General features: G+C 40.0%; 3 protein-coding genes, 1 long non-coding RNA gene and 6 other non-coding genes across 19 annotated transcripts in view; 9 read left to right on the forward strand and 1 right to left on the reverse strand.

Moving 5' to 3' along the window:
- LOC143174609 (uncharacterized) overlaps positions 1 to 4,734 on the reverse strand; it is a 20,669-nt gene extending 15,935 nt beyond the window's left edge. The window contains exon 1 of the long non-coding RNA XR_012998786.1: positions 4,607 to 4,734. This is a non-coding gene — a long non-coding RNA (uncharacterized LOC143174609). The remainder of the gene's footprint in view (positions 1 to 4,606) is intronic.
- A 4,664-nt stretch (positions 4,735 to 9,398) lies between these two features.
- On the forward strand, positions 9,399 to 38,301 carry LOC116430103 (uncharacterized). Of its 4 annotated transcripts, XM_076368873.1 has the most exons (8): positions 9,399 to 9,523; positions 12,450 to 12,804; positions 25,900 to 26,057; positions 29,519 to 29,641; positions 29,731 to 30,052; positions 31,121 to 31,302; positions 35,462 to 35,599; positions 36,237 to 38,301. In XM_076368873.1, exons 3-8 carry the CDS (start codon positions 25,944 to 25,946, stop codon positions 36,333 to 36,335), a joined length of 978 nt encoding a protein of 325 aa, XP_076224988.1. In that variant the 5' UTR covers positions 9,399 to 9,523; positions 12,450 to 12,804; positions 25,900 to 25,943; the 3' UTR covers positions 36,336 to 38,301. The 4 variants fall into 4 exon arrangements, with proteins under 4 accessions (XP_076224988.1, XP_076224987.1, XP_076224989.1 ...); XM_076368872.1 differs by lacking the exon at positions 9,399 to 9,523 and having other exon boundaries at positions 12,173 to 12,804; XM_076368874.1 differs by lacking the exons at positions 9,399 to 9,523; positions 12,450 to 12,804 and adding an exon at positions 13,619 to 13,716.
- LOC116430266 (5S ribosomal RNA) lies at positions 14,758 to 14,877 on the forward strand. Its single transcript, XR_004235677.2, has one exon. It is a non-coding gene; the product is annotated as a 5S ribosomal RNA (ribosomal RNA).
- On the forward strand, positions 15,044 to 15,163 carry LOC116430267 (5S ribosomal RNA). Its single transcript, XR_004235678.1, has one exon. It is a non-coding gene; the product is annotated as a 5S ribosomal RNA (ribosomal RNA).
- On the forward strand, positions 15,327 to 15,446 carry LOC143174664 (5S ribosomal RNA). The gene has a single exon (XR_012998884.1). It is a non-coding gene; the product is annotated as a 5S ribosomal RNA (ribosomal RNA).
- LOC143174665 (5S ribosomal RNA) lies at positions 15,610 to 15,729 on the forward strand. Its single transcript, XR_012998885.1, has one exon. It is a non-coding gene; the product is annotated as a 5S ribosomal RNA (ribosomal RNA).
- On the forward strand, positions 15,895 to 16,014 carry LOC116434491 (5S ribosomal RNA). Its single transcript, XR_004236547.1, has one exon. It is a non-coding gene; the product is annotated as a 5S ribosomal RNA (ribosomal RNA).
- On the forward strand, positions 16,180 to 16,299 carry LOC143174666 (5S ribosomal RNA). The gene has a single exon (XR_012998886.1). It is a non-coding gene; the product is annotated as a 5S ribosomal RNA (ribosomal RNA).
- A 1,186-nt stretch (positions 38,302 to 39,487) lies between the features above and the next one.
- On the forward strand, positions 39,488 to 52,101 carry LOC116430086 (uncharacterized). 5 transcript variants are annotated; one of them, XM_076368843.1, is made up of 7 exons: positions 39,488 to 39,520; positions 39,604 to 39,688; positions 40,493 to 41,020; positions 42,309 to 42,466; positions 49,809 to 50,396; positions 51,053 to 51,340; positions 51,409 to 52,098. In XM_076368843.1, the coding sequence occupies exons 5-7, from the start codon at positions 49,809 to 49,811 to the stop codon at positions 51,493 to 51,495; spliced, it is 963 nt and encodes a 320-aa protein (XP_076224958.1). In that variant the 5' UTR covers positions 39,488 to 39,520; positions 39,604 to 39,688; positions 40,493 to 41,020; positions 42,309 to 42,466; the 3' UTR covers positions 51,496 to 52,098. The 5 variants fall into 5 exon arrangements, with proteins under 5 accessions (XP_076224958.1, XP_076224959.1, XP_031839615.2 ...); XM_076368844.1 differs by lacking the exon at positions 40,493 to 41,020 and having other exon boundaries at positions 39,489 to 39,520; XM_031983755.2 differs by lacking the exons at positions 39,604 to 39,688; positions 40,493 to 41,020 and having other exon boundaries at positions 39,489 to 39,520.
- A 150-nt stretch (positions 52,102 to 52,251) lies between these two features.
- LOC116430087 (uncharacterized) lies at positions 52,252 to 59,624 on the forward strand. Of its 3 annotated transcripts, none has more exons than XM_076368326.1 (6): positions 52,252 to 53,860; positions 54,913 to 55,214; positions 56,085 to 56,153; positions 56,812 to 56,898; positions 56,978 to 57,329; positions 58,194 to 59,624. In XM_076368326.1, exons 2-6 carry the CDS (start codon positions 55,158 to 55,160, stop codon positions 58,517 to 58,519), a joined length of 891 nt encoding a protein of 296 aa, XP_076224441.1. In that variant the 5' UTR covers positions 52,252 to 53,860; positions 54,913 to 55,157; the 3' UTR covers positions 58,520 to 59,624. The 3 variants fall into 3 exon arrangements, with proteins under 3 accessions (XP_076224441.1, XP_076224442.1, XP_031839619.2); XM_076368327.1 differs by having other exon boundaries at positions 52,252 to 53,256; XM_031983759.2 differs by having other exon boundaries at positions 52,252 to 53,147.
- Positions 59,625 to 64,511: the final 4,887 nt, after the last annotated feature.

A 64,511-nucleotide genomic window follows, 5' to 3' on the forward strand; every position in this document is an offset into this window, starting at 1 on the left:
CACCCGGACCTCCGATTCGCCACTTGTGTCACCGTTGCATCCGTTCAACCGATTTTCGATCGCGTTATACGTCATCCGGTAGCTTTCTCGCCTGAGATTGTTGATACTAAACGCACCGTCGCTTTGTATATTTATTTCTGCCGTAGCCAGTCACATAAGTAGTTACAAAATTAAGGAAAATTAGTTAGAAGATGAATTCTTCTCAGTGGATACATAAGATTTGAAGAAATGATTAATCGGAGATTAATTAATAGCTAGTCACCAAATAAAAGGAAACAAATTAGAAGATGAATTCTTCTTAAACGAAACGGAAACGAAAGAAAACATAAGAATTGAAGAACCGATCAATCAGACAATACAAGAATCGATATCGAATGAAATCAACGAAAGAGCACGCAGAATTTTCGATGAAATTTCAAAACCGGTCGTTCGACCGGTCGCGGTGCGTTTAGTATTAAACGAGATCGCCTTTGACGTCCATATTCGTTCACGGCAATTCTTCTTGCTGCCTGGAACAATTGGGTCACCGAGGAAAGGCGTTCGGTAATTGGTTAAATGAATTGTGTGGTCGCCGACCGATTGCGTAAAAGTTACGCGGTCGACTGTCTTCGTGATTAAAGAAACAGCCGCGTAGGCGTGTTGAGATGGCGTTACGTAAAGATAAAACAAAAGCGGATGTAACTGTAACGATCGTGACACTGATAATCATTAGTAACTTAACCCCTTGAAGATTTTCATGGTTCAACAAAAATATATATTAGTCAGTTCATTCGAGTTCAAAGTAAATATTATTCCTCTATAATCAACTGTTATACCTAAAAGGAAATGTAGACAACATATGCTTAGAAGTTTTCTCTTTTTCCAATAAATTATTAATCACAAAGTAGCCGTATCGATCAGATTTGAGGAAGAAATCATAGACCAAGGGGTTAATGATATTCCAACTCAACTTGGTGTTCCAAACACGAAAGTTCGATCTCGACAAAATCCCGACGTTCGTCCACAAAGTACTTAATAACTCCTGTGTCGACGTAGGTACTCGTTGATCCATCTCAATCCAGAAAAACCGCCGATCGACATTTCGGTCCTGTATCTCGTCGAATCGATCCGTAGGAAGGACTTTCCAAAATCACCTACTTTCGACCGGCCGGAACGATCGATCCCCGACTTTCTACCGCGGAAGAGATCAGCGATCATTCGCAGAAATATGACTGCACGAAAAAATATTCCACGACAAGTTTTCGAGCGGGGACGCGTGTGCGACCGGTGCGTGACGCGTTATGAGATCGCGGGTTACGTAATCGCACGGGGAAAAATATCGGACTGCCGAGGGAAGGTGCGCGGAGAACGATGTCGTTGTGTTCGCGAGCGAGATGCGATTTCGCGGGTGACGTAACGATCGTTGCACGCCCCGGAACGGAGAAGATCGGGTCGTTGATCGGCTCTCTACGCCCACGACGACCGTTTAACGCTAGATTTAACATTTACATTGCAGTTTGTTCTGTCGTTCGTAGAACAATTGATATTCTCTCTTTCAGAAGAGGGAAATTAGTATCTTAATGAAAATTGATTCAAGGGATCAAGGTGAAAATGAATTTCTCGGATTAACGAAGAAGTTGTGTTGTTTCTTACGGTGATTCCTTGATGAAAAACAATGAATTACCGAGGTGCGAATTACCAATGCGCTGAAGTCGTCCCAAGAAATGTATATATTCGGTGGCCTGCATTAATTAACATAATTGTCGCCGCTGCCGGTGAAAGAAGAAACTCGCGGAAGTCATTAACATACTTAACGGTGTTTAGCGACGCGATAACTGCTTGACATTGTTCGCTTGCTACTAAATAGAGAAGAAAGTAGACATTGCTTGTCTTGTTTCTCGTCTACAGTGGTATCGTTCATTTCAATGAATCGATCAATTAAGGATCTAGCGTGTTACTGAAGCCAATGGATTTCATCGCGCAAAATTATTGTACGCTTCCTTAATCGACGCTGCACTGTTCAGCAATTTCTCAATAATCCGCTCAACCTTCGTCAATTAAAGTGCCTGCAATTACAGAATTCCAGTCTCACAATACTTAACTCTTAACTTTCGAAGCGAAAATCGAAGTGAAACTGTCTAAGAAATGAAAATCGAAATTATTTTAAATTTTCCCAAAAACGAAGCAGAATTGCGTAGAACAGACTTTCAAAATACCAGAGTAGCCAGTTGCCAAGGCAATCATTAATATCATTCACTACTACACACTAATCTGCTTAGTACAGTTTACAACTCAGCAATCAATTCGTCAACTGATTCGCTAGAAACATTAATAATTGATCTACACGATGAATCTTCACGTGCAACGGAGAATGCTGTCGTCCTCGATGCTTTCTCTTCCTTCCCGGAATCTTGGCACCCAATTGCAACAATTGCTATTTTCACGGTACACTCTCTACACCTCGCTTTCATCGTATCGATGATCTCTAATCCGCTTTTCCCGAGATTCGCGAGAAATTCCGTAACGCGTCGCTCTCTCGGAAGGCCGCCGCGCATTCCTCGAATCCTCCGATGACAAGCAACAACGCTTAGTCTCGCTAAATTCGAATATTTCATACAGCCAGGAAGTGTCGACGAAAGAGTTCCTTATAGCCAGAGGAGCCAAACTTCCTCCGTTTTCATTCGATTGACCTCTGAACCATCGCGTTCGAATGGATTTAGAAGCATCTCCGAGGCCGACTCCGTCGAAGAGAATCTTCCTCGTTAAATCGGAGGATATAAACGTTGTTCGCGTCGGGTTTCCCATAATGCATAGAACGGTGGCTACGCGTATCGGAAGGTGAAAGTACATTTCACCGTGTGACCTATGAATAATCGCGGAAGATCGCGTTCCGCCGTTCAAGCGGCACCACCTACGCCGCGGCGGCGTTTCAGATCGGTTCCTTGCCCGTGCACTTGGCAGTAACGTTAACGGGCCGTGAAAGTCACGGTGGTACCTGCGAATTGCCGGTAGCCACCGTTAAATCGCCGTTTTATGCGATATCGAGAAACTCGAGCGACGATAATCGCGACGTTTCCCCGATTTCGTTTCTGCCGTTTGTCAGGCGCGGTGTCGGCCATTACAGGGGACAACTTTGTTGGAATCGGAATAAATCGTCGATCGTTGCTCGAGTTATTTGTCATTAGTGTAGAGAATATTTGTTCGTTGTTTATTAATCGCTACTTATTTACATTTAGAAATTCAATAGCAAGGCAATGTTGTCTGTTTAGCATGTTGACTGAAAGCTGTTCAATATAAATTCAGTTTATCTGTTATTCGTTAATTATTAGATTAGATTGAATTTGTTCGTTATTCTGAATATCTTTCCTTCGATACTGAACTTGTTTACTTTTCTCGTGTTATACGCAGCAATCAGCAAAGGTTATTCGACTCAAAGGTAATAAATAAATTCAATTTGTTGAATCTGAGTGTAATGAAGAGATTATTCATTGCTCTGATTAAACTTTGCCCAACACGGTCGCGAGAAACGTGTCCATCGGAAAAACTGGGAAACCTACGGGCAGCAACGATAATATGCAGTAATTAGATACAGCAGAAGTTTGAAAAAGTTTTTCCCCGTCACGTCGCAAAAACCCGTAGCTGTATGTTAATCGCCACGGTTAACAACGTTATCCAGCGATTTGCAAATAGTGTTAATTAGATGGAAACATTACGATAGCCGGCGAATGTAGCGTGGAAAATATTTTGGAGGGGATATTTTACATCATGCCCAGGGCTAGGAAGTTGACAACCTTGGCATATCGTGTTAACGCTTGCGAATATTCGCATTTCCTGGGTGGAAACCGCCGTGTTCGCGAGCATTCTACGCTCCTTCTTCAAATTATACATCTCGTAGTGAGAAGACTACAATGTTTGACCTTTCAACACGTCGGTAATATTTAAACATTCGTGCTCGACGCGACTAAAATCAATACGCAATTCGAACCACGAAGAAATTCTAGTACTTTAAAATCTAGTAGTTTTCAAAATGGAACGATGGAACGTCTTTAAGTTACAGAAACAAAGCTTCGTATCTTCTATTACAAATGTTTCAATGTAACGTCTCAAAATTGAAAATCACGAATAATTAATCTCGAAAAAAGTGAACTTTATAATATATTAACACTAGGTTTACGGAACGCGTGAAATCGACGCATATTGGATCTTAGAAATATTATTTTGCAAATGTTTCCACAATCTAAATAAACGAGCATCAATTCTTTTAGGAACAATAGAATGTACAATAAATGTAAGCCTAGAGTTAAAATGAATGCCGCGACGAGCACAGTTATCCTTTCTTCGAGGAGCAATTAGCAACTGTGTCATCGGTCGAAAGGTCGAAATCCGCGTCACAATCGCGAAGGCAATCGAGCGGACGGACGCGAGCGCTGCGAATGAAGCACTCTAAATCGGACCAGATAACTGGTTAAACGTAATTTCCCATGTTTTTTTCAGCTAATAACGTGCTCGCCGACGTGGCGCCGGTCCCGAAGGCCATTCACTTTCCATTTGCGAAAGAAAGCCGGTTTTTCGTCGCGTTTAAGATGTTGTCTGACCCCTGTAAACGATTTGCGAAATTTCTAGTCACCTGTTTGTCGTCCGCGTCCTGTGATCCGTGCAGCCGGCCGGCTTCGTCCCGGTTCTGTCTCACCTTTCAAAAATACACGGCGCGATTCGACGAGAGAACCAATGCACGCCGACATTGCGAAAGCCGCGAGCCGACTTTGCAGTGTTTCCGGCTCAACGTCCGCTTCGATGAATATTTATAATCGGGACGCACTTTTTTCTCTCGCTTACAAGATGGTACATCGTTTCGTTTCGCAATCGGCTGGCGAGGAGAGATAATGTATTCGCGCGACTGATATCGAGGTATTAGGACGACCGATAAGAAACGTGTATAATAGAAATTTCAGTAAATTAGATTTCCAATTTTTTATTGCTTCGCAACGAATATTTATATAACGGTCCTCTAACACTGCGACTGTTCCGATATGAATATTGATGAACTCCGATCGAAGCGAGATTCGTTATCCAAGTTTATTTACGAATCAGTTCATTAATTCATCGCGTTACGCCTATCGCGCATAATCAACGATGATCAACTGAGATTTATTGTATCCTGTGCATCGTGTAGAGATCGCGATTAAATTGCATATAATTGGAACGTTGATTTTTATACACTTATGCAAATACGAGCAAACAATTATTCCTTTCCTTCATAAAATCTTCAATCCCGTCTTCCAATTTAGTCGTACCTAATCATCGCACTGATTAACAATCAGCGAAAATCAAATTTGCACACGTTTGATAAAGTCACGCGTAAACGATCATCGAAGCGTTGACCTGAATCTTGCAATTTCTTTCGCACACGATGCGAGCAAACAGAACGTCGCTTCTCTCACCTTTGACCTCTGCGCACCGTGTTATAATTCTGCTTGACTAACGAGCAATAAATGTTCCTTTTCAGCCTAGCACTAGCCAACGATTCAGCTTCGGAGGAAGATTCTGAGGACTATAATTGTTACTTAACCGACGCCAGACGGACTAATTAGCCAATCGACGCGTGAAGCGCGACACTTCGACCCCGATGGAGCGAAGAGTAAATAGACTACGAAGCCTCGCAGCCTCCATCACAGTGTCACGTGATCACGGGGCGGATGATCCATGGAGCAGCGAGAGGACGATATTATCTCGTTATCTGGCATCCGAAGCGGAAAAACTAGATCACTTCGAAACTTCGCGGTGCATAGGATCCGGAAATCACTGATCAGTGGATAAGATTCGATCTGAGATAATTAGCGAAATGCTCGTTGCATAAGTGTTGCGTTACATAAATTCCGGTAACAGTTTGCTGATCATGGAAAATGATTTTCTACATTTGATCAGATTAATTTCCTCGAATCACAGCGTATATGTGGAGCAGTGTTGAGTATTTATACTTCGACAGATTATTGCTCCAGGTATACTAAATGGAAACGATTATATAATTACGCGTAAGAAAGTAACGTGATACTTTGCAACGGTTAATGAAGGTACTCCTAACATTAAGTTTCAGTAATCTGTTAATCGATCGACTGATTCGCATGAAATGAAGTTATAATCTTACAGTAGATAACGAGATCCTATTCGTTATTATCGATCTAATCATTTGCGAACAATGTTTATAAAATTCAATATAAGTCAGACGTGCTCCGTGAACCCAGTGTTAAACCTATTCATTAGCATAATTAAACCCACACCGTTAATGTTTCTGTTGACTATTTGTAATCGTTAAACTTACTCGCAATTCTAGTTTCATCTAACAATCTCACATCCGTCAGTTCTTAATCACCATGAAACATTTTAATCGATGTTACATCATCCTTCCATTAGAATATCTACTAATTTCACAGTGTTTACAGCTATCCGTGAGCAGCCTATTGATTTGTCTAACTTAATATAAATAAATCATTCCACGGTTTCTCGTTGGAGTCGAAAAATTCGTTGGAACGTCCTTTGTCTGCCATCGGTCTCGGTGAAGCCGGTTAAGTGCCACCCGGTAGACGCCGCAACTTTCTACACCGGCGGTGCTCCCACGTCGTCGGGGATTCGTCTTCCTAAAGGCCGGAGGCGGGAGCGGCAGCTGCAAAGTTTAAGGTCTTGGACTGTGTACCCTTTCATCCGGAAATTTCACAAGTTCGCGGCAGTTGCGCAACAGAGCGATCCGAAGGACGCCAACTCCCGCTCCCTCCCGCGACAATGGTCGCTTTCGGGCTGTGCATCGTTCGCCTGTCACGCGAGCCCTAGGTCGACTCTTTTGTAGATCGATCGACGATACGAAATATTCACCTGCGATGGATTGATCTTTGCACAGGGAATAATAGAGCATTGTTTTTCTTGCATTCTATTTATATCTGCTCTTATCAACTAATTTTTATAGTATTCCCAGCGAAAATAAGAAATTCTATAACGTTTCGTTTGATCTTTCATGTTCCTTCTCAGTGGAAAATTTGGGTGTGTGGAAAATCGAATAATTTTAGGGTAGTTTCAAGATTCATTAAAATATTCAATATTATAACTGGTGCAATTTTGGAGCCTACAGAGTTCAAAGGGTTAGTATAGTAATGAATTCACCTTTTGGAGACGAAGATTCTTCGAAACGTACAAAACTTTCAATATATGAAGCTAAATTATATATCAATTGCTTAATTAATAGAAAGAGAGGAAACTGCTGATCTTTTACTGTTCGACTAATTAGATCATTTTTCCACGACTTAGTCTTCCAAATCTGAAAATTTCCTCTCACCGAAATGCCGACATCCGTCCGCAAAGGATTAATAATATTAATATTATTATTATTATCATTATTATTATTGTTAATATTAATATATATGTATATATATTAACTACAACAATAAACATAAATATTGAGAACGAAGATAATTATATAAATAGAATGCAAACAAAACAATGCCCTGTTATTCCCCATGCAATGATAAATCGATCATGATGATTAATTGTTCATTTCTTATTTCATTATAGTACTTATGAATTCGTTCGATTCAATTGATCACACACATGTAATTTTCACAGGCGCAGTGAATGGTACGCAGGAAATTTAACATATTTATAAAACTTGCGTAAAACGAAAATTCTTTTTAAACAAAATGGCCACCCGTTTACCAAAGATTAAGACACCGTGGAAAAATGAATACTTTCTACAGAAATTCAAACAGATTTCAACGTTGCTAGTTCGTCGATCAATTCCACTGTTTAAAGAGATCGAAATGATCTCGAATATCCGTTTCCTCGCTGGAGAAATTCTTGACTCACGCAGAGGAAGCTGGGCTCTTTTCTTTCGTATAAATTACGTAATCCGGCCGGAGAAACGTTTACGTAACGAATTAATCAAATTCTTACGGTGCTCTCACAGACGACGATCGTCGCAGGTGTGGGTGAACGTTTTAGGTCAGGGATTTCCGAACAGAGCAGCTTCTGTAATAGGAAACGTTATCCTTCGATCGAATTTTATGGATCACTTTTTTAGTCTTCTAGGCTGTAGTCGAAGCTGTTCTATATCTCAAACGAAAATTCTTTTGTGCTAGATATTAACGTTCTTTCTGTTGTCTGATTATAATATTTTACGATTAAGACAGTTGAGGAAAGTATTGAATCACTTGTTTCTATATTTCGATAAGTATCCATATTCTAGTAAACTATAGAAAACTGTAATATAAAAGTTTACATATTAACCCTTTGCACTCAACAGTTTTTCACTAGAAATCTGCAATATTTCACAATGAGATGTAAACGTGAATTAAGAATCATAACTATTCTATTTCAATAAAATTTTCAAACAAGTTTCAAACAAAATTTCATTTCGATACATCGTACGAAGCACAGTGTTATACATAAGATTATAATTCTGCTACATCAAATCACCTGGTGACTGAGAGTTATCTCTCGAGTGCAAAGGGTTAAAAGTTAAAAATGTAACTGTTCAAATATTCTTGAGAACCACTGCGTAGACGATGCATTCTACGTATTTACATTTCCTCGTTCCTTAAAAAATACGATTACAATGCAAATACCTGTGCACTCCTATATTGCACAAGAATTCGCAGTTCGGAATGCACTGGAACACATTAAAATGCATAAGTTATATGTTGTAAACGGTAATTGTACTTTTTCATTTTACGTAGGCCCTCGCAGCGGCGCCTTTCTGCGATGCGAGCATTCGAAGCATGCGCGTAGCGCTTTTACCCTGCCGATTTATCTCGGTTTACATAATAGCAAGCGTATTCAGTTTATAGAACAAATTTTCGTCGATCAGGACTATTAATAAATTCGAGAAGCATGAAAATTACCGGCGACTCCGATTCGTTGGCCGATATTGGGTCGATTCAGGAATATTCCGAGGGAATTCAGTATCGGTCGACACCGTTGATTAGCGATAATCGATAAGTGTTGCTCGGAATGAATCGATGATTAACGCGGTAATTAGTATCCGAGCAAGAATGGATTTCAGATAAGGAAATCGTTGCTCGGCGTACCACGACTAATCGCGGCGCGTTGCGAAACGCGAGCGCCGGGTGGATGCATTTTATCGCAGTCCTCGGGCCTGTCCGCGCACTAGGAAACGCACGTAATCCGGACGCGTTAAATTGACTCATTTCGGCGGCCGATTATTCAGGAATCAACGCGCGATATCTTTTTGCACAATGCGCACGCGAGAAAGGAATCCGTCGAGTTTCATGTCGAGCGATGTAATTGCGACGATTTATGCAACTCCGTTTTCTGCCGCGACGCGGACCTCGGATCTTTTTCTTCTGTCTTTACGGTGAATTCAAGTTAATTACAGTGTAGGCGGTCAACTAAATTTAAGATAATCACAATGTGTACGTTCGACTAAATTTAAGTTAACCACAGTGTGTACGTTCGAATAAATTTAAGTTGATTACTGTGTACGTTTGGTTGTTATGCTCGATTGCGTTATCGAGGAAATAAAGTGTAATCGGTTTGATCGGTAGTTACGTTTACTAACATATCTCTGATTCAACATTGGGTTAATTACAATGTTTAATTTTTTAAATCAAATCTAAGGAGAAGCTATTGAAACACCATATTGAAATGCAAAGTAAAAATAGAAAGAGAAATAGAATTACCATGGACAACCGTGCTTTATAGAAAATACGAACAGTGCAGTTGGTTGTTCAATATTTCGTTTATTCTTGTTTCGTTTAATGTTCAATATTTTTGTATTACGTGCATTCTGCGTGCACTTTCGAATTTCCCATAAATCCATAGAGAGCCGCGGTCTATTAATACATCGATCGTATCAGTTATCGGGTGATGTATATGTTTCGAACAAAACAATCGCTCTTGCAAAACACTCGCGTCACGTAATGGTGCAATTAGCATGTTTGTTTCTCGTTTAAACTTTCCTTTGATCCCCGCCGTATGATATAACGTACACAACCCGAATGCCACACTTTCGATCGTGAATGTCCCTCCGCATTATCCGACGGAAAATTACCAGATCTTCTCGTCCCCCGGTTCGATCTTTCCTCGTAAGAGCACCGTAAAAATCCCGGACTTTCTCCCGGCGGAAAAAGCTTGCCGCGTATGTCGTAACCATTGTCCTTTTGCAAAAATAAAGCACCGTGGAAGCGTAACTCGACCACGCGGCGCGGCCGCGAGCTGTTTATAAACACATGGTCGCCGAGATCCGCGCGGATAGCGAGAGTGTCGGAAGTAGCCGCGCTAACTGGAGAAAGTAAAGAAGATATATTTATTCCGCTTACAGGCTCATATACATATGACTAGCGATGGCCTCGAGGCGACGTAGGTTCCGAACAAGAATGGAAAAGGAATTATTTTATTTCACACTTGCTTCCATTGAGAGAATTCTAAATTTTAATGATTAAGACGCAAGAGTAATATTTTTGTTAATAGTATATCATATGATTGATTAATGAATAGAATTCGTTTTGAATGATAGCTTTGAAGCTTAACGAACTTTAAATTTCAAAGACTAGTGATGTTTGTGGATCCTGTAGGAGATCCTTAGGATCTACTAAAAATCTTTGTACAGTTTTGGGTTTCTCGAGAAATTCTTCGCATGATTTTTGCGTTTCTCTAGGGATCTTTAGATCGGAGATCTTTATTGAGAACGCGAAATCTCTGGATACAAGATCTCGTAAGGAATTCTTAGAGTTTCTGAGATTCATTAGATAACTTCTTTAATCCTTTGCAGACGAAGATTCTTTGAAACATACGAAATCTTCAGCAGATGAAGCTAAATTATATATCAGTTACTTAAATGATAGGAAGAACAGAAACTATGTGCTGATTTAATGGTGTTTGAGTAATTAAATCATTTGTTTGTGGCTTAGTCTTCGAAACATGAGCATTTCATCTTGCCGAAATGTTGACATTTCTTCCGCAAGGGATTAATCTTTGGGGGGAAAGATTCTAAAGATCCTGATTTCTGGAGAATAGGTAGATCGAAGATCTATAAAGATCATTCATTCGAAGACATCTTAAAGAACTTTGAAAAGTTTCTGGAATCCATTAAAGAATTTCTTCGTAGAATTTTGTAGGATTCTGGTTTGGAGATTCATGGTTTGATATTATATCGATCGCAGCCATCGCTCGAAAGGGAAAAGACACGCTCAGTTATAAACGCTCTGACCCAAGTAGGTAAAAGGATACGTGTAACACGTAGGCCCGAGCGACACTGTTACGTAAACGCGTTCGGCTGAATCGGCGAGGAAGAAACCCGTTGGCCTTTCTAGGATGAAGCTCACCGCGGTCTTTGTCGTGACCATGCGATCGTGAAAGCGAAAGTGACAATCTCTATGAACCCGATCAACGGTTGAATCACGGGAAGCTATTCCACGCCTCGCCGCGGCAAATCGTCAACAAACGGGTAGTTGAAAAAAGTGGACACGCCGGGCGACGACAATGAATCGAGAAACGTGTTCATCTTAGATGCGTGAAAGCGCGTTACAAAACTGACACGTAATTAATGGAATTGTTACGTGGCTAAAGTGCAGAATGTAATCTCGCGTCAGAGATGATGCAGAGTAATGTAGTCCACGAGGAAAATATAATCTCTCCATTAAAACTGGGTTCATTATCTCCTGTTTCCATAATCAACGTAATTTTCTCCAAGATTAACTAAGATAGCTTCATCTATTTCTTTAGGATTACAACATTCGTCAATATTTAACGACAGTTCCGAAAATCTGAAGTATTAACGACTCATTCAATAAAACATTCCATTTCTAATCAATAAATCCTCAAACTTCAATTCTAATATCCGGATCTCCCTAAAATCCCCAATTTGAATCACGAAGACAAATCTTCGATTACTTCCAACCATAAATCACGAACAATGTTAACAAGAATCATCCTCTATCTTTACTCTGGCAACTGTCAACCGCCCGGCAGCAGCAATCTCGGATCCAGATAGCAACACTACCGTGTCCCCCGTTAATTTCTATAACCGCAGTCCCCAGCTTCCTGATTACAAGTCCCGTCAATCCCGTCGCCCCAGGAAATCGCTGAAAATGCTGGATCGAACCCGAGTCACGCGGCGCTGGAATTACGCCATAAATTTCGCCCACCTTCGTCGCCACCGGCAGAGCAGCGTGCGTTTCGTTCGGCCAATTTCCCCTTGACGGCTTTCCATCGGCTTCGTTCGGCGGCGGCGGCCTCTTCGCTTCTATTCCGGCGACGAGCCGTTGCGATATTAGGCGGCGCGGTTCCCCGATTGCCGAGATATCGCTTCACTTTCATCGATACCCGGGAATTTCGTGGCTCCGGACGGCCCGGGGCGACGTAACCGTGACGAAATTCGCGCGCCGACTTTTCACGCGCGAGGCGGTTGAGAGCCACTGCTAACGTTATAAGAAGAATCACGCCCATGGGAGACGGTTCTTCTGCAGCCGCCTAGCACCAGCGGATCGTTACGTCCTCCACCAGTGTCCCCCAGTGTTCGGCCATCACTTTCTTTATCGTTTTCATCGGATAACACAGTGAACGTAACCGTTTCATCGGCTACCTTCTTTTTTTGCTGGTCCGCCGTACCAGTTCTCGCGAACAGTGTTGCAACCGATGAAAGAGTGAGACTGAACTTTGTTTAGTACGTGCCTATGGGCCGCAACCAAGTTGCATACATTATCGAACGGTGTAAAAGCAAAACGAGTTGGTCACGTGTTCGGATTGCTACCTACTTGTCAGCAAAGTGGATAACCGAGTGCACCCATCGAAAGGAGGAATATCGGGTTCGTCGACACGGGGGTAAGTAAACGATCGAGCATATTCAGGCGTTTATTTTACGCGCAAACTGGAAACTTCGGATTCTATGTTGGTAGAAAGCTACCGATACTTTCTCGCGGATGTTCCTTAGCTATTACGATCGTCGCTCGTCTATTACTGGCGTCGGGACACGAAAAGGCGGGAACATTTGAGTTTGATTTAACTGCGCGGACAGCGTTATCGAGTGATATCGATGGTTTATTCCTTATCAACGCGCTAACTAACGTTTAAATCGTGATCGACGTGGAATTACTCGCAGCTGGCCGGTTCGGTCGGAATGAGAGGAACCGGAGCATCAACTTTCTTTTTAAACCGTTGCGTAACGCTGGCCACGCGACCAGGCGCACGTTTCGTTTTGCGTTCGCTGGATTTCAGTTTTTTTAAGGAAAACGTGTGTTTTATTCATCGAAGAAACGACTTGGGCTGAAAAGGACGTTGTATAAGGTTAAAGGGACGTCCTGTTCCTTTCGGGAAGGCTGCCGACTTTCTTGCATGTCAAACGATACCGCCCGGTGTTTTATATAAGCGCGTGATTTCCGGCTTCTCCGATGAACTCGCTTCTTTTTATTCATTATCCGCGGATTATCAGAAATCTAGTCGCACCTTTCCCCCCTTTCTTTTTCGAGAGTCTATCTTCATTCATTGATCGGCTGGTTTCACTTTCTTCCTCCTTCTCTTTTGAGTTGGAAAGTTAGCTGGCGTCGATCCACGGGTAAAATACCTGCAACGTTTGCGTGCCTCGTCGCTGTGTGGCACCACGCGACGAGCGGATGCGGAGTTTGTACCCACGTGTGATCGAAGATGGTTTTTTAAACTCGGAACGTGTCATTCTCAACATTTTTAAGGGAACTGGATGGTTATATGGAGTCTTAGGGACAGCTGAAAAGTTTTCTGGTTTGTTTTGAATAATTTTAATGAACTTCATTCGAATAGATTTTGTTAGGTGTTTTATTAGATGATTGAATATCTTTGTACTGTCAATACAATAGTAATAGAACAACTTATTCATAGATTAGACTTTACTGTGATACATTAATTAATTCCTAATAATAGTCGGTGGTAATAGGATAAATTTGAATACATTTTCATATAGCATTCATAGTTTATTAATAACTGAGGAACATAAAAACAGAAGTGACAAAAGTATTATATAAGTAATAGAACTTATGTCATTTCAATGTTCTGAAACTATGTTCAATTAAATTTAGAATATGCCAATAAATAAATGAACATCCAGTAATTTGAATGAATATAAAAGATTGAGAAGCATAAAGGAAAAAATTCAAGGAAATATCTGAATTTAAAGTGTAATCGAACGCTACGAGTAAGCTAGCAAGCGATTGATGTAATCGTTATACGGAGATGAACGAGGGTCTGACCGCATAATGGCTGTACTACTTACACGCTCGTTTCCACCTCGCGTCGTTCCAAAGACCGCACTTTTCTCGTTCCCCGGCAGTGATTTCTGTTTGATTATGATTGCCATCGTCCACTGTGCCCCGTGTCCATCTAGTGCATCGTTCTGTTTGTCATTTATGAGCTGCGGTTCGCCAGTGGCGACACACCGACGGTCCTTTCTAAACAGTGTTCGCACTTTCGAGATGCTGATTATCTGATAATATTGCCTCACTTGACACCGAACCGACGAATTGACATTCTGTTCTTAAGCGGAGAAATCGAGACGAGAATATTCAGCAATCAAACTGGTTAATGAGAACGTTGCTCCCGGATGTTTAATTTATATGTGATATTAGGATAAGGAATTTGAAGATGAAAAATTGTATATTGACACGTCAGATGAACATCAAAAGTTCCTTTTCCATGGAGGAAAACTCAGTGAAAAGAATTAAGTACAGTATTATTATTTTTACTTCGATACTTCAAATGAGATGAGGTCCAGTAGATTTTGAATCTGGTCGGACATAAGTAGAATCAGCCAACGACCATACCATGCTGTAAAATACCGGTTCCCATCCGAACACCGAAGTCAAGCAGCATCGGGCACGGTTAGTACTTGGATGGGTGACCGCTTGGGAACACCGTGTGTTGTTGGCTCTCTTTTTTTATTTATAGTTATGATAGACCCAGTGGAAACGAAAATTTAATACTATACAGCGTATATTTTTTACCTCACTGTAACAAATTCCAAAGGAAGTCTTTCATTATGTTAAGAAGTCTCGTTCCAGTAGATTGTGCCTCTGGTCAGACTCAAGTAGAAACAGCCAACGATCATACCACGCTGTAAAATACCGGTTCTCGTCCGATCACCGAAGTCAAGCAGCATCGGGCACGGTCAGTACTTGGATGGGTGACCGCCTGGGAACACCGTGTGTTGTTGGCTCTTTTTTTATTTATACTTAGGATAGACCCAGTGGAAACGAAAATTTAATATTACGTAGCAATTACTTTTGATTTTACTCATAAACCTCCAAAGGAAATCTTTATTTGTGTTAAGAAGTCTCGTTCCAGTAGATTGTGCCTCTGGTCAGACACAAGTAGAAACAGCCAACGATCATACCACGCTGTAAAATACCGGTTCTCGTCCGATCACCGAAGTCAAGCAGCATCGGGCACGGTCAGTACTTGGATGGGTGACCGCCTGGGAACACCGTGTGTTGTTGGCTCTTTTTTTATTTATACTTAGGATAGACCCAGTGGAAACGAAAATTTAATATTACGTAGCAATTAGTTTAGATTTTACTCTTAAACCACCAAAGGAAATCTTAAATTATATTGCGAGGTCTCGTTCCAGTAGATTGTGCCTCTGGTCAGACATAAGTAGAAACAGCCAACGATCATACCACGCTGTAAAATACCGGTTCTCGTCCGATCACCGAAGTCAAGCAGCATCGGGCACGGTCAGTACTTGGATGGGTGACCGCCTGGGAACACCGTGTGTTGTTGGCTTCTTTTTTTTATTTATACTTAGGATAGACCCAGTGGAAACGAAAATTTAATATTACGTAGCAATTACTTTTGGTTTTACTCATAAACCTCCAAAGGAAATCTTTATTTGTGTTAAGAAGTCTCGTTCCAGTAGATTGTGCCTCTGGTCAGACACAAGTAGAAACAGCCAACGATCATACCACGCTGTAAAATACCGGTTCTCGTCCGATCACCGAAGTCAAGCAGCATCGGGCACGGTCAGTACTTGGATGGGTGACCGCCTGGGAACACCGTGTGTTGTTGGCTCTCTTTTTTTATTTTCACTTACGATAGACCCAGTGGGAACGAAAATTTAATAGTGTTCAGCACATACTTTTTACCGTATCCTTAAAATTCGAAAGGAAATCTTAATTTATATTAAAGAGTATAGTCTCAGTAGAGTGTGTCTCTGGTCACACACAAGTAGAATCAGCCAACGATCATACCACGCTGTAAAATACCGGTTCTCGTCCGATCACCGAAGTCAAGCAGCATCGGGCACGGTCAGTACTTGGATGGGTGACCGCCTGGGAACACCGTGTGTTGTTGGCTTTTTTTTTTGTTTAGTTTTCTTGTACAATTCTAATTAAAAAAATATTTTAATGTGAAATACTATTTAATGTTTTAAATCTACCCATTGCGTATAAAATTTACTTTGTCTATCACCTTGACCTTATCATACAATGTAGACAATTTATCATCAAGTTAGTTATTTGTTTCCTTATGTAACCTTTATAATATGCTTAATAGATCTGAATTTTTACAGTAGAAAATCATTTCTTACAACTAATACTATATACATGTTTCACAGTAGAATAGTTCAAAATGTTGGCTGGCATATTGCAAACATCTATCGCATACATTAAACAGTTGTTACCGTAAGTACGCGTAATTTTAAGAATACCTAACAAGGCTTATTTTGCGACTGCACTTATATGCAGGATGTCGCAGTGCAAGTGTTGCAACTAAGCAAGAAGAATGTCCGCAATCAAAATTAACAGAAAAGACACAATAATTCTGTTCCCGTAGGATTTAAAAAAATAAATTCTAAAATGCAAAATTACCTGAATATCTTGTTACATCTCACGCATTTTAATGCAATGTTTATAATATTCAATCTTCCATAAAATATCACTCACTACATACATCCTCAATGTAATCGTTTCATATCCTACAACAAGGAATTAAATAACGTTTTGTAACATTAACAGCCTAGAACATTTTGCAATTATATTCTACAATAAAAGTCATTTACATCTCTCGTTATTTCATAATAATGAAGCCACATTCACTTTGCCTACACTGTAACTGAATGACATTTACATCTAGTTTAGATCTTGTCACATATCTGGATTAGCTCACACCTGAAGCCTTGGGAGATACATATAATTACAAAATACAATATCATCCTCTCGTTGCGTAAACGTGATAGTTACTCTAAATCGAGGCTGTTCACGTAAAAACACTCACCGTTCTCGTCCGGGAAGATACACTTTCGCAACCTGTTCCCATAAAATCAATGTCTTCCTCGATACGTGATGTGTATTAATAATAACAAGCTTTAAATTCATGGGCTGCTGTCATTGAGCAAGTTTCACTGAAAAATGTCCTGTGTACTTTAGAGACTGTTTCTTCTTCATGCTAATGAACCAACCCTATATAATATAAATAACAAGAACAACTAAACTTTCCATATTTCCATAGAAAAAACAGAATTCCTAGAACCTTATTCGAAATAATTTGCAATAATATCGAGTAAGTTGCACAAATTAATAAACATGAGTTTTTTCCATAAATGAATATATAAATAATTAATTGCGAAAGATGAAAAATGAACGATACTCTGAATAATAAATAGAATGTACAAGAATACTGATCGATTGATTGATTGCTTGATCCAATAAGAGTGCACTCACAAATAATTATCCAGGACAAGCATTTATTCGAAACGAAACAGAGATAATCACCGAGAAATACAAGCTCGTCGAGTAAAATGGAGGCACGTAGAATCTCGCGACGTTTCGCGATCGCCACGATCGATCTAGTCTATCCCCATTGCCTATTACAGTGCAATCTAACACCGGACTCCGCGATCACGTCCTTGATCCTTTCAATCACTCGTACGCGAGATGCATACAAATCATTGCTTTCGAATTTCACGATAACCATCCTGCAACGCGTTAATACTAAAACTGGGTAGTTCAAACTGATCCGTTACTGACTGCAGGCGTTTCTCAGAGAAATCACTTAATAACTGGATTTAGTAATATACTGAGTGGAAAGAAATTTGGTGTCGATTGTCACAATGGTAAAATTCCCTTTGACCTCAAAAACGATTAACATTTTTTATTCGATATTTTATTTATTCCGGAGGAAAGTAGTCTGAAAGTAATTGATAGAAAATTAGTACAAACTCAGTACAATCGAGAATCTCGATAAATACTACTCTGAATATTATTCAATAAAATCTTTATATTTCTAAATAAAAGTTTTTTATTATCTTTATATTTCTAAATAACAGATTTTCATTATCTTTATATTTCTAAATAGAAGATTTTTATTATCTTTATATTTCTAAATAAAAGATTTTTATTATCTTTATATTTCTGAATGAAAGATTCTTATTATCTTTATATTTTTAAATAAAAGATTCTTATTATCTTTATATTTCTAAATAAAAGATTCTTATTATCTTTATATTTCTAAATAGAAGATTTTTATTATCTTTATATTTCTAAATAAAAGATTTTCATTATCTTTATATTTCTAAATAAAAGATTTTTATTACCTTATATTTCTAAATAAAAGATTCTTAAATAAAATCCTCACAATTCTTAAACTGAATTTCCATCATTTATATAAAATCTCTGTGATTCTTACAGGATAGGAGAAAATCGATTTCTCTGCTGAATAATTCTAGTGTTAATTCAATGAACTTGCACCTGCGTTTTCTTTGCACAGTCAACATCCGAGTTTCTTGACATTGTCACGAGGCGAATTTCTATTCGTGGCCAACACACTGAACACACAACGGATGCTGTTTGAGATTGCTCTTCATCTGTGCGACGCTATTAACAAATTATACCTCGTCGTGCATGCTTATTAAATTTGTTTTTCGTCGACGCAGGGTAATTTGAAAATCTAAGATTATGGTCAAGGTGAAAGCACGGTTCGTATCGATTACCCACGCTGATCGGCGCTAGTAACTGTGTTAATTACCGGTGAATCCCGTTTCAAGCCGGGCATGCGTGAAAATGATCCACCCGAGACTTCTGAAGGAAATGAAACATTCTGCGAGGCGAAACGTTCATTCGAGCAACGAAGCGACAGTGAAAGGTTGACGAAATGGAAACTACCATTTAAATATGATGTTTATAAACATTCTGGACATTAATTAACTTAAACGCTCTCTTTACTTTTCCCCAGAATACTTATTTAACACAAATATTTTTCCTATGGGAAACTTTCTTATGTAATTAACACTAGAACTACCGAGCATTTAATACGATTAATACGCAATTCCTATAATAATTGTAACAATATATTATTTTCAGTTTCTTCAGACATTCATTATAGTACTGAAATGAAGCTATTTTCAAAATCATTTCGAATATTCAATGCTTCGAAGATATCAGTAATTGCTAAACGAGAACATCGAAACCAGTCATTCTGACTGGTACGGTAGTTCTAGTGTTAAGAACAATGGAAATACATTGTCTCATTTTGAAGTGACACCTTGTATAAATTTTCTTATGACAAATCAATAATTTTCCTGGTTTCCTTCATATTGTTTCTATTAACCCTTTGCAGACGAAGATTCTTTGGAATATACAAAATATTCAGCAGATTACTGGATAAAATTTCGAAGGAAGGCTATAGCGTATTCGCATTTTAACATGCAGTGACCCTATTCACTTAACCCACTCCGTTTAACGAGCACAACGTTCTATTTAATTTCCTCCAATGGCAACATCATCTTTATGATCCCATTATACGTCCCGCCGGATAATGTCCAAAGTTAATGCGAGGAAACGTCGACGGTAATCGCGGTTAATCGTGAGAACACAATTCCATGTGTCGCTAACGAGGCTCGTCGCTGTTTCAATTAGAGTAATTAGATCGCGGCGCGATACACGTGAACGCCGCTACGCTTTTGTCACGTCTCGGTTAACACGCTGCGCCTGTACGGTCCATTGGCCATAGAATGGAATTTTCACGATGACCAAAGCTGTGCCATTGACTCGAGTCTGCAGGTCACTAAGCCTTTTCATCAGGTGCACGAACGAACGTATTGCTGTGGGATCATTCGAGAAATTGTGAATCGAATTAACCCTTTACACTCGAGAGGTCACCGCTTGATTTCATACAGTGAAACTATAAAATTTGATATTTAACATTATATTTCCTATGATGAGAAATAAATAAAATGACAAATAAAATACCTTTGTTCCTCAATGTACGCGTGATTTCTCGACTTAGCTTCACAAAATATCGATTTTATCTTATCGGAAGATGTTAAAATATTTCTAGTGAAGATATTAATCAAAATTAACCCTTTGCGGACGAATGTCGACATTTCGGCGAGATGAAATGATGTTTCGAAGACTAAGTCAACGAACGATTTAATTATTCAAGCAGCACGTATTTTCTGGTTGTTATATTTAAACAATTGGTATATGTTTTAGCTTAGTCTGCTGAATATTTTGTATATTTCAAAGAATCTTCGTCCGCAAAGGGGTTAAATAAGAAAACCCAGGCTGCGCAGAATTCACCACACAATTCGCCGACCTTAATCACAACAGTCTCGACGACTTACTGGTGGAAATCTTCCGAGTGCAAAGGGTTAAACCACGTTTTAATAAGACTTGAATAAAATCGCTGCCGGAGCTATTAAATCAATTATAGAAGCAATCCTAATCCACAATTACTCTTGGGAACACGCTGTGCCAGTCGTCGTTCGAACAGTCAATTACACCAGTAAAAATCCGTGAAAGTGTACAGGTATTATAGTGTCAGAGATATTTATTTTCTTATTGTTCTATAAAATTTACTTCGGTCTCAGGGAAGAAAGTATAAGATACTTCTCTTCTTATTATTCCCTGGAATTTCCTTGTTACCCCATACTTCCTGCATTGGGAAAGAATTAATACGAAAGCAGTATAAAATATCGGGAGCATAATAAGAACGAAGAAATACAGTTTATTATATTGTGTTAGATGATAACTAATTGGTCACGCGTATCCTATTACATTCACATGCAAGAACATTGGAACTCATTCGTGAGTCATCTGGTTTTCTTAGAGCATATTGTCCGTTTCTTATCGGAAGTGATACATTTTTAATTAACTCACCCATTTACATTTCTTACGTTCTCTGTCTATTCTCTAGAATTCTTTGCACTCGAGAGGTGAATCTCACTCACCACTTCATTTCATACAGTAAAACTATAAAATTTGATATTTAATATTATATTTCCTATAATGCATTTTGAGAAATATTCAAATAAAATGGCTTTGTTCCTCAATGTACTTGTGATTTCTCGTCGACTTAGTTTCACAAAATATCGATTTTATCTCATCAGAAAATGCTAATAGATTTCTAGTGAGAAACTTCCGAGTGCAAAGGGTTAACCCCTTGCCGTACAATGACGAATGAGACTCGTACTGAAGATTTCTAGACTAATTTAACAACAATAAAAATTATTCATTACTCTTAGATCAAAACAAACAAATATTTTCCTATTATCAACGTATTGTCTTCAAATGAAATTTCCATTTGAAGTAGAATGAAAAATTTTGTTGCATTTCTTCCAAATTGTCGATAGTAAAATATTACGCCAAGTTAAAATTTCAATTTCTTACGTTTCTAGTCTATTCACTATAGAATTCCAATCTACTCACCCTGAAATTCCAGTTTCTCACATTTCCAATCGATACACCCTATTTTCCCTCTTAAACAAGAAGTAACATTCAAATAATCAAAGACTAACACTAAAACTACTTCAATTGACTTTTGAAAATTTCACTATAGAAACTCCAAGAGTGCATCTGTTCAGACTTCAATCGATTTACAATTGAATTTGCGTAGTGCTAAATGAATTTCTTCAATAATTTCTCAGAGAAACATTTGTTACCTTTCTAATAATCACAAACAGAAGACATCATGGGTAATTTGACCCGTCTGTTAGTTTTAGTACTAAAGAACCTCTGACAAATCAGCAATCAGTCTTCAAAATTATTTCCTCTCGAAGCACTCGAGCTTCCGAGTCGACGTCGGAGCGACGCTCGTTAACGGGCGCGTATTGTAATATGCAAAACAGGAAAAAGGGGAATGGTCCAATTTGGTGAAACTGTACGGTTGCGTAACCGACGTTACGACGGTTCGGCGTCATATGAGATAATGCTACGAGAAAGCGGCCGGCTGCACCTTGAGCGGTCGCCGGACGATTTTGCAACGTCGCCCGCGACGGTGTCGATTTATATTAGTCGAAAATATTCGGGACGGACATACCCGTCGGATAGATCGGTTTTCGTAAGCGACCATTGCACCGGGTGGTCCGGGCGCGACGCGTCGCGTATAAATGCGCGATTATATAATGACCCGGCGATGCTCTTACTTTCCATGTTAGCCGCGGAACGCCGGGACGCGGCGCGTGGGACGGAGCGTGTCGACGGAAAAATCGGCGGAGACGAAAGGTCACGCGAGATCCTCGAATTCTTCGAATACGGATGCAGCCGATTAATAGCCGGCAATTACTTCCTCGTTTTCTCTATAACATACGAAAACGCGGCTTTAATTCCGGAACGGCGCTTTCATCGGTAAATAGACGCCGAGGATCGTAAACGATTACTTTCGTTAAAGATCGTAATTGTTCGCGTTCCCCTGAGTTAGTTTAAGGAAACGTCGCAGTCGAGTTGCGCAACGGGTTGAAGTATGAATTCTTGATCGGTAATGTTCCTTTATTTCGAGGTTACCGCGGCGTCCATGAAACGCAATGGAACGGAAAGATCTGGGGAAAAGCGGCCGGAATGAGATCGTAAACTATGGATATGCGTTTAATAAATCGCGTTAAGTAATTGTAAATAAAGCTTAACCAGTCGACGCGATGTAGGAAGTCGGGGCTCGTTAAACTTCGATGACGGGGCGCGTATAATTCTAAGGTATGCGGCATTATATAAAGTCGTTTCATGGAAATCCTGATTCCTGAGAACGTCCCGCGTGGATTACAATAAATCATGTTACGCTGTTGGTGCGCAGTGCGATGCGGTGTGTGTTCGTTCCGTTTTATGGGAGAAATGTCACAATCGCTGAGGACACCGCGATGTCGTGTTTAAGCTTGAACTTAGCGAGAAAGAATACCTTTCGTAGACGCAGCGGTTTTCTTTTAAGGAATACAGAACGTCCTTGCACTACTTTCAAAATGGCTGCCACTTGATTATACTGAACCTAGTTCAGCGTGTCGTATGTTGGCTTTTTGTAATTTCGTAAAAAGTGGTACCATTCTTTTATCCATTTTTTTATTGGAAGTGTCGTGTTCGGAGTGTGGAGTTTCTTGAGATCTTAGACTGTTGAAGAATATTAATAATCTGTAGATAAAAGATAGTTTTATCGTCGGATGTTTGTATGATTGAATTACGGGGTTTTCGAATTTAACGGAGTATTAAAATAAATAAATAAGTTTCGATGAAGCTACTGTTAATGAATAAACTTACTGCAATCACAACTTGAATATTTTTTAACCTGAAAGATTGCAGAATATTTATCAGTGTATAATACCAAAGAATGTTTTATATAAAATATGTAATACTAGATGACTATCTATATTCATTGTCGACTCTACTTTCACAGCTGACTACTGTCAAAACATCTTCAACATCTTCCAATCATGATAGACGTGAAGATTTAACTCGCTAGGAAAGTGTATTCTAAAACACCTCCCTGAAAGCACCTCGTCAATCTTGAATTTGCATAAAGATCCGCAGTGTACTCGTGACCTACCAGCAATGTGTCAACCTATTCAATTTCACTGTCAACCTCACTTTCGCAGCCAACCAGTTCTAGAACATCAACATCTCCAACCAACCAAAATTGTGATGATTTAGCTCCCTATAGAACCGTATTCTGAAACTCCACCTTTGATGCGTTGACAAGCACAAATGTCATGCAATTTCTTCATGTCTAAATTAAATATTATTTTCCTATAATCAATTACGATGCCTTCTTACGAAGGCACGTATAAAATGTTTCTTCTATTGAATTATAAACAGCAGAACTGTTCTTTCGAGTGCAGTTCTCAAAGAAACCATAGTGCAAATTAACTCAATCTTTTTCCAGTAGCTTTCTACTAAAGTCCTATAAAATCATCTCCCCTTCTATCATGATTATGCAATATCAATACATTGAATCTCACTATCAACCTCACAGCCAATCAATTCCAAAACATCTTCCACCGACCTAAATAGATATAAAAATGTCCACTAATTAAAATCCCTACAATCATCTCCTATCAAGATTACACAATATCAATCTAAAATTCGATAACCAGCGTCACTTTCGCAGCCAACCAGTTTCAAAACGTCATCTCCCACCAACCAAGATGCGACTCTATTCCGAAACAGAACCTAAATCATCCTCCAGTGACCTCCCACCACACCAGTCTCCTCCAGAATCATCTTCCCTTGTCAGGATATTGCGCAATGCACGCGAATCGGTTCGCGCGGCTCCCTGCCACAAGGATCGGCGGCGATCTGGCGATTTCGAGAGCCGAGAGAACGAGGCTGCGTGGGATTCGCGGAGGAAATCGGACCTGCCCCACCTGCGGCTCGCGGCGTGGCGCGGCGCGGCGAGGCGAGGCGAGGCGAGGCGTGCGCGATTCTCGATCCTCGATTCTCGATTCTCGAAGGGGCACACATGCTCGCCTTCGTTCCCCTTCGGCTCGCTAAAGACATCGGGATCTCCTTCACCGTGGTCCTCAAACGAGGCTCGCGCTCCGCCAGGCACACATCTCACGCACTCGCCGCTCACGCTCGCTCGTAAGTTGTCACCGATCAACACGTCCGGCATACGCCTGTATTCTTTTCTGCCGGTACCACGTGGCTTCGTCGACACTGTCTTCGTTGCACTGACCATTCTTCCGAATCTTTCGACGCGCGTCCTCTTCTTCTCTTATCTTCCGCGGTATCGGTGTCTTCGAGTTTCATCTTAATTTGTGCTTTTCGTCGCCTTCTTGTTTTTGATAGTATTCGTAGAATTGATTTCCAGTGTTCTTTTCGTTATGTATACTTTGCTGAATGATATACTTACTATACGGTGTCTTCGAATTAGCTGATTCTGTGCTTTTCGTTGCTTTCTTGCTTTTGATAGTATTTGTAGAATTGATTTCCAGTGTTCTTTTTGTTATGTATACTTTGCTGAACGGTATACTTACTATACGGTGTCTCCGAGTTTGATTTTGTGCTTTTCGTCGCCTTCTTGTTTTTGATAGTATTTGTAGAATTATTTCCAGTGTTCTTTTCGTTATGTATACTTTGCTGTCAGGAATTCTGCTTCAATTGATTCTATTGTATTCTATTCAATTCTGCTGTTTGTAATCTTGATCGTGTCTTATTTGTCTAGTGTCTTTTAAATCATTTCACTTATTTCATCATTATTCACACTATGAAACTTTCTTCGTTTCAATTAGCTCTCGGAGATTGTTGCCTTCAAGTAGCTTCGCTCTTCTTACCTTATCCACGTGCAATTAATCCTTCGATCATCACCGCCACTTCCACTGTCAATTCGTTCGCTACAATCGATTCCACTCGCTCCATCAGTTCACTCACGGTCACCGTCGTTATCCCGGACAATCCGTCAGCTGTTTTTCGCGGCTGGTTACCGGATTCGTTCTGGCTAGTCGAACCCGCGGCCACAGACGTCACAATGGCGGTGTTACTTTTACTTTTCGCCTGTCCAGTGTAACACACGCGTCGATCGGCACGATTAATGACCGTGGTCCTGCGGTTCAGCTGTACACCTGCTTCCAACGAATTTCCATTGAACCTTGCTGCCCTTTCACTTGATATTTCGACTGAAACGCGACGCGACGCGACGCGACGATTTTGTATATTTGAAGAACCGCGCCGCTTGCTCAAACTACACGTTGATTTCCCCCAGAGCAAACAAACTGAATCGCAGGAAGCGGAGGAGGAGAAGGCAAAATGAGGATAAGCTGCGTGATTCTGCTCGGCGCGACGCTGCTCGCGACTATCGTCGCTGCCAGCCCCGTTGTCAAGAGGGAAGCGGAGTCTGAAGATCTGAGTCCGTTGAACGAGGTAGGTGCTGTTGATTTTAGGATTTACGGTCTGTTCACGACCAGCCTCGATCGATTAACCCCTTGCCCTATGACCTCTTCCACAACTGTGCTTGACGAAGGTATTTTATTGCCCTTTGTGGTCCACTGTAAAGTATCACTGGACATTTTCCATTGACATACTCATAACTTGCAGCTGCAATTCACGTGGGAAATTGCTTTAAAGGATACCATATGTTAACTAATTTTAAATTATAATTTGTTTCAATAAGCAAATAAATGAATTCATTACAATTGTACTTTCTTCATTTATTCAAATTTACTTATCGATCTATAAAGTAACTTGAGCCTACTAGCACTAATAAAATCAGTGGAGCAAAGGGTTAATAATTTTCTAGAAAAGAAGAATAATTTTATGCTTATTCTATGTCCACGGTTGCAAGATTAACCATTCAGGATAGAAAAGTAATGTTTAACCCTTTCGATCATGGCGTCCTATAAGGATATACTAAATAAACGCTTGTATCTGAATTCGGTAAATTTTATTATTTAAATTTTACTATTTGACAATGGTGTCGACCTCTCTTATCAGATTATATTATCACAAAATAAAATTGACTCAGGAAAAAATAATTCGTGAAAGGGTTAACCCTTTGCACTCGAGATTCTCATTCGCGATTCTCATTCGCCATTTGATTCGATAGACCTAAATTCAGAACACTGAAATTCAACATTCAATTTTGTATTAGCTATCAACACATGAAGCTTAGAAATAAATTAGTTCCAACCCCTAATTTATGTAAGATTCTCCTTCATCAAACTTGCCAGCAGTACTATCAATATTTCAACAGAAAATAATTAATAAATAAAAACATTGTCGAGTGCAAAGGGTTAATTTATACCGAAAAAGGTGAATAACATTTCGATTTAGCAAATTCAACTAAACCTTCGTCACGAGTCTAACACGGTATCACGAGGCAAGGGGTTAAGGTGGCGGGCAGGTAGCTTTAGAGTTTGGCCTTCGGGTTCCTTAGAAAGCGACCGGCGAAATCGAAAGCGTAACTGCTTTGATGCTTCTCTGACGCAATTCCGATGTAATGGAATTCTGTGGTCGCCGTGACTTTATTGCACAGTGATGTTCTGTCACTGCGAAGCTTTGCTACTCTAGCTTGGATCGCTGCGTCGTTTGCGGATGCAGTATTATGATGAAGCGATTGTTGTAGTCGACGAGTATGCTGGCGATATTGATGAACAATTTATGCTTGCTGATAATTCTAACGCATCTAGAAGCAGTAACAATAACAATCTTTGGTAAACAATCAAGGAATACGCTAGGAATATCTCTGTAAATTCTGAGATGCAACTTGGCTGTTTGAATGCTTGCTGGTTAGAATAAGATAAGCTTCTTATTCACGCAGACTAATTACTATAATGGAACTCAAACAATTCTGCATCGAGATTCCCTGCTTCAACTCACGGATCAGCTCTTCAGTTTCTTCGAGTATAGTTCTCTAAGAATCATCGGAAAATCGGATAAAGCGTCAACGACCGCGGCGAATGAATCAACGAAGTCTCCACGTTGTTGAGATAATTTCATCTTTATATATAGGAAAGCGTCGCAGATTAACACCATCGGTGTCGTTAAGAGCGCGACAGCCGGCGCGTTACCGAACGAAAAAGGAACAGATAAGATCACGGGTTACAGCGAGCGGTAATCGTTACGTATCGCGAAAACGGCGGCCGCCCAGGGAATCAAAATGTAACTCATAAACGGAACGTGTCGGGAATGGCGAAAGTGAAAGCGCCTATTCCAAAGTTTTATTATCTCGCCGGCTCCCGTGCGAAGACGGAGGAGGCGACACCGAGCGAAATCTCGCGCGTTGAAGGCCTACGCTCGCGATTTTTGGAGAGCAGAGATGTTCGATTCGCTTGTCCTTTTATTCTTGTGAGACAGAGGAACCTTGTTTATCTATTATTCCGAAACAATCACTATTGTGATCGTGTGCGCAAGCTCTAAGAGGCTGGACCTAAGAAATGGAAACTCCTCGCGCATTTTTCCAATAGTACTCAGTTTTCGAGAAATGAGTTTTAAATCTGTACCGTAATAAGTCAGGTGACGTGTTCAATTTTAGTGCTTATTATTATACCTATTAGATAACACTAAATATAATCCATTTCTTTGAAACCTATGACACCTTGCCAGTGGCAGAGACATCAAACTCAATAAGTTTGAACTTAGTAACAAAATAAGACGATAAATGATATTACCATAATAAATACAAGTGACCTAGAGATTATAATTCAAAGAAAAGCAAAGAAAACGGAGGAAAAACGGAATTTCAAACGTGAAGATTTAGCACTTTGTAGTCTTATACAAGTTTGAAGCTCATTTGTTTCAAAAACGGAGGACCATTGGCAAGAAAGCCATACGATCTTCTCATTTATAGATACGTACTATCACATATATAGGGTTTCATTCAGAAACAGATTTCCTGGCCCTCTCCCTGTAAGTTCCACTTCGAAATCGATCGATCCTCGAGAGGACATTATTCGCGAGCGTGGTTTGATCGGGTTTCGAAGATGACGAGGATCGACACGCGGGGAAAGACGATCCCGACGTCGAAAAAGAGAACCACGATCTCGAGGAACGAGCGGAGAGAGAAAGTGGTTGACTAACTCCACGGACGCAGACAGGCAGAGCCGGATACGCGCGCAACTAAAATTCTGCTGCGCGCACGTGGCCACTCGCGAGGGCCGTTTCTTAAAACGTCTCTTCCCGTGCGTTTTGCTCGTAAAATACGATATCATTTCTCCTTTGCTTTTCTTAAAATTCATTTCTCTTTCTCGCTTCTCTCTGTCGCTGAACATTCATTCTTTCTCTATCATTTTTAGCAGCAATATCTGTTCTTAGCTATTCTTTTCACTGGAAATTAATCTCTACCCCTAATTTTCTTCCTGGAAATGTTACTTCATCTCTCTAGTAATTAATCTCTTTCTTGCGATCCCATTTTCCCGAAATTCATTCCATCTTTTGCGCAAATTCCACGTCTCTTCTGGAAACCCGACTCCGTTCAATCTCCACGAACCGCTGAAATGCTTTCGCTTTCTAAAAACGCGATTTCTATTTGTTCGCTTAAAAATCTCCCAATATCTCCTCCAAAATCCATTCCGACACTCCCGGCGTCCGTCGCTCGTAATCCCCCACACCTCCGCATTACCGAACTGAAACCACCGTCGACACATAATACCCCGTGCATTAATACTCCGCATTTCCTGTTCCCCGAGATCCCACACACGCGCGTCGAACCTCGGATCGGCGAGGAAGTCCGAGCGTTTTGAAAGACCGCGGAAGTCGTTGCATCCCGCGGCTCAGCCTTTATCATCTCCTTTCTCCCCTTTCTCCGGTTACTCAATCAATGGGACAATCCCGGTAATCCCCGGAGCGAGTGTGTGTTTCACTGGAATTAATCCGACTGCCGTCAGGTGTACATCCTGGAGGCCGACAGCGAGCAGGCGGCCGACGAGGACAGGAGCGACAGGGACAAGCGGAAGATCGGCGTGGTGAAGCTCGGCATCTCGAACGGGATCATCAATTTCGTCTTCGGCGTAAGATCCAAACCCCAAAAATCGCGTTCTCCTCGATTCTAAGACGCAAACGCAAAGGTCGGCTGACTAACCGAGGGATTCCATTTTAGAAGCTAGACTCCTTCCTCGACTCGAAGACGAAAGCTCTGGCGGTGCTGGACGAGTCGAACAAAGCGAAGAACGCCGCGTTCGGCATCGACGCGCACCATTCGGCCACCAGCAAGTTCATCAGCGAGCTGGTCGCCTCGAAGATAAAGGCGACCAGCGCGAGCGTCGGCCCGGTGGTGAACAGCGCGACGACGTTCCTCGCGAGCGCCAAGAGCGGATTGGCCGGCGCGTTCGCCTCGAAGCTGGCGCCGCTCAGCTCCATCGCCACCGGCCTGTCGGCCGGGACCGCGGCCAAGTTCGACGGACACGGCGGCGCGAGCATAGGTAAATGATCGATTTAAGCGAATTCGGCGGACCGACGTTGTAGGATCTGAACGCGGAGGGGTGCCCAGTCTCTTTTCCTACGGTGGTGGATCTCTGCGGGGGTTTTGTTGAATCATGGATTGAACTCTGCTCGACGCACTGTATATATACACCTGTATCGCAAACTGTTCATTAAAGTTCATTTTCACGAGAACAGACGGAGTTCGTACTGTGCACTTGAGAAACTTCCGACGCTTTATCTACTGGATCGTTGACGGTCTTCTGGAAATTCACTGACGTTGGGATGTGTAAGGAGTTTCTTTTGTTTTAAGAGGGATTAATGATTTATGATGGTTTCTTGTAATTATTTGGCTCGTTCTCCTTGGAGCGATAGGAAGTCTGTTAGCTTCTGGTAGATAAAGTGTTACTCATTTAACACACTACTGGCTGGTTGTTTGGAATATGTCGGATAAATTGGTCAACGTATTTGTTTCACGATGCTAATTGTTTAATGATGCCAATTGTCGTAAACGTCTATCTCGGAAACTTGATACTTTAGCGACTTCACGCGTTGATCTATGAAAACGTCGCTGGCTGGTAGAGTGTTAATTATCTTGCTCACCTTTTACTCGTTCGTCTCTTTCCTCATCTCACGTGTCACATGAATTCCCAAGTAACTCTCCATCACATCCGACTAAATGACTATAACATCCAAATCGTGAATTCACTTTCTTCAAAGTACATTACCTCTTACTCCGAAATTCAAAACTGCACACTTAAAATGATCAATCATTCCCTCCAGAAACACGTAGAAGCAATATGAATCTCTATCCAAACATACATCAGGCAATCGAAATAAACATAAACATTCCACCAACTCTTCCAAGCATAGCAATAATTTCCATAAGAATCACAAAACGCGTCGATTCGAATTGCAATTACACTAGAAAGTCCCAGAATCTCCGAAAATCTAGTGAAATTCATTCCCTCGGACAGGTTTCGATACTCGGCGAAGGAATTAAATTCGCTTTGAATATGTCGAGATGTTTCCCTTTCAAGCGATAGTAACGGCACTTTCGTGAAATTCAGGAGTTTCAGATCACGGTAACGGCGGAGGCGCCTCAGCGGCGATCCTAGGGAACCTGCTCAGCTCGAGCCTCAGCAGCCTGTCGGCGTTGAGCCAAAGCGGGGGAGGAACCTCAGATTCCTCGGACAAGAACGAGGCCAGCGCCGGAATTAACCTTGGAGCGTTTGCGAATATAGGCGGAGGGGTAGGATCAAATTAACTCTTTCTCTTCTCACCTCTCGCGTTCCCCTGGATCTGTCCGATGCGTGGCTACTGCTTGAGACCTGATTCCGTGAATGTTGTTCCTCGTGGCGGGGATTAACCTCAGATAGATCGGAGAACGAACGGCTCGGAGCAATAGTGATCTAACCACTTTTTCCGAGTGCTCGCGGAAAAAAGCTTTTGCGAAATGTTCTCGGATTGAATATTAATATCGCGATATTACTAATGGCACTAATCAACAACGATAATCAGTGTTAATCGTGATTAATAGTGGTGATTAACTGTTACTCGGAATAAGAATTGATTATTGATATTAGTAGTGATATTAATACTTAATTCAAGCACATTGCACGGAGCCCTTCCTCGGGGATTCAGAAATATTACACTATTATCCTGAACCAATCTCCCTAACTAACCTTCTGCAGGGAATTTAGTAACCTAGAACTGCTTTCCATAGAAAAATGAATATCGAAATCTTAATTACTAAAACGAAACTCACGGTGATAAAATTATTTGAAACTTGAAATTACTTTTTTGCGCCTGTCGATCATAGATAAGCAATGTTGAAAGTCTGTTCGCATCGAAAAAAATAATTTATCGTCACTCGTACGGCGAATATTAACGTTCATCAGCGGTTTTTGCGTTGGCAAAGAAACGATTCCCGAGGGAAGTACTGGAAATAAATTCTGCGTATGCAGACAAGTCGCTCGGCCGCGAGACTCGGACTTTCTAACACGAAAAATATATTATTTCTGTTGCGCGGACGCCGGCGTACGGAGAGAAGTCTCTTTATCGTCGCTTGTCTTCGGCGCTGATATTAGAAAATCGTTTTTGCTCGGATACCTATTGATACGCCGCGAGGTAAAAACTTTAATTACCTAATGTAAAGGTAGAAAGTAACGGTTACGTATGCAGATAAACCGCTCGGTCTAGATGCTCGGCCTATCTTGGGTTAATCCTCGGTTCTCTTTTTGTATTGTTCAATGGTAACCAGCCGCGAGATCTCAGTTCTACCCTTCCGCTTTCTATCCCCATGGTGTCAGAAAGGTGTTCGACGCGCGAATCAATCCTAAATGGAAGACTCGGTGCGTAGCGAGGCGATATTTAGACGATTGTAGTTTCTCCTAACCGTTCGAGTGCCAGACATCACGATCGCCGCGTCTCCGGTTCACTGCCTAAAAGTGCCAGCCTGTCGGTTTGTAAAGTCAAATCGAGTTTACGTATTTCTCTTTCGATCGTTTATTTTTCATGCTCGTCACTCTCTGCTTGGCAATCGAAAAATAGAGCGGTCGTTTCGCGGCGTTGTGTGTGGAATTAGGAAACCGTGATTGGGTATTTGTAGAAAAGCTTGTAAGCGAAACGCGATTGTTCAAGAGAAAGTTAACGTCGTGCTGAACTTTGTGTTACAATGGTGTCTATCGATATTACCAATACTGCGAATTACTGCTGCTATTAATTATTTAGATAAGAAACTGTCATTTCAATCGTTTGCTATAGAGATAATAAGAAATAAATAAGTAGAATTAGAAGTTTGATACGAAATCAGATAGAAATAATAGGAAAAAGTGTTCAGTTCAGATTGTAGAGTTTCCTACGAAAAGTTCAGTTCAGTTTATAGAGTTTCCTATGAAATGTTCAGTTCAGCTTATAGAGTTTTCTAGAAAAAGTTCAGTTCAGCTTATAGAGTTTCCTACGAAAAGTTCAGTTCAGTTTTCTATCTGAAAGGAGATTGTACACCACAGAATAACAATAGAGGAAAGAATAGTTCAGTTTCGATACTGACAGTATCGCCTACAAGAATCCTTCGATTCACTTTCCAAACGACCGGCACTTTTCGACTGGATTTTCGCGAAGACTTTGCGAAGTGGCACTCAATCGGTTAACGGATTGTATGCGGCTCGGAGCGTCTTAGACTATCTCGTAGTGGCTTGCATGCAGTAACCGCATTCCGTAGGCGCAGAAGATAAGAGCGTGAAACAGGCATGGCCTCCTTTAACCCGACGCGCTCGCGTTGCTCAATGCATTTGTAATTAATGTGTTCTCGTCGCGCCCGCGGGTGCATCTAATTTACGGGACGAAAGTTGCTCGGCTCGGATCCCTCTATAATAATCGACGATACCGGTCGACTCCCTTCGAAATTAGAGGAATGCTTCATTGTACACGCTATTAATCAAGCGATATAACTTCCACGGGAGAATACTTGGACGAGGATCGCTGTTCGGATCCCCGTTCAAGCATCGGTTCACTCGTTCGTTCCAGAGCTGGGTAAAATTTGGAGGGAAGTTACTTTGAATATTGTTTGAAATGTCGCTGTATGGGTCTGAGGAACTAAAGTATTAAAAAACGTGGATTTTTTTAGTAATCTGTGATTGAGTAATTTTAAGCTAGAATGAGGTATGTCAATCACTTAAATGGTATCTTATAATATTGTGATTAATTGTTTATTTTTAATCCGGAGCAGTTTCTATAAGAAAACACTGAGAAGCTATAGTGCTTCATTAGAGTTTACCACGTTTCGAAATATGTCGAGTTACGTATGTTTAATAAGCGTCTGGTACTAAGATATAGTATACAAAATTACACAGTAGATCGAAGTAGTTCAATATTCAAAGCAACATTTTACCCAACACTGGTTCGTTGCAACGTAGAAGGCCGCCGATTAAAATGTGTGTTGTGTACGCAAACAGTACGAATACGATCCACCGCAGCCGGCGTATTATGCGCCTTAATGGGGCGCGACCGTTGGATCTTGGACTTTGGATCGTCCAAAAGGGCCATCGAGCAGCAACGCTTAACAGAAGATCCTAGACGCGAATAAGCAAACGAAAGCCAAGCAAAGCAAAGCAAAGCAAATCAAAGCAAATCAAAGCAAATCAAAGTAGAGCAAAGCACAGCACTGCAAAGCAAAGCACAGCACAGCAAACTTTTAGAAAGCCAAATTGCACAAGCGACCAGCAAACCGACCATGGAGCACAAGCAAACCGCAACGCGAGCTTTCTAGCAATGACAGAATTTCACGACATGGATTTTTCTTTCTAGCACCACCGATAAAATTCCGAGGAAGCTACCGCCGTTCCCTTTCAGTCCCGTGACAAGCCTGCCCCGACAATGATCTAATGTTTAGCGTGATAAACGTCTGTCTCGCCACTTCTGGGACAGACAGCCATCGACACCTCACCGTGAATCGATTCACCGATGCGCAAACTGTATATAGGATTAGGAAGTAGGATTCTACAGCTGTGTCAATGATGTAAATACAGTATCCGAACGTTCTTAAGTATTAACGATGACTATAAGGATGATTATGGATGATGATGATGATGATGATGATGATGTTGATGTTGGTGATAATGATGTTATGAAATAAACTCAAAATCATATTTTTTTAATGTACACTCGAATATTTTGATAGCGCAGATATCCTTCCTTCTATCCTGTTCCAATGTTCAACGGATCCTTCTTCGGGTAGAATTTGAACTCTGAATATTTTTCATTCGGTAGAATTTAGTACGAATATTTATATAACAGTTAATTCATCTAGTTCAAATCGTTCAACGCCGTTTGTTTGAAAGAAACGAGTTATTCGAATAAGAAAACGGAATAGTTTATCTAGGATAGTAATCTCTGATCAGTTTGAATCTAATTATACACTGTTGCATGACTCTAGAATATTCAAATTTCGTTTAGAACGGAAGAAATTCAGTATAGTCTCATCTTTAAAAGACCTCAAACACTGTCACAATAGCTGTGCACCCATTCCAATCACCTACATTAATTAACCTAACAGCGAGGTACTATAACCAACATCGCATCTCAAACCTCTTCGTTCAACGTACCGAACGAAGTCACAAAATAAATCATCAAACACTCCACTTGCTCCAACCGTTCGCAACCACCCAATAAAACAACAAACAAAATATTAAGACGCTATGCATTCGATCCAACGAGGTCATAGGTTCGCAAAGAATCAGCTCGAAGCGTAGAAAATACATCGTCACGAATAGTTTACGATCGGGAAACTGGTTTAGGATCGGTGTAAAAAATCGCGTCTCTCTCTGTCTGTCCTGAAGTGGCGGCGATAAGGCAGCGAGAAGGACATTGTGAAAGGGGATCTATCATTGGTTGTCTTTGTGTGTGTTCAGGAAAGGATCACGACCACCACGGAGAACATCCCGGAGTTCGACAGGACGAAAGTGTCGTTAGACGTGCCATCGGAGGCGTTCGGCAGCGGTTTCTCCGTGATCACGAACATCAGCAAGATCCTGAGCAGCGTGATACTCGTAAGTCGAGCGAATATCGTGTCACCTCGGCGCAGCTCTGTCGAATCGAAGTGAAACCGACCGTGCCACTTCGAGACCCGTTCGTCGGAGGCTTTGATCGGTCCTGGCCGGGATTTTAGAGCGCGATCGATGGTGGGACGAAACGTTTTCCTGTTCGAAAGTCGCGGATCGACGTCCAGGTTCCCTCGCGACACCTCGTTCCCGGGATTCTACGCGATTTTTCCCTCGTTATTTCTGTGCCTCCACTTTTTTTTTGTTTAATAACCGATCTGCTTATCGAAGGAAACGTGTTACCCTTCACTCGACGTAATTACAGAATTCCGGTGTGCCTACGTGCGTGTTACTGGTCGGACGACGACGTCATCGTGTCGTAAATTTGCGATTAAGTATTCGGAGGGAAGGGGAGGGTTTTGAATATTTGGATCATTAAATTATTTATCGGTTGAGACTTGGGTCTTGAGGAAGATGAAGATACTAGTAAAATTTGGAATTTTTGTTGCTTAGGATTCATTCAGCTGCACGTAGTTATGAATAGTTTAATGATTTTAATGAAGTTCAGTTTTACTATTAAATTAATTGATAAGATATTATAGAAGTTTAGTTTGTCAATGAAGACCGATTTTTTGACGATTTTCAGAACTCAGCCCGCCGAACACAGACAGTCCTAGAGGTATTCAAGCCGTTCTTCCGCGGAGCGTTCGCTATCAAGGGTCTTCCTTCTGACAATCATCATTAGAAGATTCTGTTCATCGATCTGTCACTGAAAAATAAGCTCAAAGAAACATTCAGGGATTCCTGCGTCGACGTTGATCTGGCTGAGATCAAGCGAGATCGAATCAAAAGGAATATTCCAAAGACACGTGAACATAGTCTGCGTTACAAAGTTAGGGTTATAGTTCAAACTGTAATTAACACGTTCGTTAACTAGTGGGAAGGATTTTGAGTGGAAGGATAGATTCAAGGTAGCGATATTTATTGAACAATTCAACGTAGAGGATGCTTTTTTTAACGTAGAGAATGCTATTTAAGAAACCTGTGTACTGTTGCTCTCATTAACACTGCAGCATTGTTACTAGACCTCGCATTTTCATGTGAAATTATTGATAAAACAACGTCAAAATATTCACAAGACTTCAATGTACAATACACCTTGATAGAAGACTTCGAAAAATTGTATTGCACAGTTAAATGGCGTCCTAGAATCCGAGACGCCTCAGCGCGCAACCTATTTGCATGCCGACACTCCGGAGATTTCAACGCGTGGCAAGCGAGTGCTCATGCTCTCCGGTGAGTTCAACGCGTGGCGCCGGCGCGCAGCAGCAACTTTTTCGCACGCGATTCTGTTGCGAACTTTAGATCTACAAATTAATGAGAGTAACTGTACGCACATGTGAACCGTTTATTTAGAAAGTGGCTAAGTCCATTAAGAAAGAGAACCGTGTAAAAATTACAAGATAATGCAGAAAAATAGCTGTTACAAGATAAAAAATTTCTATGCGTTTATGGAAAGTTTGAAACTTCGAAATTGCACAGCATGCACGCGCTATGATAAAATGTGTAAAATATCCAAAATGTAGTGTTTTCATAGTATTCGTTAGGGAAAATTATTTTCCGCCGTAACTCTACTTCTTTAATTGCGTTTATAGAAACTTGAAATTTCAACTTGATTTTTTTCAACGATTCAAACTAGTTTCACAACAAACATTCAGATATAAAACAATTTTCTACGTGTTCATATTCTACAAGGCAAACAAGCTAATAATTTCTCCGAGGTATTCAACGGTTACGATCTTTATCTAAATTACCGTGGCGTCTGTTTGCTAGACCGGCTGCTCGAAACACTTATTAATAATCTGAACTATCGCTTTGTTCCCTCCTCGCGACCGCCATAAAGTTACACGAGACCTAGAGAGAGAGAAAGATAGAATTATTAGTTCAGTGATCGTGAGCCGGCGACGAGGAAGTACCGCTAGGTAACACGATATTTCACTTAGCCAGCGGTACATCCGAAGGAAACGCCGGATTAGCGTTCCAGATACACGCAGAGAGAACGGATGAAGGTTTATTGTAATTTAGAATTTACGGATTTGCGGGTCACCATTTTATTGAAGCGAGAATCCCGCGGCAGGCTTTTACTGGCTCGTAAAAGCAAAACGGTGCAGTTTCGTCTTGACAATGAGCGATCGTGCTGGCAACGTGAATACTTTCTAAATAAATGGACTGAACGAGCCTATTTGTGGTCAGCAATAATTTCTTAACGCTGTAACTACCGAATAAGTCGAAACTATGTATTTATTACTTCTCGTTTCGCAATTATTGAGAAGATAGAAATGACTTTTCGAGGAGTTGTCGAGTAAATTGATTTATTCTTGTGCATTGTAATATACAAATCAATTGAAATGTTAACGGATATACTTTTATTCTTTCTTATGAGCAAATAGAAAACAGTTGATTCGATTATTTGGCAGTTCCAGCGTTAAGAGCGACTGGTAATTTGCGTTTCGCGCATCGATCGCGACACCCGAAATCGCGGGATTGCGCAATCCGACGATCGTTGCACGATCTATTAAGCAACGCTGCATTTGGGACGGTGTCTTTGACGCCTGACCGTTTTCACAGGTCCGTTCTGTTGCTCAATGTACCGTAATTGTCCGACTTGTCTCGCAATTATCATGCAACGCTGTGTACAGTAAAGTTTTCAGTGCTCCTGCGATTAACGTCGGTACGTTTTTCTTTTGCGGATGAATTCACAAAATGGAAACTTGGACTGTAGAATAAATAAATGCGATTTTTATGTTAGTCTCGTTGAATTCTTCCTTTACGCCTTTAACGTCTATATTACCGGCATCGTGCTTCCGGATTTCTGCGATTCTTTGTACGAAAGTTGTTGAGTTCCGAATTACACATAAATTCACCGATTATGTTTACATTCCAAATATTTGCTTAATTTCCTAGTTCCATTAGATTCACAGTGCTAAACATTCCATTGAAGATATTCCACGGAATGTCTCTGAATTACCGACTAATTTGCATACGTAACAGTTTCTGTATCGCGACGCTATAAATACCTCCGAAAGAAGTTGCTCTCAGTTTCCCAGACTTCCGTGTCCGGTGAAAGGGTTACTTACACATTGGCACGAAAAGAAAAGGAACGGAAAGAGAGAGAAACGCAATCAAGCATCAGCGTGAACTTCCTAACATTATTTGTACCACCTGCCGATGGAATGGCAGAATTACGCAATTATTCTTGCGTAAGGTCAATATAGACAAATCTAACGATCGAAGCTCCGTAACGAGTAATTAAAATATTCAGTTACTTTTACCTGAATTCCAGTTACCTAATTGTTCCCCGTAAAACCATAGAATTCGACGAAAACCTGCGATTGACACACGGGATCGAAAGTGCACGGAGAATCCAGTATTTTCAGCAACTCGCCGGAAACTGTTGTATAATTCATGAATGTAAGTTAATTGAGAAAAATTTCGTCCATTCAATACTCGTTTAATGAACTGTCAGCGTCGCTCAAGTTCGATCATTTTAAACTGAAAGGAACGTTTTTTTCGCGCAAACGTTTTAGAAAGTGCACGATTTGCAATCTCACCGTGTACACGGCTGAAAGGTCGTAGGTTCAAACGATTGCTACATTGGAAGGTATCGACGTTCGCGGAGAAAAACGCTCGAGAAAAAAGATCGACGCTATTATAGAATAGATCGGCGCATCGCTGTCCTTTGAGAAGTAGGCGTAAAAATCCGAGGAACTTTGTATCGCTCGACTGTCAATAGAAACGCAAATAAAGTGGATTATGCAACCGGAGGTCATCGGATGCTACGGAGGTCGCGACGCCTCTGGTACTAAAGAAATGCAGCGTTCGTCCTAGTTCTAGATACCTCGTGGCATCGATAAACGAGACTAGTCACAGGTAAGTAATTATGAATCGAGGTGCGCTCCACTTTCCTGGTTATCGCCGACCATCTATTTCATCTTTTTTGTTATGGTGCAAAGTGTATCTCGCCGCTTACGTATTGTACGGACCATCTTTGTTTCCTGAGTGAAGGTCGCGTTCGTCAGTCATTTGGATTACGTCTGGGCTAGTAATCAATATTGTAATATATTATTAACACTAAAGCTACCAGACACGTCAAAATTACCTATTTCTGATTTCTTCTGTTAGTCATTGAGTATACAAGTGTTTCTCAGAGAAATGACGAAACAAAATATAAGCCAATGAAAATTTCAATGAATACTCTTATATCTCAAGAAGAATAAAATAAAGTAAATTTTACTGCTAGGTAGTTCTAGTGTTACTATTAGTATTAATATTTTATTTCCTAAAAGCAAAGGCAGCCCGTAGAACACGTAAGTATCGACTGTTTTTCGTTTCCATGGATAAAATCGAAGGGATAGCACGGTTGCTGAAAAAACACTCGCATAAATTGTCTTGCTCGTTTCGCAATTTCCCGAGCCACGTGTAAGTAAGCGTTGCTTCATCTTTGTTTTAATTTACAGGCAAAAAGGCTGCTTAAAAATGGCGTTGGCTATTCGAACGGCGAGTTTCGCGCCGCCTGAGAATCTGTTTCACGTTGTGCAAACCTGATGATCGTTTTGAGACTAATCAGGCGCTGACTCCATTGGCTTTTCATTTAACTGTTTCAGTTCTTTAATTTGTTCCACAGTTTCTTTCAATACTACACTCGTTAGAATTATTTTATTATTAATGATGTATCCACCAACCCTTAAGGGAGACTCTGTAAAGAAATAAAATCAATCAGAAGCATAATTTTTACCTACACATCAAGTTCTTCAATTATCTGATTATCCTAGGATCTTCTTTTTCTGACAGATCTTTGAACACATATCTGAATGCTTAAAAATTCTTCGATCAATCTTCCAGTCATTCGAAGAACACTGATGAAGAATCTCACATCAAGGATCAAAAATATTGAACCAACCGAACAATCAGATTCTATTCGATGATTTCTCACGTAACTTGCTCGTCATCTCGGTTGGCCCATTTTCCACGAAAAACAATCGTCCGTCGTGTCCATTCGATCCACGTCACGTCAAGGGATTTTCCTGCCGGTGATGATTCATGGTCCGGATAGCCACCGAAGGGGGAGAGAAACAGGAATTTCGTAAATTTGTTTCGTGTCCGCGGTGCGTAAGGTCTTTCGTAAAAATACGAACGACCTTCGAGGCCGATTCGAGGCATCGGGAGGCGGAGAAACTCATCTCGTTAGTGTCGGTCCCACCGTCCGCCAAGATGCACTTGTTCTTACGGGTTTGTCCGGCACGCGTGTGTTGCTCGTTGCGTCGCAAAAGCTGATCCGCGATTTGAACTATAGAACGCTAGGGAACTTCTCGTCGTCCCGTCACCGGCTAGTGAGATTTCAACGTTGAACACTCGAGCGTATCGAAAATAGTGAGTATGCAAGTATAATGTTCGTATCTTAACTCATCGCGGCCGATAACTCTGGCATTGTTATTACAAAGTAATGCAAAATATTCTGCTTATCGCATTTTGGTATTGACAGTGAAATAATATGCTAACATATAGGTACAAATAATATAATAACTTACTAAAGTTAAAAGTATGTTAGAATATTGATCATTTAATTATTCTGAGGGTGAATTATTGCGAAGTAATGCAAACTATTCTGCTTATCGCATTTAGGTATTGATAGTGAAATAATCTACTAATTTACTAAAGTTGTATGTTAGAATATTAATCATTCGATTGTTTTAAATGCCAAGGAACGATTACTGACAAAAAGTGAAATATATATACCTTCGACACAAGTCGATAACAGCGATAAACAATCGTAAGAAAACAATGTAATTTCCATTTTGGTTGTTGAAATTCACAATTTTCCGCGATCGTGCATATTCACGAACGAGAATAAACTGAATTGAATGAAACGTGTCCGGTTCCGTTCACCTTTTTCTCGATAAACTCGATGTGGCTCAAGGATCGCTAACCGAGTTTCAGAAATTTTGATCGAGGCCGAAGGACCACTGGCCATCATTTCATAACCCATTACGACGCTGTTACATAAGTTCGACGCCGACCACGCTTTATTATACAATCCGCGACCGAAATTTCGTAGGATATTTGCATCGTGGATTCCAGGTTTTTTTTTTCTGTGGAAATAGTCATCGGATTTCGCAAGGCGATCCACGAGTAACGAACGAATCGGGTGACGTGTAAACGGTTTCTCGATCGCGTGAAAAACACATGGCACCGACGCCGCGCGAGTGACGCTGTAAATTGCATGCTGCGTGCTCCATGTTTTCACTGCAGCCCCGTGCAGCTATTCGCATGATATTCGCGTTCAGTTCGTGTTTCGTCTCCCGAAGTCTGCGTGTCAAAGTAAAAATCATGTCTCGTATTGTAGGATAGATATACTAACGAATAATTCATTATTTTCCGGTGAATTTAAAAATCTAACGAAAATCATTCGCCTTTGTTCACTTGTATTCTGCTGAAAATAGTATTTTAGAATATAAATTTATGGATATATATGTATCTTAAAATATTGTAGATGTTTGATAATAGATATTGCTTAATTTCTTCAATTTATTCGCGAAAATAGTGAATTAATCGGTGACAGTCGTTCGAGTTTTATAGTATTACATTATCGAGTGACTTCTTAAGCAGAAAATTACTCAGAGATTGTCTAATGACTGGACGATTTGGAAATCTGTTGCAGGACGTCGATAATTTCGCAGAAATTGCCCAGCTATTCCTGGTAGCTCCGCAAACGAGGCTCGATTCCCTGCGACAGGATAATACGAAGGAATTACATAAGGTTTCGCGACAGAAGATAACGAGGACTACGCAACCAGTGTTTGCGGAGAGCAAACGAAAGTGAGTGGATACAGAAACGGTTCGTTGTTATCAGCCGCGGAGAAGGGTATCGTTTATATTCGCTTTTCAGCATAATATTCGCTTGAATCGGCGACGAAGGCAGTGACGAACCCACGCTATTTCCTCGAAAGAAACAGAATTTGTGGACGTCATTTCGTTCAGGTCGATACACTCGAAAAGTCCAGCTGAAGCGTTGAACTTTTCTTTTTGGAATTCTTGGAGGAAGTAGTGGCAAATTTTATTTTTAGAATTCTTAGATGAAATTACGACAAATGCTCTTTTTGGAATGCTTAGATGAAATTGTGGCAAATTTTATTTTTGGGATTATTAGATGAAATTATGACAAATATTCCTTTTGGAATTCTTAGATGAAAAATGGCAAACTTTATTTTTGGAATTCCTTGATGATATTATGACAAATGTTCCTTTTGGAATTTTTAGATGAAATTATGACAAAGTTTATTTTTGGAATTCTTAGATGAAGTAGTGATGAAATTTCTTTTCGGAACTCATAGAAAATATAAAAATTTTCTTTTCAGAATTTTTAGGACTTAATCTAATAAGATTTTTTCTTTTGAACTAGAAATTAACAACACTAGATTCTTCTGTAATTTTTCGAAAAAATTAGACACCTAATTTCCTTCTTGATCTATTAGGACGACTCGTGATAATCATACATTTTTAATATATAAATTCCATGCTCACGAATCAATCCATTAAACCTTGATTCAGAGCATGATTCAGAGTACAATAATTCAGAGCCTAGTTATCGTTTGGATTCCTCGAATAAGATTTACATAAGGAGAACCAATAAATCGAGAAACACTGACATTCTGCCAGTTAATTGGGTTTGTTCTTATGCTACATTTATCACGCGATGCATAGCGTGCGGCGGAATTGCGAATGTGCTCTTGGCAGGATCAACTGAAGCGTCCTTGACGGTTGATCGCATTTCACCTTTCTCCCGTCACGTATCGACGATTTATCGATCATATTTGTGCAACTCGTATTGTATCGCGTGTTCAAACATTTCGTACAAGTACTTATTCTGTCAGTGAATAAAGTGTTATCGTTTGATATCACTATTAACAACCGATCGTAAACTCACGTATGATCAACGATCATCTGGAACACATAAAACGATTAAAACTTCGTGAAAAAGAATTGATTACTCTATTCCATAGCAATTAATATCGTCCCACTTAATCGAACATTGAAAGCAATTAACATAAGAATTCGAGAATTATGAAAAACAGCAAAAAACAGCGAAGTTCTCTTAACAATTGAGATCGTATCGTTCGAACGTAAATCACAGGAATGTAATCAACCGTACATTGGAATTCAATGATTCCAGTTCCTGATTAATTCAGGAATCCGACGGACGTGTCATTCTAATTCCTGTCCCACGCGATGAGAATCACTGACCCGCAACAGGTGGACGTCCGCGTTGCGTAACATCGACACTTAAAACGTCCGCGCGGTCGTAAACGGTTTTGAACGGATGTCATAGAATATAGAGTGAATCACACGTTCATAAATGTCCGCGTCTTTTTTATCGACCTGCGCGCGCTCGGAGCTTTGAGAAAACATCCATCGTGGATTCCTGAAAGAGCAATTAGAGAGATCGTATCGCTTGTGTGGCGACAACCATGTCAAATATTTACTTTCCACGCAATAGAGAAATTTTTCTTCGTCGCGCGACGAGGGGAAATGGGAATTTTTATGGTTCTAACGTTGCTTGCACTTTACTTCGAAGAATTCAATAGTATTCACGTTTCCTAAATTCCTTATTGATTAGGCTCTAGGATCTTCTTGAACCTTGGAATTCTGTTTTCCCTGAATTCTTCTTTCATCTCTGAACAACTTGTATTTTATTACTGTAATATTAGGGTCCAGGATCTTCAACCCAAATCGAGATTAATCTTTGCTCCATAGTTAGAATTCTGTTCTCCCTCCATTCTTCTTTAATCCCTGAACAACTTGTATTTTATTACAATAATACTATTCACCGTTTAATTATGGTAACATACAAACTTAACCCTTTGCACTCGATAGGCGCCATTCAGTCGCCATTTGATTTGACCCATGGAAATGATAAAATTTAGAATTCAATATTAAACTTTTCTACAATGCATCAACACATGGAACATCGAAATAAAATAGTTCTGTTGCTTAATTTATGCAAGGTATTTCTTTGTGTTAGTTGTAAAACGTATCATTGATATTTCATCAAAAATAATGAATATTCGTTGAGAAAAATATTCTCGAGTGCAAAGGGTTAATATCGTGTGCCTCAACGAGTAAAGACGATTTCAACCATATAGTAGTATACTATATATCTTCACAGTCCCACAAGTGCAGAAACAAAAGAAATACATTCAAAATCTAACATTTCTCTCTAATGTTCACCATTCACGAAAAAAACGATCGATCGCGAACAGCCTGTACAGTGATATAAGTCGATCCCACTGAAGATCACAGTCCGTAAAATTCAATTTTCAGAAAATTAACCGGTACGTAACGCGTTCAGGCTGATTTTCCGGCAATCATAGTTAATTTCCAACCGAGGAAGTGCACCGAGGGTGTAATCGGAGTGAAATAACGCGAAGCGGCGCGCGCGGGCGGTCGGTTTACGTTCGAGGAAGCACGTGGCCGCGCGACGCGGCCAGGAGTGAAAGTGAAAGATGGCCGGCGGTCCACGTGGTTTCGCTTTTCACGGGAACGCGGCTAAGTACCGACTCCGCTCAACTCCGGGCAACACGTTTGCCCGGCCCGTCTGCCGATCGTTAAACTTTCCGTGAACGTGCTTTCGTAATTGCAACCGAAATATCGACGCCGAGCGCAGTTTCGTTGAGCGTTCCGCGGCGGGCGTGTTGAAAACGACCGGGATAATTAGTGCTCACTTTTTGTAACGGACCGCATCGATGTCAGACACTGTTCATTCGAGGTTAACATTCGTAGGGAATTGGGTCGTGTTTCTTTAACCGGTTCACTGTGGAATTTAGTTGGAAAAACCGTTCTGCGCGCGATAAAATCGAAAAATGGAGCGTGTTCTCGTCGAACGCGGGACGAATGCACGTAGGGTATATTTTAACCCTCTGTAGTCTCATGTAACTTTAAAGTCACATATCAGTATATTGGCATCTCGTTGATTTGTTTCATTTTTCACTGGAAGCGGTGAATAAAGTGAAGTAATCAGTTAACTTCAACTTTTATACGCTCAGGCATGAAAGTTTAACGTCATTGTCACTTGAAAGTTACAGAATCTATTCGTTTGATGAAATTATTGAAACTAATGAATACATTGTTAATTCGTATTCATACGTGGATATCTATTAATTTTGTACTGCATAGATTTTGTTATAATAATGAACAAAAATTCGGCCCATAAAGGGTTAGTGAAAGATCAAAGCGAAACAAAGAATTGCATGTTTATGTGAAAAAATGAAGAATTCATGAAAGTCAAACACAGTTAACTGGTTAAAGACTTTTCTGTGAATAATTGGTGACTTATCGGAGGATGTGAAACTTGTTGAGTAGTTAATCAATTCTTGTTCTTTTTAGAGTCAACGGTGAGAACTATAGTGCTCGTGTTGTAAGATATCAGTGATTATCAAGAAATGAGTCTCCTTTCTAGAAGGAACTATTAAGTCTGATTAGTAGTTCGACGTTTCCTAGTACGGAATGACTAATATTATCGAATTGTGATCCTCGTGCGGCAAGAAACCAGCTTTTCATCCGGAAGAAACCAGTTCTTTCGAAACTGAGGTACCCTGATCGAGACTAAGGGGAAACCATAGAATCGACATGGTGCAGCAAAGTAAGCTTGATGCTTCGACAATCCTGCATGATCATCCAGTAAATACTTAACCCCTTGCCGTACAATGAGTGAGACTCGTGATGAAGATTTCTAGACTAATTTGAACAATCAATGTTGTTAATAATAATAATCAAATAAATCAATGTATTATCTTCAAATGAAACTTCCGCTTGAAGTAGAAAATTTGGCTACTTTTCTAAATTGCCGATAGTAAAATGTTACACGAGTTTAGTAGAAAATAAGTAGTCCGTCAATTAATACACGCGTTTCTGTAGAAAATATCACTCGTTGCCAATAACACTAGATGAATCCACGTCATTCTTTAAAATCCTTTTAAATTATTGCAAAAATAACAAATATCCCTTAAGGAATTACCGAAGAAATTGCTTCAGTATCGCAGAAATGTGTCCTAAATCAATTAAGATCCTAATAATCACGTTTATGAAGTTTCTACGAACAGTTTAGAAATAGATCAACTTAATCTCTCGACGGTTTCAGCGTTAATCGTTATCGCGACAAATTATCCAGCCAGTAATTCGAGTCCGAGCGGAACAAAACTCCGTTTATCAGGTTTCCATGTTGCCTCCGGTGTCTAGACTGAATTCAGACACGGCAATTTCAGAATTACCCGCTGGCGATCCGCGTTCATTGCACCGTGGAGCTTCGAAAGTCGCGCGCGTGTATCGGCTCGGTCCGCTCGCGTAATTCTGTACCGGAGACGTCGTTTCATAAGATCCAGAAGCAATTACCGTGTGTATCGGTTTTCGAGGCGGCGGGCGGCGGCTCTGATTTCACTTCACTTGGCCGTGTTACGCGATGACCGCGAGTTTCGTAACGAGTTTCAGGGGTTCCTAATCGTTCGATACGGGAAAACCGTTCGAATGAAAAGGAGCGCGGGAGCGCGTCGGAGATTCCTCGCGCGCTGGAGGAGCGGGTAACCTCGAGCTGTCGTTAATCAGAGTGTGACGTTCACTTGATTGCACCGCGAGAGAAAGATCTCTGGTAAATCAACTTAACACTGGTTCTACCGGGCGTTTAACACGATTGATATGTAATCTGTAAAAATTGTAACAATAGATTAGTTTCAGTTTCTTTGGATGTTCATAGTACTCGAGTGAAACTGTTTATTTCCGAAATCATTTCAAATGTTTAGTGCTTTCAATTAGAATTAGATTTCATGGAAAACGACTCAAAGTATTCGACAGTGATTAACACTGGAACTACCGAGCGTTTAACACGATTGATATGTAATCTATAAAAATTGTAACAATAGATTATTCTCAGTTTCTTTGAATGTTCATCATAGTACTGAAGTGAAGCTGTTTATTTATAAAATCATTTTAAATATTCAATGCTTTTAAGGTATTAATAACTGCGAAACAAACAAATCGAAACCAGTCATTTTGACTGTAGGTAGTTCTAGTGTTAACATTAACAAAACGCGTCAGAATGTCCCATTCCTGATCCCTTTTTGAAATTATTGAGAAGATAACGGATGGTTCTCTGAGGAATCATTGAAGAAATTGATTTAGCAACACGCAAACTGAATTACAAATCAATTGAAGTCTTGCACTCCTGGAGTTTCTATAGAGGAATTTCGAAAAGTCAATTTAAACTGATCGGTTTTAGTGTCATTTTATTTTCAGAAGCAATTAATTTGAAAATATACCCTAATCTTTGGAAGAATACACGATTAATGATTTACTCGAAAACTAAACGTCTGTTTAACTACCACTCCGCAATTCTCACGCAACAAGGGACCATTGCATCACGCCCGAAAATCAACGTCCGATCGATGGTGTCGACACTCCCGAAACAATATTATTAACAGATTCAACGCACGCGTCGTCTCGAGGCCGCGTTCACGTGGAAATAGAGCACGAAGCGAACCGTTCAGCCGATGTCACTCGAAACGCCGAATTTTACTCGTGATGGTCAGTCGCGCTCGATCTAGCTCGGAGTTTAGTTCCTCTAACCGAACGATTACCATTATTTATTAGAACAGTAACCATCAATTCCTATGTTGTCCGACTAATCAGTTCTCCAATTCTTTCCCTTCCTTTCCTCTGTTCCCCCTAATAAAAATTCATCATATTTCCCACCTTTCTCTTATAACCAGTTATTTAACCTTCGCCCTCGAGAGGTGACTCAGTCGCCATAACCTAAATTAAAATTTCATATAACAAAACTAGTGTTCTATATAACATCAAGTTCTCATACCTTTTTTAATTTAATATTTAATAATACCATTCTTAGTTTACGTATACTTTTTCAATTATTCAAAGAGTCTAGTCCACGTCTTACCGGAAAGTGTCGAGCGTTTCCAGTGAAAAGCTTCCCAGTGCGAGGAGTTCACGGAAGGAACAACGATACGCGAAGTACCGGTTAACGTTCCGTCCGGTAAACAAGCGGTTTAACCGTAGATCGGAAGGATCGATATTTTCAAGTGTGTTCGAAAGTACAGGGAGTGAAAGCGCGACCGGGTTGCACGGGCAAACGGTGTTTCTGAAATTCTGCGCCGGCGAAGGTGGCTCGTCGCGGCGTCAACGATGCACGCGTGATCCACGGACCATAATTCCGTGGGCGCGACGAGGCGCGTCGAGTTTTCCGCGTTCCCGGGGATGCAAAACGGCGGTTGGCCAATCGATTAGTACCATTTAGATCGAATGAGGCCGCGCGAGGCATACGAATCGCCTCGTCAACCGCGTTTTTGCCATTTTACTGGCGACCGATCGCGCGAGGCATACGCGATGCTCCGATGACGCGGCCGCGATGCAACTGGTGCTCGTTTCCTTATCGAGCGCGCCGTGCATGGATCCCTGATAGTTCTTCCAAGCCGTTCGAACCGATTCTGCATGAAATCGCTGGCTGATCGAGCTGAGCTCCGTTGACGAAGCAAGTATCAATATTATCGTTTAGTCGAATTGGAATTAATTTTTGTGCCATGGACGTTTTAGAGTGTAATGTTGATTGGAATGTATGGAATGTGTGGAATGAGAAGTATATGGAATGTCTAGGGTGTGCTTTCAGGGTATTTGTTAGTGGCAATTGTTCTATAATGTGATTCTCGGTGTCAATTATGCTACTCGATATTTGAATTTACGCGAAGGTCTATTTATTACTCTTTACTTTATAAATTCAATTAGTCTATTTATTGCTCTTTATTTTATAAATTCAATTAGTCTATTTATTACTCTTTATCTTATAAATTCAATTAGTCTATTTATTACTCTTTACTTTATAAATTCAGTTAGCCTATTTATTACTCTTTATTTTATGAATTCGGTTTTAATTTTCCAGCGATTTTGCTTATGGAAATAAAACTGAATCTCTCTACTTTTTGATTCTTTAAGAATTCTTTGATAGAGATGACGTCCAGTTATGTTTAATAATATCAGTTAATGTTAAATAGACTGAGAGTATCGAAACATTTTTATAAAACATTCTAATATATATTTAACTTTCGAATGATTCGGGTAGCTTTTAAGTTCTAACAAACCGATCGTTCCACTTTCTTTCTAGATGAAGACGCCATCGGTCGGTTCGCTGTCAGCCATTTTATTCCTCTCATTCTTCGTTAGCCCGCTTCAAAGCGACCCTCAACAGATTTACTGGTCGAATTACCCAGTGCATCGTCCTCTGGATCCACAGTCGCAATCAACAGAAGAATTTTTGGATCAACTCGGTGCTGCAAGTGTTCAGGGTCCGTACGTTCCTCGATACGTTCCTGAAACTCCTCCCCTATATGAGCCACAAGATTTTGGAAGGGATAATCTGAACCACCCTATCAGAGTACCCGACACAAAGTATCAGCAAAGAGGAGGATACTATGATTACCAAACGTCTGCGTCGAGAGACGAGGAGAAACAGAATACAAAAGGGGATGAAGATGACGTCAGACTGTCGCAAAGTTCAGAAATCGTCTCGAAGGAAAAGGAGATCTTGAAGAACATGCATATTCTTGATAAGCTGCTATCAGAGGACTCCAGTGACATCGACGACAATGTGTTAGGCGAGAAGATTATGTCCGAGGAGACGAAGAGGGTCGCTAGGGCGATACGACAGCAGAGGCCAGGGTTCTTCTGGACCCTCGCTAGAGTGACCTTCGAGGTGAGTAAATTTAACCAGTTAAGTGTGGAATTTAGTGTGAAAAATCTCTCACTGTCGCGATAAAATCAAGTAATGAAGTGTATACTCATTAACACGTTGAACGCACGATTTCGTAGAGCAGAATACACAAAATGGGAGAAATATAATATTAAGTCACTCGATTGAATTGCATTGTTATTACTGCAGGTTCATCTAGCTGAATGTCACATTAGTTAGCATTATTTATAGTATAGAAATGTCTTCGAATAATCGTGGTTTAATTGAGTAAACTATAGTAATTCGATTTGGTTGGGGGTCACGTGTTAAATGAAGGCCAAATGCACTTAAAATATATTATAACGAAGAACTAGAGCGAAACGAAGAAGAATTAAGTTTGTCTAAAAAAATAAATAATCCATTGAAAAAGTTAGCGGAATTAAGAGTTTTATGGTGACGTTTATACTCGTCATACACAGTTAACTGGTTAAGATGGGAATTTTGAAAGTCTCAATGTGGATAGATAAAGGAAGTATAAAAGGAAATATAGAAATCGTATTGGCCATCACTAAAAAATCCCCATAAGGAACGAAATTATTTATGGAATGCCCTAAAAATTGATTTACTTGTTCCTGCTGTTAATTCATTCGCTAAGAGATCCACAAACGCTCTCGTTCCAGACGTTCAACGACACAAGATCAGCCCTCCAGCAGATCAGCGAGATCATCAACAACAGCATATCGCCGGATTCCGCCACGCAGAGTTCCATGCCCAGTGGTTCTCTAACAGCAGTTAGCACTCCGCGGAACGCAACCTCCGCAAACGGAACGGAATCCGCGACGACGCCGTCCACGACGACCACGCAAGCTCCTTTCGTCCTAACCAGGAACAGTCTGCAAAGTCTGATCAGACGAAACGTGCTAGGCCTCGTGAAACTCTTCAACCTCGAATGGAGCGACGCTCTGAACGTAAGGGATCTAGCTACGATCATGTTCCTCGTTGGTGTCCACTCGACCGTCGTTTATTCCTCTTCCAGCAATCGGAAGTATCGGTGAAAGAGTTCCAGAAGAATCTCAACACGCAAGTGGGCACCTTCCTCCAGGACAATCCGAACGCGTACTGAGGATCCTGAGGGTCCAAATTTCGACAGTGGCGCGTTACCAAAGACTGAATCCCTTGGATCGATCGTTATTTATACAATCGTTGAAATGTACCGTTTTTACGATCCGAATTAAAGTTACGGTGAAGTTAGAAAGCGAGTTTAGAGCTTGCCAGGGCTGTCTTACTCGGTAGATGCATGAAGTATTGTGTCTAAGTCCTTTAAAATTAAATTTAGAGTGTATTAGAGGTTCTAGAGTCTAAAGAGACGTCTGTAGGACCTAGCAGAATTAGAGGAAGAATGAAACATGATTGAACAAATGACTAGAGGCTATAGAAAATTCTAACTCCCACGGATCGCCTCTAGAATCCATGTAAATAGGTCGACACGCGTAAACAGTATTCAACGAAGAATGAAGCAGGTTAGCGACACATATAGTGGGTATAGAGAATGATCTACGAGCAGAACACCTATACGAGGTGTCATCGAGGTGACTGGGAGAGTTGCAAAAGCTTCGTAATATCTTCATAATGTAGAGAAAAATATGACTATATGTTTAGCTCTGCTGATATTATAATATCAATATTAACTATTGATCAATAATTAATTATTGATTGATACTATAATATCAGTATTAACTATTGATCAATAATTAATTATTGATTGATATTATTATATCAATAATAACTATTGATCAATAATTAATTATTGATTGATATCATAATATCAGTATTAACTATTGATCAGTAATTAATTATTGATTGATACTATAATATCAGTATTAACTATTGATCGATAATTAATTATTGATTGATACTATAATATCAGTATTAACTATTGATCGATAATTAATTATTGATTGATATTAATAGTATCAATATTAACTATTGATCAGTAATTAATTATTGATTGATATTATAATATCAATACTAACTATTGACCAGTAATTAATTATTGATTCATATTATAATATCAATATTAACTATTGATCAATAATTAATTATTGGTTGATATTATAATATCAGTATTAACTATTGATCAACAATTAATTATTGATATTATAATATCAATCAATAATTAATTATTGACCGAAGCACTTGCTTGTATCACTCATACCTCAGTTACTCAGTTTCCTCCAGAAAACAGTTTAGCCGCACTATGGGTACATACGCGTACAAAGTCATCCCTGAAAAGGATGCAGCGCGATGACGAAAGGGACGAAGAGGTTTCTAGATGCATCACTTCGAAAGGGATGGTATGTACAGCCAGACGATCAGGTGAACGTTTAGAACACGCGACGGTATTCATCGGATTCGAAGGCCACCGAAACAGGTCGCCGAAAAATACGCACAAAAGCTGTGGGTCCGATCGAGTTACGCCACCGGCGAAGATCATCGTCCGATGTTTATGTAACTTAGCTCCGACCCACATGCCGGGCTCCACCTGCGGGCGAATAATCGGCGAAAGAGGACAGACGGGATCGAGCGCGAATCCGAGGAGACCGATTGTGGTAAGTAGAAAGCACCTTGCCAGTTGCTTCGATTGGTCGGCGGCCAGCGTGGGATCCCTCGGCCGGCTCTTTATATGTGGTTCACCGCGGTAGATCTTCACGAGTCGAACGACGTGGTTCATCGTTCGCCGAACACCGATTGTCGCGGAGCAGTGTCGCGCAGAGGGTAATCGATTTCATTTTCATTCGCCGAAGTTACTCCCGAGTGTTGTGTCTGAATACATCGAAGCTTCGCTTGGATCAGCTTGACATACACCGGTTCAGCGGAATGTAGGGTAATCTCGAAATGTTCAACCCTAATCAGGCCATGATGTGATTTTTAGTCATATTTGAACTTTTCACTGAAATATTTTGATTATTTCATATTGCGTTTAAAAGTTTCTATGAGCTTTGAAAATTTACAAAAATCATTTTATTCTCATGACTGATCACATCGTGGTATTATAAACACGTGGTACGATTAGGGTTACACGGAGAGATAGGATCACTGACGCGTGAACAATAGGATAATCGATTTGATTCGATAGATAAACATGGCGTTGATTGTTAATTGATTCGTTGATTCGGTGGTTGGTTCTGTTTGTGGGATAATTTATGATATCGTTAGGTAATTAATAGTTCTAGGAGTTCAGGTGTGTTTGCGCGTTGATCGTTACGTTTGATCTAAGACGGAGTGCCATTTTTATCGACGGCATTAATGGCTTCGGGAAGTTCGAGGGAAAGAGTGATGTGAGACGCAATGGAGTCTTATTCGATTTCCTCCTACATCTTTTCTCGGGGGTTTCCAGCGGCCATAAATGCGGAGAGATTTACAATCCAGTCGTGTCTAATAAGGATGGTCAGCTGTAACTGCTTGCGTCATTGCTTTCCATTTTCCAGGTGCCCGTTACGAACGATTCTGTACTTTGTAAACACCTTCGTATAAGCATGTAACCGATCGGCAATGAATTTATTCATCGATCGTACTTGGAACCGGAGATAATAGCGCGCGAGGATTGGCTCATTTCCATAAATGATTTCAAATGTCTTCGATTTAACTGCTTCCATTTCCATTGAACTGTCAAAGTCTCTTTCACTTTTTACGATCGACGTGTACGCTGCCGTTCAAAGGTTTGGGACCACTGGGAGGTTAAGGAAACCTCCGTTTTGTACAAGTAATGTTTAATTGAGAATTTTTGTACATTATCATAGATGTATTAAATATAAATATTAGAAAAAACTGAGAAAGACGTTTGTTAGAGGATTCTGCTTAAGAATTTTAACCTTTACGGGACCTTTCACGGTCAGCTCAAGGTCAAACACCTGAATACGTAATAGTTTACACTCTGTAACTTTTGTACATCAATAAAACTTTTTTAGAAAATTTAGAATTTTATTTTATAAAAGGTGCAATTCAATTTTGTGTCTGTCAATGAATTTATAGAAACAACTGGCATTTAAGTTAACTACTGTCTGGTAGTTAACACTAGTTAATACTTAATATTAACACTAGATTTATAGATCTTCAATCTACAGTTCATTCTATTAGTCTCAGAAAAATTGTTCATTTAGACTCCACAAATGAAACGTTTACAGATACACAATTAACCCTTTGCACTCAGAAGTATTTCGTTAGCGATACTTAACATTTTCTAACTAGACAAAGACGATGGTTTTTAAATGAATTCAATGTCCTATCAATGTCCAAGTTTCTGTAAAAAATAATGTCACCCAATTCGGGCGACGTGGCAGTCAAAGTGTTAAATATAGTGTTAACTCCTAACACGTGTCATCGAACGTAGTGGTCCCAAGCGTTTGACAGACGCTGTACAAAAATACGCGGTTCGCGAAAGGATCCTCCCGATGCAGCGTTCACCACCGTCGCTGCGCTTTTTCCACGCCTCCGAGCAGCTGTCCCAGGTGACACTGATTCCACCCACGTTGTCGCATAGGTGGAAAGAAGGTGACAAGATCCCGCGCCGGTGAAAGAGGACAAAAGGAGGGGACGCGCGCGGATTACGTGAAATAGAAAGGACCAGTGGTCAAAAGGATCGCCCCGGGAATCTGATTGGTCGACGCTCGGCGTGGGATCTCGCAGCCACCCTTATAGATCGCTGGATCGTCGACGCGTTCCGCAGTCCGTCGATCGAGAAGATCGCTCGATACATCCTACGAAGATTTTACGAGAAAAACAAACATGTCCGGAACAACGTTCCTCTTCGTCGGTGCCCTTTGCTTCTTTGTTTCCACGGGGGTAAGAATTTTTCCAGTTACACTTAACCCTCGACCCTTAACCCCTTGTCTTATTTCATTCGGGGTTGTACTTGAAAACTACGCGATCGTTAGCACCTGTGATCTATTTCTGAACTGTAATCGATACTAGTTTGTCGTTAATCATTATTAGGAAAAGAATATTTGAAAAATTGTGAAAAATAAGTATACAATATTTAGATCTATTGAATTCGGTTGAAAATTTTCGATTGGCTTCTTCGAATGAAAATATAATTATTTAAAGAGTACTAGATTTCGAAGCGTGAATTGATTGAATCTTGTGTTTGTGTTTCGTGTTAAGATTCAGGTAGTGTAAATATTCTTATCTAACTCTGTTTGTTGATATTAGTGATACTGAATGTGAGTGATTAATGTAAACAATACGTTTCTATTGTGTCGTACTTAATGTTTCAATGTCAGATTTCCTTGCGAAGTTGATAAGAGTTACGAGAGTTTAATCACAGTATTGTAATTGCTAATTTTGCTGCATAGAAATTTCCCACATAAAAATCTCGAATAATTGCGAAACAAGGCGATCGCAGACACCGTGACGTCACGATTCTCGCTACGTCACGACAGAAACAAACCGTTCGAAGAGGCAATGACGCGCACCGACAAGGCACGCTGACCTTTTGGATAATGGGGCACGCAGAAAATCGCTTAACGCTCTTTATATGTAGGAAAGTGAAAGCCGGCGGGGAACGTGGGCACGCGATACGTTCGCGAGCGAATCTACTCATCGTCGTAAACTACGCTCGCCCAAATTCACAATCGCGGGCTCGCCGGACTGCGTGGGTCGGGTTACGAATGCGTCACGCGAATGAAATATCGACTCGGATACTTTTTATTGCAGACCGGTCTGAGGATCAAGCGCCAAACTGGTCCGGACGAGGGTGGACATGTCATTGACCACATTTTCAACGTAAGTTCTCCGCAGGAGAAAATTTTGACCATTTTGGAACGTTTCATCACTAATTCTGCTTTGTGTGTTCTCCATATTTTCAACATTTTACAAATTTTCCATATTTCGCACATGTCCCATACCTTCATTTTCCATATATTCCTCATTTCCCGCATTTCCCATATTTCTCAGGCACTTTCCTTTAACATCAATGCTCGCAACCAAATTTTCCATACTTCCCACATTTCCCATATTTTCATTTTCCATACTTCCCACATTTCCCATATTTTCATTTTTCATACTTTCCACATTTCCCATATTTTCATTTTCCATGCTTTCCACATTTTCCATATTTTCATTTTCCATACTTCTCACATTTCCCATATTTTCATTTTCCATACTTTCCACATTTCTCATATTTTCATTTTCCATACTTCCCACATTTCCCATATTTTCATTTTCCATATCTTTCTCATTTCCCGCATTTCCCACACACTTTCCTTTGACACCAACGCTGGCAACCAAATTTTCCATACTTCCTACATTTCCCACATGTCCCATATCTTCCTCATTTCCATTTCCCATGTTTCCCACACACTTTCCTTTGACACCAACGCTCGCAACCAAATTTCCCACGTTCCACGCAGTTAACTGCTACTAAATACAATCTTTTTATTAGATCCCGATCACAGCGATCAGACAGACTGCAGTCGCGGCGCAGGGTTTCGTTCCGGAAACTTCGCAGACGATCGGCAACGTCCTGCAGGTATGCAATAAATAAATAACCTTTCAGGTTCATAAACTCAGTAGCGTTCCTCTGCGGGAAATTCCTTCTGTTTCTCCAGATTCCAATATCGACGCTCGAAGCGGTTGGAAATCTAGTTAAATCGACGTCGGGTCAAAGGGCGCAGAATGCGGAAGAGTATCAACGAATACGACAGGAAAGGAGGGACAGACTGGCGGCGCAGCGGGAACGACAGAGGCAGCAACGCGATCAGATACAACAGCAACGGTTGAAACAGCAGCAGACTAAAAGAACCATCAAGTTTTCGAATAAAGATCCGTTCGGTTTGAACGCGCTGTCGAATCTTCTGGTTGGTAATCACGGTTTGTTCGGTAGTTATGGTGGTCACGGTGGTCATGGAGGGCACATGGGTCATGGTGGGCATGGTGGTCATGGTGGTAATGGAAATCATGGTAAATATCTCACCTGTTTGCCTATGCGCACTGTTGATCACGAGAATTGCGACACGTAAAATGTACAAACTGAACGAAGACGATTCCTATTATCATTAATCGACAACTTAAAACAGCAAATACAACAGTATATATAGAAAATAATCAAAAAGAAAGTACAAATAAGGAATATATTTATAGAAAACCGGACGTTTCTTACGCAATCGATTATTGTATTCCAATTATTGCACGTTGATCCATTGCATCGACAAGAAAACGTCCCATTCGTTTCGACCTTTTCCGAGCAATTTGCAAATACAACGGTCAGTTACGTTTTACTTGTAAATTGTAAATACTACCGATAACAATTTGAAGTTCGTGGGAAAGTGTGTGATAGGATTCATGGGAAACGGAAATGACAGGTAACAGACGTAGACGACAAACAGTAGTCATAAGGAATACCAACGTAGCAATTACGGTTCGAACTGATCGTGTGATAAACAGTAGCGACCGAGTTACTTCAATACTTGTAAAGAGTACGCGTGTGTCAAAGAAGGATACAACGAACGCGGGAATTTCATTTAGATAGTCGATTTTCACGAGCGACACAAGGTTCCGACGACAGCCGTGTACATTTCGATGACTCTTTCTCGTTTTATATCGTTTGTAGATCGACGACCTTCTTATCGGTGGAATCGGTTTTTCCAACTAAATTCCACAGTTAACTGGTTAATCGCATATTCGTCACATCCAGAAATGGAAATCCAGAAATCATTATTCCGGGCCCGGCGCTCGAGCGATAGACTCAGAATCCCGCGTTTTCACGGCGTGTTCACACATTTTCAATGTGTTCATCCGAAACAGTGAATGAAAATATATTTCCAGGCGTCCACGGAGGCCAGGGCAGCGTGAACAACGGCCAGCACACTTACGAGGTGCACGAGAACGTGGAAGAGGACACGTCGTACACGTGGCACGGACTCACCGCCGGTATCGGAACGTATCACGGGTCTCGGCCGACGAGCACGTTCACAACGATACAGAACAAGATCGCCCCGAAAGACAGGAAACCGATCGTTTACAATTACGAGAACAGGATACAGGCTGAAGCCGCGTCGAACACTGGAGTGAACAACAGGCTAGAGTACGAGGATCCTCCGATAGAGAACAAAATCGCCCCGAGGAGCAACAGGATAAAGTTCGACTCGTGAAACGTGAAGAAACTGGGAAACGAATTGATGAATCGCAATAGTGTGCATGAAAGACTTGTAGAGACAGTATTAAGAGTTCTGATTATCTCGATAATTCGAGAGGTAAACGGTTAAATTTGTTCTCGCGATTTTCAACAGCTTGAAATATGTTGCGAAGAAGTTGTTTAGAAAAGAGGATCTGTAGTAATTGGAAAACTGGCAACCTTTCATGACCTTCGAATGTATCGTTAAGGTCATTCTTCCGTGTGTCTAGTACCTTTAACACTAGGTTTACGTCAATTTGACGTAGATTGAATTTTATAAACATTATTTGGTAAATGTTTCAATCGGTTTTCATTAATTACACGAATATGAATCCTGATTGTCTATTTCTACATCAAAAATTTCCAAAATCTAAATGAATATCAACTTCCCCAGGAACAATAGAATAAACTGTACAATAAATGCCCGTAAACCTAGTGTTAAGCTTCTGGCAGTTTGCTTCAAAAGTTATTAAAATTTCGTATTACGTTCCAATTGTTCGTTTGCAGTTTCATTTGCTGGTGTTATTAATTGTAATATACCATCCCGATTAATATCAAATTCCGTTATCCCTTTGTCTTATAATTTCCTTCACAGCTGTGCTTGATAAGACTTCGTTAATAAATTAATAGAGAAAGACAAGAATTCTATGGTTCTGTAGCTATGGTTACTGTAAGGGTTAAAGATTGATAATGCACAGGTAATATTTAATTCATGTTAAGGATAAGGGAGTAAGATTTAGATTTGTCGAATTGGATTTTAAATTTAGAAGGGGTTATCTAAATGAACCTCATTTATTTGATTTATAAGCACACAAATATCTTAATCTGCAACGTCTGCGATCTGAGATATGAATCGGCGACTCGATCGATAAACGACGTTCTACGCGTTTACCCACAAAGTTCGGTTATCCATCGTAGCAAGGAAGGATCCTGGATATCGCCGCTGCTGGAGAACAGTTATCTTTGGATGCTCATATATCAATGTTTCATATATTATTAATTCTATATATGTGTAACACACTATAGAACATACTGTGCTGTACATATATATAAAATGGCTCATCCTGTAAAGGTCACTTTAAAATTTTAGATGGCTCTATTTAAAAATTATTTTAAATTGATTTACATAAAATTATAAAATTATAAAATTATTTTATAGTTTTCTATATATATTATTATATTATATATATTATTATTATTATTGTGTGTGTGTGTGTGTGTATTCTATATTACAAATTAATATGTAAAGTCCGAGACCATTCGAATGTCAAGTTCAAAACTATTAAATAGAAAATACAGAGTGCCGTTTACAAATGTTAACGCGACCTTTACAGGACGTATCTTAAAATTTATCTAACTACGTACGTGATAACATAATACTTACGACACGCACGTCAGAGTAGTAATTCTTTCGCTTTAACAATGCTTCATAGAAACTATAATTGCATGCAACAGTATACTCACTCCAACGACAAGACATTGAACATGAAAATTTATGCAGGAAGTGTACTCCACTTAACTATAGTCTATAAGTTACAGCAAGGACATGGAATGTTGCATCTTTATAGACGCTGTGTACCAACATTAAACGGTTCTGTTCTTCGCTTGAGAAGACCGAAAGTAAAAACGGTTAACCATGAACAGACATGTTGGCGATTTCCCATTCGATAACACGCGTAAAACACAGACATTTTACAATTTTACAATTTTACAATTTACACAGACATTTTACAATTTGGGAATACATGCTTGTAAGACAGAGAAGTAAAAACAGTGTGCCAATGACAGACTCATTAAACAAATTTTACAAGTTCATTAATTTCGAGAAAGAAGCATCAGAAATTTGATTTTCCATTTTTAACTGAATTTTTATAAAGTGCATTTTTAGTTTTTACAGTGTGAAGTGTTTTTTATAAATATAATAGAATAAACAGCATAAATCGATAGATCTACTACATGAGAATTATATGATAGACAATTACATAGCCAATTTAGTAGATACATTTAAATGTTTGTAAAGGAAACGACGGAATCCATGTCGAGCCGAGTCATTCGAGAAATGATTCTATTGTGACAGACTGTGAACAGTGACTGCAACGAAATATCGTAAATCTGAATCATCAGACGCGTAAAATCGCGCGAGATTTATGTTTCCTGAATCCACTCGCGTACATCACCAAAAATTTCCGCGACACCGCGGCCAGCTAATCGAGATGCAGCTTTAAACGCACGTCTGTTTCGGTAAACACTTTATTCTTGAATATATTTACGTCAGCCATACCGAGAGTGCACGTTTTGTTTTTGTAGGGTACATTAAATTTCATTGTGGTTGACTTACCTCGGCAACCTTCCCAAACTTACCGCGCAAAAGTTCGGAACTGCTTCTAGCAGTCGCGAGTTGTGCAATGCAGCATGGAAATTGATGTCAGCAGTTTTGACCTTAACAATTTCCTTAGAGTTATTTATAGGTTTATTATTAATTCATTCATCTTTTTTCGTTTGTACGGAGATAGTGATTTCATTGAATATGCGGATTCATTCCACTTGGAGTTAATTATTATAATAATATATAATAGTTAATTGTTATAATAATGTATAATAGTTAATTATTATAATTAACACGTTCATAGACGTGAATGCTATAGCATTCGTTTCCATTGTGATGCAAAATGACATGAATGCTATAACATTGAAATTTACAAACCACATTGTCATGAATTTAATTTTATATAGTCTGAATTTCTTGAAATCATTATGCACTTTAACCCTCGGAGTACGGCGTTCGCATTTTTTCTATTTTTGCAGCTCATCATTTTTTTTGATATATTTATGTGTGTATGAGAAGTTCATGTCATAAATAATCTAACTATATCAATTTAACATTTAATATTTAATTGAATCCTTAGCACTCCAGGTTGTTCTGTAACCTATCAGCAACTGCAACTAATTTTTATAGTATTCCTAGCGAAAATGAGAAATGCTATAACATTTCTTTTATCTTTTATTTTCCTTAGTACTTGAACGTGTGGAAAATCGAATAATTTTAGGGTAGTATCTTTGATTCATTAAAATATTTAGTATCATAACTGGTGCAATATTGGAGCCTACGGAGTTCAAAGGGTTAATTTCTAAAACATCTTATCTCGCAGTCCCAAATATAAAAGATCAAACATTCATCAAAGGACATTGCGTTCACGCACTGTTGCAAAGACTACGACATTACCTGTAACGAGCGTTCGCCATTTTCTTTCGTCACAAGCGTCACCGTCGCTAAAACGGCAATTAGACAGTGGCGGGCTATTAAAATATCCAGGTTATCGTAACGTCTCGTCATGCGCATGAGAAACACAGTGCGCGCAAGGTTGGATGATTCACATTAGCTGGTCACACGTCGAACGGTCGCTTTGATGGAAACAGGAACCATTTGCTTCGTACCTTTCACGGTGTGTTTTTATAACGGAAACGTACGAAATTTAACTAGTCACGTCGCATCCACAAGCCGATCATTAAAATACTAGGGAGTTCGGTGATCCTAACGTTAATTGTATGCGTGACGCTCCTGAAAGATGATCGAAGAAAACATTTTCGTATTAACGGTACCTCGCTGCCAGTTATGAATACACGTGTACTTTAATGGGAAATCTTGGAGGATAATTATTTAAACGTTTCTACCGTGTCCCACGATGTAATGATGCAATCAACTTTGTCATAAATTCTATAAATGTGCTCATTATATCAAATTTACATATGATAATAAATTAAACGTACGATATATAGAAATTTAATATCTTCGTTTGTTTCATATTTACCTGTTCCTTATTAACAATGTATCCTTAACTCCAACAACATTTCAGGATCAATGTTTAACCCTCTATGAGCCGAATTTTTTTACGTGATTATAACAAAATTTATGCAGTATGAAATTAATAAATATCAACATATGAACACAAATTAAAAATTTATTCGATAGTTTTAACAGTTTTATTAAAACGAATATATTTTGTAACTTCGAAGTTACAATGACGTTGAACGTAAACGCCTGCGTGTATGAAAGTTTAAGTTGATTAATCATTTAACGTCATTCGTCGTTTTGCAATGAAAATTACATAAATCAATTTTACCCAGTCTATTGATGTGTGGCTTCAAAGTTACACGGGCTTATAGACACGTTGACTGCCACGTCGATCACCGATGACCGGAACTTTTAAATTACTTGACAATAGTTATAATTTGTTAGATAATGTCGAATGGAAATATTTCATAGCGTGGATTACTAGATAACAGTGCAACGTAAGCATTGCTTATCAAATAATAAGTAACAGTTCCTCTTTATCTTTGTTAGAATCTTTGAAGAATCAACGATACATAAAACTGAAGATTTTGGCAGTCAACGTGTTAATCGAGACTTTAGAATCACTTCGTTATAGGACACACTATATTTCAATTCGCCACGCGAAGGATCTGAAAGGATAAGAAGCTAACCTCTAAAGAGAGAGGAGAGACACTCGATTCACCTTTGGTCCCGGAATATCGCGTGTGCTCAATTTTCTACAATTTTTTGCGTCCACCTCGCTCACTTTATTACTCAGAAATGACAAAAACACGTTGCCCGGTTCGTGCGACAGGTTCAGCAGTCACTTTTTTGCGATGATTCTGTCGTGATTGATTTCCTGGAACGTTGATCGAAGAAGACTGTTTCTCCGCAGAATCTTACTTTCCTTCTTGCTCCTCGTCGATAGTTTCCATCGTTTAGAAAATTATGCGGTACGGAATTGCTACCGGTTAACCACGCTAATTCGAGACTCTGCAAATTGTCTTTGTCATGCTTTGTTAGTGTCGGAATCACGTGTGACCTTATTAGGTCCCCTTTCGTAGGTGCTTGGGCTCGAGTTGACGAAGAAAGATCTTAGGATCTTAAAGCAAAATAAATCGAAAGTACAAATGAAATCACACATTTTATGCTGGCAGTGTATGGGTTATTACAAGATTTGTCATTGTTATAAAAGAATAAGGGATATTGTATAGAATGCCTAAAATTCTCATGGCAGTGAACGTGTTAAATATTCAACTTCATAGTTTTGTTGTATAAAATCAAGTGTGACCTCTCGAGTGCAAAGGGTTAAATGAAATTGTGGTAAGTCAAAAGGAAATTTGTACAGGACTCATTAAGAAAATAAGATAGATTGAAATGTACCAGTGTTTTCTCTTAGTAAATTATTAAACGATTCGTTAGTATAACTTAATTCGAGATCACTTTTGACCATGTCACAGCCTTACATTTGCATTCAATTTTAAAGTATAATTTTGATATGTCAAATGGACATTTGTGTAGGACTCATTAAGAGAACAAGAAAGTTCGAGGTATAGCAATGAGGTTTTTTTCTTAATTATTTTCTTTTCTAAATTAGTGGACGATTCGTCGATAGTATAATTTAATTCGAGGTCACTTTTTATCCTCTCACTCAACGCATTTCTACGAAATTGAGAAAAATTGAATTTTTATCAACAGTTTGAGTATTACGAAATCATCCAAATGGATACGAGATAATATACCGATACACAGTGGCAAAAACTGCTTGTCGTTTTAGTGACATGTTGTGTCGATCGTGATTAAATAACACGTTTCCAGTGAACCGAATGTAATAAAAGTGATTCGACGAGGTCAGAAGTAATCGTAGAGAAAAAGTAATTCATGCAGTTTCCGTTTCGATGGAGATAGAATGTTGTCTACGTCGGAATCTTTATAAATACAACGTTAATCAATTTCCTAATGCGTCTCTGGAACACTTGTTTTCCTCTAAATCAGCAATCCATCGAATTTTTATCAATATAAAAGGAAGACAGCAAATTTCTCTTGATAACAAGCTGTGCTATCACTTTTCGAGGAAACAGTTCGTACATTTTATACACGTTTGCGCAATGGTTACAGTTCATAATTATTCCACACAGTTTAATTACAAAGTGTAATA

This window comes from Nomia melanderi, chromosome 6 (assembly GCF_051020985.1).
Source record: "Nomia melanderi isolate GNS246 chromosome 6, iyNomMela1, whole genome shotgun sequence".
In the NCBI taxonomy this organism is placed as follows: domain Eukaryota; kingdom Metazoa; phylum Arthropoda; class Insecta; order Hymenoptera; family Halictidae; genus Nomia; species Nomia melanderi.

Bases quoted from the DNA above. Each gene is read 5' to 3' on its own strand.
- LOC116430086 (XM_076368843.1), top strand. From the start codon at position 49,809: ATGAAGACGCCATCGGTCGGTTCGCTGTCAGCCATTTTATTCCTCTCA. The intron at 50,397-51,052 runs GTGAGTAAATTT...CTCTCGTTCCAG, and splicing joins TCGCTAGAGTGACCTTCGAG to ACGTTCAACGACACAAGATC. The intron at 51,341-51,408 runs GTAAGGGATCTA...TTCCTCTTCCAG, and splicing joins AATGGAGCGACGCTCTGAAC to CAATCGGAAGTATCGGTGAA.
- LOC116430087 (XM_076368326.1), top strand. From the start codon at position 55,158: ATGTCCGGAACAACGTTCCTCTTCGTCGGTGCCCTTTGCTTCTTTGTT. The intron at 56,154-56,811 runs GTAAGTTCTCCG...TCTTTTTATTAG, and splicing joins TCATTGACCACATTTTCAAC to ATCCCGATCACAGCGATCAG. The intron at 57,330-58,193 runs GTAAATATCTCA...ATATATTTCCAG, and splicing joins TGGTGGTAATGGAAATCATG to GCGTCCACGGAGGCCAGGGC.
- LOC116430103 (XM_076368873.1), top strand. From the start codon at position 25,944: ATGAGGATAAGCTGCGTGATTCTGCTCGGCGCGACGCTGCTCGCGACT. The intron at 29,642-29,730 runs GTAAGATCCAAA...ATTCCATTTTAG, and splicing joins TCATCAATTTCGTCTTCGGC to AAGCTAGACTCCTTCCTCGA. The intron at 31,303-35,461 runs GTAGGATCAAAT...GTGTGTGTTCAG, and splicing joins TTGCGAATATAGGCGGAGGG to GAAAGGATCACGACCACCAC.